Below are 72,089 nucleotides of genomic sequence, written 5' to 3'. Positions count from 1 at the left end.
GCACTGAAACAACGTTAAGACAACGTTATGCCAATACGCACATGATTTTCGTTTGCAATAATTCATCAATTTGAAAGAATCAGATAACTCAGGTTATTTTTGATGCCTTGAAAGTTAAAAATAGTACAATTGTAGGAATACTGTTGCCAGTTTATGACTAAAAGGGCGGGCGCATAGACTCCCTTTGGTCTGAAAACTGTCAAATGTAAGATAGTTAATAGACTTGCTTTTCCTGGCATTGCAGACAAAGGAAAAAGTATGACCAATCACAATTGTATGTTTGCAAAAGTGATGTTACAAGCAGTATTACTAAACTGCGTGTCAGCGTCTGGTTATTCAACAACACAAAATAGGCATTTCAAAATTTACACCACCAGCAATAACACTAGTAACCTACTATTGTCAGCGTCTGAAAGAAGTGTAGTTATTCAACAATCAAGCCAACTTCAGACCGAAACTCTGCCTGCAACCAAGCTAAGATAACAGGCACACCTGTTTCACATTAAAAACTATCAAAAAAGTCTCGTGGCCTTTGCACCAGATGGTATATTTTTAAAAAAAATGCTGTAACAAACCTCCTACTTTCAATACCTACAGTATTAGCCAAACACTTTTTCCTTCAACAGAGGCTTAAACCACCTCCGCAGTTGGCTTATATCTTTCGGCTTTTAAGCCTAGTATAAGCCTTGCTAAAGCGTAAGTCTGCTTTCTGAATCGCAAAATCGACGCTTAACGCAGACTTTTGTCCAGACAGACTTAAGCCGCCTTAAGTCTGGTTTCTGAATTCCGCCCTAAGGAGAGTATAGGGTGGCCAGCTCCTTTCTCTCGGCCGCCTTTTCTTCAGCAACTACGCCCACCCAATTTATTACACCCTGGGTAGAGGTGAGCGGTGTTTTCAACAACTAGCTGAAGCAGAGAGTCGAACCAGGTTTGCATAATTGGAAAGCCAACGCCTTATCCGTTGCACCATCCCACCGCGTAGGTGAGGTAGAGGAGCGTAATTGACACTGTGAACATTGAACAACTCTACTGACAAACTAAGTACAGTGGGGCACGCAGATTGGAGTTGGGGACAGGGGTGCCGAAAGCGGGGGGCCTTCAATTTTTTTGTGGATATGGAGGGTAATGGTGCCCTTTTAAGGTCATGTAAGCTACTGCACATTTTGCAATATAACATTTTCTGCTTTTCGCTTTTAGCCTAATTATAATCTTTTATTTTTGCCTCAAAAAATATTCACGACACAAAATTCTGGATCACAGTAGGTTACATCATTATAAGATATAGCATGATGCCCTTCAGTACCATTGTTCTTTGTGTATCGGACACTTGTATCATTACTGGATAATGAGCTAATAGATGAGCATTATCGCTATATCTTATTTTAAAACTTAAAAAAAGATTGACTTTTCAGCAACTAAAGTCCCCTGTTTTCATAATCCTGCTCCCCCCCAGTCAAAAATCGTTTCGGCGCCCCTGGTTGGGGAGCGTTAAGTAATGTTACCCTTTCGCATTTTTTAAAATTGTTTTAGTAATTTAACTTGAAGTAGAATGTGTTTCTCGGCATTCAAAAAGTCCAGTTGAATCTTCTCCCCTCCCTTACCAAATCCTGCGCACACCACTGCTTGCGTCAGTGATTTCGTTCTCCTCTGCAAACCTTAGGTTAGCCTACGCTGATGAGATACCGTGTCATGCCGACAGGGTCGTGTTTGTGCATTTCCCATACCTTGTGCTGTCACTTTCTTCGGCTACAACGTTCGTCTTTTCCTGGAAATGTGAGCGGTAACCTAATTGGAACAACATCGAATATACGTACAATAAGCTACAGTACATCGCTCAGACTTCACATGATGCTTTCTGAAAAGTTCCCAAAGGGAGTTAGTTGCTGTTTGCAAATAGCTTTCTGTCTACAGCTGCAGAATTGTTGGAATTGCTGAGAAAGCGAAGCACCATCCGACGTCCACGCACTATCCACTATCGGGAGTTCTATATTTATAGCTGAAAGCGTTTTCCAAACGACAATCCAATTCGTCAGATACAATGGACGGTTGAGATTTAAAGTCGGTTGACATTACAGTAAGATTTAAAGTCGGTTGATTTTTCCTTGATATTAAAAACCATGTGATGAAACAGGAAGTCGGGTATGCGAGCAAGCAAGTAGTGAGATGACATCACCACCGCATCCAATTTTTTTTCTTTTTTATTACTTTTCTAACAGAAAAACCGCACCTTCCGAAGACCCAGTTGAGTTGACTCTGTTTGGCAAGGTTAGTAAGTTAGTGAAGCAATCAAAAGATATCTAAGGATAGGCTACTTGAGAGCTAAACCTGCACTTCGAAGGAAAATATGTTGTTAGCGCGACTCATGTGGACGTTGCTGCGACGTTCAGTGACGTATCGAGAGACAGAAAAAAGTAAATCTCTCCCTTCCAAAGAAATTATCCTTTAGAGACGTTGCTTAACAAAAAATAACCGTGCCTTTTTCTGTCAAACGCATGTTTGTGTAGGATTTTGTAGCCTTAAGTAACCATAAATATGAACTTAATTTTATAACCAAACCAAAACAAAGGAATTTTTATTTCATGTTTTAAGCAAAATTTCCTTTCTAAATCGGTCAGTTTCAAATAATCCTACTAATTTCAAGCTTAAATCTTTCTCGGGAACTAAATTCAAGGACCTCCATGGCTACCACAATAGCTTACCATCTCCAAGTAGCCATGGATCCTCATAAAAAAAAATAATTTCCTTTCGTTCAGATATTTTTCGAACTCCATTACTTGTTAATCTATTTGCTCTGTGATCTTTTAAAATTTAAAGGATGCTGTAACAAACCCTACAATATTGAAAAAAATCTAAGAAAGGAAAAAAACCTTTGAATATTGGTAAAAGCCAACGTTGTAGCAAGTAGGAAATATAGAACATCTTCAGTATATAGTATGCCGTGGCCCAAACTAAGAAGTTGTTTCTGCATGTAGATGTAGTTATTGTAGTAGTACATTATTGTGAGTCAACACTGACTGAATAGAAACACTTCCTGCATGGGAAAGATACTGCGAGTGGCTGACCTCGATTACAATCTACATTCTACTTGGTTTTTGTTTATTTGCGCTTCAAACAACGTAAAATAGCAGAAATTTGATGCGGAAGCTATGTTTTGATGAGGAAACGCCTACGATTAGAGCTGAATCATGGAAACTGGGCATTTAGAACGTTTGGTTGTGCATGCTTCAAATAATTTAGATCTACGATACCTTTCTACAGTGGTTGGTGATGAGAAAAAACCGACAGTAATACAACAATGAATAATGGAAAACTCTTGTTGCTGCGCAAATTGTCATCAGCAGACAGCAGCCTTGTCACGCAGTAGTCTTATCACGCAGTAGCTTAAGAACTGTCCGAACATCACTTGCGTCCTTCTCTTGCTGTTCAATTCCCACCGCCCCCTATGCAGCAAATGTGACTTTTTTCATCAGACTACATAATGCAACACTGTATGATCATTTTTCCAACTCTTTCTCTCAGAATGCTTTATATTATATTTGAGCAGTCCCTACGGAATTAAAAGTAATTTGCAGACAGGGAAACATTTTAATGTGTGAAAAACTGCGTAGGCTAATGTGGACTGCAAGCGATAGAATCTAGACAAAAAATTCAAGCGTGCACCAGTCCAGTTTGGTTTTTATTTCTGACCATCACAACGAACACTTGGTTTCCAGACAAGTATAGCAAGAAAGAATAGCAAAGACAAAAAGGTAGCTGAAAGAGTTTAAGTTCAACTTCGGAGTTTTGAAGCCTTCTGAAATAAGAACATAATTTGACTTCAAACAACAAGAATGACAAACGAAGGTTCAAGATTTTAGCCAGAAACAGTAAAAGAGGTATTGCAAGTGTGTATACTCAACTTGTTTTTTTATTTTGCTTGGTTTGGTTTTGAATCTTTATCCTCGGACTGACAAAGCCTTGATAGATTATTCCTGGTATTTTCGCATCTTTGTAGAGGCTTTTGACGCAGGGCCTAGGGCCTAGGCAGATTACCTAGATCAGTGGTTCCCAACCGGGGTGCCGCGGCACACTAGGGTGCCATTTACAATACAGTAGAGTGCCGCAAACTATTTCTCATATTTACTTTATCCTTGATTTTTTAGTATTTCTTAACGTATTATAGGCTTGAAAATGGTCTCTTATAGGCTTGAAAATGGCTGTATGACTAGGCGAAAACGTTCGCTTATTGTTTTTTGTAATGTTAATTGTAGCGTCGTTGCTGAGTTACGTTCGTTTATGGTTTAAAAAAGTGATCTCTCCACCCAAATTGTATCATTTTTATCTATGTTCAAATGGTTAGCTAGGATCATTGTTGCGGATAACAATTTTCATGCACCATGGTTTTTGTTACATCACTAAGAGTAATTTTTTGTCATACTATATGCGTAGCTATACGATGTTTCGTGGTCAGAAATTCTTAGTATGTCACCCTTACGTTGTTGTGGATTGTGATGTCAATGTCTGTATAAGTTGAGCTGATTGTCGACTTTACTCCGGTAGGTGAATGCTCTGCTTTAAAAGGTGTTTACCCATTTTATCTGCTAAGAGAGGAGCAACATATTACAACATATTAAGTTTCACATTGACTTTGAAAGGAAAACCTTATTTTACTTTTTATCAAAATGTTGTTTCAAAATGGAACCGTATTCAGGTTTCAAGTACAATTGGAGTACTATTATTATTGCGTTGATTTCTGAAAGGGTTTTATTATTACCGTGATTGCCTTTACCAAGGGCACAACAAGTAAACTTGCCTACTTTTCTTCACACTGCATTACAACTGAAAGTCAAGCAGAGAAGCTACGGATACCATTTTTTAAAGTGTTAGGTGTGAAACTGTTCAGGTTTAAGCCAACAATCTGCTGCATTCGAGGTGAAAGATCGTTTGTCTGTCATGGGGTGCCACAAGATATATTTTTCTTTTGAAGGGTGCCGTAAGCCTAAAAAGATTGGGAACCACTGACTTAGATTGACAGAGTGCAGTTTTCCGATTGTTGAAGTGTTGTTGCCTGGAAATTATTCCATTAGGTGAATCGAACCAGAGCTGATTGATCTTGAAGCTTCATCATTCAGAATTGAAACACCGTTTTTCTCAACAAAGTAGGCTACAATTTGATCAAAATGTCTTCCTCACGTCGATCTGAGCTGCATAAATCTATTCGTCATCAACCAACATCCTTGATGAAATAATTGATCCAACAATTCCGTTTTCAAAAATCTTCATGTTTAGCAAAATGTCTACTAAAGTTACAAGCGTTGTTGCGTTGTTTTACGACGTTCTTTGTAATAACCTTTGGATTCAATAGTGACGCAGCCAAAAGTCGTTTGTAGTTTGGAATAACTGCGTGCTCCAAAAACTGCACGAAAGTAGAGGTCAGCTTATGGTACGATCACGTAATTACTCAGGGTTGATCGGTTTAAACCGGGGCGGTTTAAACCGCCTGGTTAAAACCGGTTAAAACCTGGTTTAAACCGGACAGTTTTGACCACCTATTACTGGTCAAAACCCCTTTAGTATATGAATCAAGTTGCTTTTCCATTGAATTAAAAATATTACCCTCCATGTTTAGTAATGATGTTCAACTATATTTTGTTTTGATCAACAATAACCTAAACTGAACTGAACTAAATGCTGGATTTGGAACAAAAAATATTCAATTTCTCTGTTTATATTTGATATTTCAATCAGTTGGTTGGTTTAATTATTGAGAAAATTCAAATTCTAAAAATAAGTTTCTGATGAACCAAAAAATGCTTAGTAGAACGATGAACCATTTGCACAGCCAACTGAAGTACAAGAATTTATTCCAACAAAAATTTTTTTATGAAAATTATGAAAAACGTTTGCCATCAATTTTGCCATAAAATTTGCGCAACATTTGCCCTCCCGTTGCGTAGCACATAAGACGTAGCACGACATGTAATTAAGGTAGTAGTCTTAACGCTGTTTGATGTCTTGTTTTTGGCGGCGTTGAAACAAGAGAAAAATCCAAGATAAATATAATCTTTTGAACGAATTTTACAGGCAGCCATCTGTGGCTGCCTGACAGGTCGGTATTGACGGCCGTTAATGAAAGTTCAGGCGGCCATGGCCGCCTGCTATTTCGAGGCCTGCATATCAAAATGGTCATAACCCACAACTGCTTTTATATTTCCTAAATAAGCCCATAGCCCAGGTAGCCGACCAGTCACTACCTAAAAATATTTTTCTGGGTTTTGACCGGTTTAAACTTAGTTTTCACCGGTTAAAACCAGGTTTAAACCGCTTAGTGGTCAAAACCAGTTTTGACCACTTAGAGATCAACCCTGTAATTTCTCAGACTTATCCTCATTGCTTTACACAAGAAAGAACAAAGTCGGTATTTTTTAGTCGGAAACGAACCTAGACCTACGTAGTGTCATCGGCGAAGAAATTATCCACTGCGCTACTGAGCTGGCTCAGGATTAAAAACTACTCCACTGCTTACGCTTTCCAGTCAGTCAGCACGTCAATTTGGTTTTTACAATTGCATGTTTCCCATGTAATTGCCAAAAGCCAACGTACGAGAAGCATTCCAAAGCGCTGGCTGCATCATGTACGTAATGTAACGTTTGTTTCAACATAATTCACCTTTCAAGGAAATGGATCAGCCATTTTCCGTTCTTTCATATACGCTGAGGGTTTCCTTTTTCATATCGGCACAGTATTTGAAATACGATTGAGGAAGGCTGCATTGCATCAGCAGCTTCATGAGCACAGCGATAAGGAAAGAGTAGGCTACCATTATTTATGGTACAGTAGTAGGTTACACGCGGAAGCACTGCTACTTGATATTGCAAGCATAGTGATCGTCAAATATGCCAAAATTACCTACCGGTACTCGTATACTTGGAAAGTACATATGCGTTGGAAGAAACCTCGCATAAATGAAAATATTTAGCAAGAATACACTATTCGAGGTTTGTATTGTGACGTGTTCTATCAGTTTAAATGTTTAGACAAAGATTCGTTTTGGAATGACAACTTGTAAAACGATTGCAGATAAACTTTAAACATGTCTGTCAACATAGTTTACTGCAACATTTAATGAAGACGAAAAATGAAGTTGTACAGGCTAAACTTATTTATTTGCGTTGCTTTTTATTAAAAACTTTTTGATGATTTTATAACAAGCTAATGAAAGTTTCTAATTAGTTATCGAACTTGATCCTACTGAAGTAAATTTTTCGTTTACGAGGGGTTTTCAATGCTAGCGCATGTGATAGCCTAGTAGGCAGGGGCTTGTGTAACTGATGGGGGCACAGGGCACTTTTAGATCGGGGGGTCCCCATACAAAAAAGTTTTTCGCGCCGAGGCCGCGAAAAGCTTTGCAAGGTAACTTGAAAGTCACCCACACCATTGCTAATGCCGTTACGCCAAGCTCAGTCGCCACCTTGTGACTAAAAAATAACCTTGAAAGAAAAAGGAGGCATTTTGCAGAAATTTCAAAGCCTGAGAGAAAATAATAATAATACAAAATCACATTTTTTACGTCGGGAGGGCCTTCAAAAAGGAGCCCCGGGGCAACTGCACCCTCTGCTCCCCCCTTAATCCGGGCCTGCTGGTAGGCGGCCTAAATCTCTAATGCAAACCGTTTTTACTTGAAAATCTAAATTACGCTATTGGTCTATTAACAATTTTGGTGCTTTCTTCTGGTGGTTACAAATTTTAACTTCGAATATTCAGTTTTGAATACTTGCCATGTGCTTGTATTCCATGGATCGACTGTTTAAATTACAACTGCGCAGGTGTTAATTGCTGGTTTTGCTTACAGTTCACTGGCTTTCCTTTTCCATGTGCACCAATTAAATTATTTATGAGGCATCCTTCTGTTTGTCTGAACCAGGTTTTGCTAATGGCACAAGCAGCAAGATATGAAAGATGTGGTTAATTTTTAGTTTGTTTGCGTTGATGCGACGGCAGATTTTTGTCCGCGTAGTTTCAACAGACAGTCTACAGCTGATTGGCAGAAAGACGCACAATTCAAGGAATTGAGGTTTTCCAAATAGTTACTGGTACTGATATTTGCGTGCAGTGTATTCATAAAATCTACTTTAGATCAACTAACGAAAAGCTGGTGTTGTTTCGTGAGGGTTTGAATTACCTTTTAAGACGGTTTTGGTTACTTTTATGACAAGTTACATTTGAAACTGTGTTGGTTATGACTTGGCTTTGTTACTTGTAGGCCACATCAACTTTTTGGAAATGACGTTGCTGCAAACCAGGCAAGGCTGTGAAAGGTAAAAACACTTGGAAATGAATTTTTGTTTCGACGCAATTCGCTGCATTTCAGTTTCGTTTTGAATTGAGTTTGTCAACGTCAACGAAGAGTTCTGTTTCGTTTTGAACCTCCTTTCACACTTGGATACCTTAATATATCCGTGTCTTCACAGAGTAAATTTTGGGAAATTTGTTACCCATATGCATAATGATATAACTTATTAACGTACATTGGCGTAACCATTGTACCAGTTAGACAGCCAGCCAGCAAATCAGTACCTTTTTGCAATAATTCAATATCTGCAGACGTTGAGTCAATGTAAAAATATACTGATTTGATTGCTGGAAACCCTTTTGGGAAAACTGAAATTTATGAGAACGTTTTATGAACGCAGAGTTAGCCACAGCATTTTTGTTGACGTAGCTTGTATGAATTTGTATGAGTCGCATCTCTGTGTACGCTTATAATGGGCTTTAAGAAGTTTGGAGGGCCTCGGATATCATTGTTCAAATCGCATTATGAAACTACTCTCTAAAACGGTTGATATTATCTTCTTGCATAATATCTCTCAAACAGCTACCAATGTTTAAAAAATGTCACCTAGCTATTCGAATCAGTTTGTTTGTCCGCTGTTTTGACAACTTGACATAGCTAAACCTTCAATTTTTGCTTTGCCTATTGCCAGCTGTTCTTTTTCTGCAAGTCCAAGCTTGTAAAAAAACGTAGCCTACATCACACCATAAACACAGCAAATGCTGGCAATCTTTTGATAAATTAATAGTTTTGTTTAGTTGTGCAAAGTGTGACAGAGAAGGGTTTGGCAATTTGTTGCAGAAACTTATCTTTATGTATTAATAGTTGGGGGGGGGGGGGGGGTAAGTTTATTTTTAGGCCTGGTTTTAGAATAGAAAAGGACATTTTAAGATCTTTGGAATTTTTTAAATTTCTGTCCAAAACCAAAAATTTACTCCAGATTGACGTCCCTGACGGTAACCTGTTCATTGTTCATACTAAGCCTAGCCTATGCAGCCTTTTCTCCCGTGATAGAAATATCCTACTTTCGGACAGTAAATAATTTTCGTACAACAACGTTGGATGTTTCGTAGAAATATCTACATGGATTTTTTTTATACAGCCGGTTGATCATGTTGTATCACAAAATATAAAATTACTGTTTAGACGCTGTAAAAAGTTTAATGATAAGATCCGTTGTATATCATGTCCAGGAGTAGGCCAAGTGTATGTGAATTGGTGATGGATGCTACTATTGCTAGAACAGTTAGTGATGGCAACCGCCTAATTGTCATTATGAAACAAGTCAAGTGTGCATCCATGGATAAAGGGTCAAGGTAGTCAATATCATGGCTGGCCCGCCGGCTGAGCTGTAAAATCAAGCTGCCTGGACTTGGGTTTCAAGAAAAAACAGTTCATTCATGTCGCCTTTTCTTGCCTGGAGTGCAGTGCCGTACACTGTAAAAGGATTCAAGGAAAGACCTTCTGAAAGTTCCTTTCACAGATTTAGTGCATTGTGTAGTGTCCTTTTGGTAGAGCATTCTCAACAACCACCTCGCGTCGACAACCATCCATTACAACTTGTTGTTGAGAAGCATCTCAAGCAGCAGTTGTCAGTCGGGTTTTCAATTGGTTGTTGCAGCAAAAATATACCAAAGGCAAGTCAATCCACGTTATTAAACTGAAACCAGCGGATAAAATAGACAGCTAGATTAAAAGGGATTGAGCGGAGAATCTCGGAATGAGGGCTTAAATCGAAAACTGAAAATCAAACTAAATTTTCGCAGACAGAAACCAAAGACGTTTTATCAGTTAAATCTGTTATCAGATATCATAACAAAACAAGCTACGTTTTGGACGGAAATTTCAATTTTTTTTAGAGATCTTAGAATGTCCTGATTCTACAATCAGCGGTAAAGTTGGAGTACAAAAAAAGCCGATTAACCCCTCCTCCTAGTATTAAGAGAAGAATATATTTGAGTTTGAATAATGGAGAAATTTTATTTGAGTGACATATCAAAGAAATCACTTTTGTGGTGGCGAAATCCCTGATTGCAATGAACTACACAAGCTACTGAACCTGCCAGACTTTATTTATTTTTATAAATAACAATGTTTAAGATTTGGAACTGAAAGCATAGATAGACCAAAGGGTCTCAAACACGTGGCTCGCGATGCAGTTTTGAAGTTTGAAATGATTAACAATTACAGTACATATTTTTTTTCTATAGATTTAGAAAGATAAAATGCACTCTAAAATTGCTCAAAAAATCTAAAAATGCCCATCAAACTTCACACCACTTTTTAGCACTACTGTCACTCCATTTTGTTGCGTGCTAGAAAGTTGGTTGCAAGATTTTTACTCTCCAGAGCCGTCGTTTCGTTTGCTTTTTCTTTTTTTTCTTTTTTGTTTGTATTTTTGTGAGTTCGTACAGTGTTTTCCATCTATTTGTTCTCAAACTACTTTTCCTTGTGATCTTGCTTGTTCTTTACTTGTTCTTGTTCTTTACTTACTTGTTCTTTACTTTACTTGCTTGATCTTTACTTGTTCTTGGTGTGTTTTTATTACCTTTTTTATTGCGTTTAGCTGTGTTGGTTTGTTCGTTGACTTCTTATTGTGTATTGTGGCCCTCGGTCTGATTTACAACTGTTCATTCATTTAGCCCTGAGAGTAATTTGAGTTTGAGACCCTTGGCATTGACGCAACAAAACAGCATTAAGTGCAACTAAACATTTTTGTTACATTTCTCATTTCATTTTCAGTGAAAAGCTTTGTAGCACAAATCTAGTGGGAAAAATATTATTTATTGGCTCGTCAGCGCAAGCAACAGAAAACCATTTCACATGTAAATGTATTTCAGTTTTGCACATTTAAACTCGTAACTGCCTATTTCTTTCAAATTTATTCTAAGAGGCTTTTTAATGATTGATAGGCCTGCCTATCTATTCTGTATACTGTATTTCTTTATTTGTAGCTATTTTTAGCTTTTTTATGCTGCAATGAACAAAACTGCAATGAATAATTTTGTAGTTTGTTTTTCAGGTATAGTTTGTTTGCTAATGAATGAATTATAGCTTAACAGTATAGATGGCTATAGCGGGTGTGGCAAGGCGGTTTTGGAATGATGAGTTTTGGATGCCGAAAGGAATGTCTTTTAATGACATTGTTTCTACACCAGATGCTGTTTATGCCCAACCGAGAGATTTATACGCATTGCCTGTGTATGGTTTCTTTGTATTTGTTCTGAGACATTTGTATGAGAAGTACGTTTCTAACAAAATTGCTCGAAAAATTCTCGCATCCGAATTTAAAGCTTGTGAAAAATTAGAAGTTGCCAAGAAAGGTGCTTTGTCTCCAACAAGTGATAGTAATGGAGTTTCTACGAATGGTTTTGCTTTGAATTCTCCATTTGCAAAAAAAATTCGCAAAAGAAAGTCAAGAAATCAGCAACGTTTGGAGAGCACAATGGCAAAGATTGCTGAGACGAGTTGGAAAAGCATATATCATTCATTGTCTTTTACTTACGGCATCATTGTGCTATATCAAGCCCCGTGGTTTTGGGACACCAGGCATTGTTGGATTAATTTCCCAAAACACGAACTTTGGCCGTCCGTGTATTACTACTACATGCTTGAAGGTGCATATTATATTGCATTGTTGATGTGTTTAGCAACTGATGTGAAACGGAAAGATAGAGGTATGATGACCATTCACCACATTGCCACCATCAATTTAATATTTTTCTCCTACGCCACCAACACAACACGAATAGGCACTTTGTTAATGGCACTTCACAGATTAGCTGACATGTTGCTGCAAATCGCCAAACTTTTGCTGTATTGTAAACAGAAAACAATTGCTAATTTTATGTTTATTATTTTCGTGCTTTCATTTTTGATCACCAGGCTTTACATTTACCCCTTCTACCTTGTTCATACAATGCTAATCAAAATGGTGTGGTATTTTCAACCTTACCCTTGGTATTATATGGCGAATGTAAGTGGAATTGCTTTACAAATTTTGCACATTTTGTGGGCTTATATCATTCTCAAGATGGCTTTAAAAGTCGTAACGAAAGGCCCTCTTGACAAAGACGACAGAAGTGGCACTGAACACGAAAGCAGTGAAGAAGAAACTGTTGTCAACGGAAAGAAGATGAACTGACAATATTGTTGATAATATTTTTACAACGATCAAGTTCCCTGAGCAGCACGTTAATGCAACAGGAAACGTTTTCACGCTGCGACTTTTCGGTTGGCGTTTTGCTTGGGAAGCTTTCTTTGTGTACCTGCTACGTAACACTTTATTCTGCATACCAAACAGAGGCAGCAATTAGTTTTACTCAAGTCTTAGTTTAGCATGTTATTGTCACAATCAAGAAAAACAAAAAAAATTATTGCTGTAAACACTTTTGCCATCTGATTTCGTTAAAAAGCAACTGTAGTAATATTATTAACACAACTCTGTTCTTTCTACGTGGTTGCCCGCAACTTAACTATTCAAAGAATCATTTAGCTTTATTTCTAAAAGGTAAACAACGCAATACAGACAAACATAAACACCAGTGTTTCCAAAGCACTGTTGTGGTAGGTTGACGCGCGTTACCGTGTAATGGCTTGCTTCAATTAAGGCATTGAGATGAAGAAAGGTTGTGTTTGTATCCGAGATCGTATATCGACGTTGTTAAAGTCGTCCATCGTGTATCATCGTGTGTCAAAATTTAATGTAAGTTGTCGTTTTGATTTTAGCTAGCTAGAACATTTACACCAGCTATTTAACAAAAACAGCATTTGTCAATTTTTATTGCAGTTTTGGCTTATTTGGTTGGTGTCGGTAACTTATCGATATTTATAACCTTAAGCCAGCGCATATTTATTGTTCATACTTTCAACAAAACACAAAGATGTAAAGTCTACATTAATCCGACCTTGCAAATTCACCGTGATTAAATTTACTTTTCTGTGTACTTTGTTTTGGGGGGATTGGGTGGAGGAGCGATCGCCTGGATCTGCCACTGCATATGATGCCTTTGCAGGGAATATGCTCGGTTGTATTACGTTAGACTATAATATAGCTTTAATGTCATTTTTAGCGCCGTGTGGGCGTAGTAATGAAAAGCAAAACAGCAGCAAATAATATTTGAAAAGCCAAACACCTTTTATTGGCGCGTCTTCCGAAAATTGTTTGTACCATTTGTTGTACTCATTTAGTTCACCTTGTAAGTGAAATGCAAGTCATTGGATTGGATTTTTCACTGTGGAATTGCAGTTACTTTGTGTTCTTGCATTATTATGAAAAAAATGTTTCAGTCTGTGACCACATGATGCCTTCTATCGTGCGTGCCACAACTGTCACATTGCTTCATAGGCTAATACCTACAGGTTGACAAAAATCTCATATAAAGCGTCATATCATATTTGAGCAGTCCTTTAGCAAATTTTAGGTTTTGGTTGCTTTTTTAGCAGTTTTAGCATCGATGGTTTCAGTCAGTCTGAAAAAGCACCTCCGCAGCTTATTTACGCAGCTTGTTTACGAATCAGTTCAGCTCTTTTTGAAACGTTTGTAGGCTACACGGCCACATTGTCAATGAGAAGATCACCTGGCAAGTGGCAACACACGAATCAGACAACTCTAATGATTATAAATTTGGGAAATAGGATTGCGTTTCACCTCAATAAATGCATCGTTAAATGGCAAAAACAAAAGCCGGAGTCTATATTTGCCAGTTGTTTTAACAATACCAATATTTACGTTATAGGCTACTTGGCGCAGTTGTTTTTGTAGACAGGGTTTGGGATGGAATGGAAGACGGTTTTTTCCATCTTCCATCCTGAGATTTTCTTCCATTCCATTTTAGAAATCTTCCATTCCATCTTCCAGGCCATCTCAGAAATCTCTTCCATCATCACATTTTGTGATCTCCGCGTTGAATATGCCACAAATAAACCTAAAAGTCATAGGCTAAATTTAAGCTAAAAATTTAACAGCAGTGTTTTCCTAAGGATTACTTGGTGTTAGAAATAGAAGCGTAGATTGATTCTATAAATACAGAAAGAAACAACAAATAATATTTGGTATGTCTTGATAAAGCGTTAGAAAGTTAATGATGGAATTTGGATGGAAGATTGTCTTCCATCCCATCATTAGGATCTTCTTTTCCATCCTTGACATTTTTCAATCTTCCATCCCAAAATCTGTCTTCCATTTCATCCCATTCCCTGTTTGTGGGGGCTAGGCAGTGGCGCCGCCAGACCTTCAACAATGGGGGGCAAAATATTGACAGTGCAAGACAGTAGCGTAGTCAAAAATTTTGAAGGGGGGGGTGTTGACAGCCGGCGGGCGAAGCCCGATGGCGTGTTTGCCGAAGGCGACCCTCAGCGGTGGAGGGTATGGGGGGCCTCTCCCAGAAAATTTTGAAAAATTACTTTCAGTTTGGTGCATGCTGAGAGCATTTTCAACAAAATTGTGGGTATGAATATTTCTGTAAAATGGTGCTGTCCGGTGGCATAGCAAAAGGATAAGATCATGTTTTTGTTTTCTTGTTGCTAATTCCAGACTGAGATATTTGAATGTTTGGTATTGGCAAAACTCGCTCTTTTAATGCAGTTTCGTTTAAAATTAGGCAAACTTTGTTTTAGAGACATAGGTTGATTGCTTTTTTTGCGAGATTATTACAGTTTTATTATTTATCAATTTTCTCCTTGGTTGATTCAAAAAGCGATCTTATTCCGGTAAGTCACTAACTTTTATGCTCTGAAGTCAACCCAAAGTTTAGAAAATGTAACGTCATAGTGGTCATACATCTTGATGAATGTCAAACAAAAAGCTTTGAGACAATGAAGTCACTTTAGGCTATTTCTGATATATTCAAGTTTTGTATAACGAATAGCTGTTTGGATGTTAATCTAGATCAAACAAGCGATCTCAGCAGTTGCAGATGGCTTGCGTCCTTGCACAGTTTGACAAGAAATTACATCATAGGCTAAAGCTTTTTTTGTAAACAATGTATTAACATCCGTAAATTCAATTTGAAAGGTTGAAACCCCCGAACCCCTCTCCCTTGGCTACGCCACGGGTGCAAGACAGTGGTATATTATTTAATTTCTCTTGTTTTCTACCAGGGCTGGAAAAAATGTTTAGCTTCCCGGGAATCTGTTTTTTAGAGAAAAAATTTCCCGCGGCTTACAATCACGATAATGAGAACCATATGTTTTACTGATCTCGGGGGCTGACGTAAACCTTAAAAGTCATGTCGACATATTCTTGATGCCCCCCTTATCGAAAATTGTTCTTTGTAATACCGCTTTGAAGGAGGATTACTTACGACTATGAACAAAAGAATAAATTTTAAACTTTATTTTGAATTGAAAAGACATGACGTAATGTCTTCCAACCTTAGTTAGGCCTATATATTTTTTCATTACGTAACGTCTTGTAGAAATAAATTGAAAATCAGTATGATCACTCAAAATGAAAGCAATGGGACTACGAATCCTCACTAAACCAATCAATCAATGGTCTTGTGTTGCACCGAAAATGACAACCTTATATTTTACTGATCTCCGGAGCTGACGTAAACCTTAAGGCATAGATCTGTTGACTCAATGCAAACCCTTTGAAGGTTGGGGGGGGGGGGGTTTGTCAATTCAACTTTTTTGTATCAACAGTTGTATCTCTAAAACCACTGAGGCTGTGACAACGAAATTTCTTGACTTTTCCTAACTTTTATTCACCTCTATTGAGCTGAAATTTTGAGCGAATAAAGGTTAGGGGAAGCTCGGGTTAGTTGAGCCACTGGGTTAGTTGATCCACCCCTTTTAATTCTTAAATGTGGTGAGGTAACCATATTTTATCGTCACGTGGTCTTAAAGTTTTTCATCGCGTGGTCTCCCGTCTGGTTTGAGTTGACGATTGATATTATTTGTGGTGCCGAAGTTAAAAAGTTGTGTTTTGACCTTGGAAAGTAGATTTTGAAAATAGAGGTAGGCTATGTCCAATAATATTTTTTTTGCTTGGTTACTGAGACAGTTTCATTTAATTTGTTTGGTAGCTTACCAAACAAGCTACGTTCTGAATAAAAGGCGGCATGGTGTGCCATGAAGTTTTGCTGTAGTTTTAACATTTTCATGGCGGTATAGTTAAGGTGTTAGTTGAGCCACTGCCTTCGGTGTTAGTTGAGCCAGTGTATAAAGGGCGTTATAATGCTTACAATACCTTCAAACACCTTACATAGATTGCAGCCGTTGGATAAGTCTGTTTACGGTCCAATAAATCTCTTTGAACTACATAGAACTCAACAAAAGCTCATAAACGTGGTCAAGCTATAATGAAATGGTGTTATTTGGATGCCGTAGCAATACCTTCATTATTTTATCTGCAAATTGAGTTACGAGCGACTCTTGGAACAATTGTTAACCTGTTTTCATACATTGATATTATTACTTTAAATATAAACTAAGGCTTGGAAAAGAAACGTGATTAAATTTGTGTTTTCAAAAATAATAAATGAGGCTCAACTAACCCTAGACTGTGGCTCAACTAACCCTTACCGTGGTGTTAGTTGAGCCTTTTGACTACTAGTTTTTAAACACCTGTGGACCCGGTTGTCGTCGTTCGATAAGGCTTGTACTTCCTACAAATATTGTTTAATATACGCAGAAGGTAGAGCACTGTGAATGAAGAAATAAAAACAACTCATATAAAAAAATTGCAAAAATGCAAAAAGCGGCTCAACTAACCCGACCTAAATTAAAAGATATAAGGCATTTCTCAGCACATCCTCTGAAATATTTCATATTCTATTGTGAAACATTTTCCCACCAGCTGGATGAAAGTAATTAATTTGGCCCATGTCTCGTTAATCCTAACTGTTTCACAGCCTGAAGGGCATTGGCTGTATGTAAAATAATGTAAAAAAAAATTAATCACAACATTACAATGCACGTTCTTCATTACTCTACCAAAAAATAGTGTGTAAACTCACGCTACAAATTACACTCATAAGTGACCTCAACATTACAACGTATACGAGCAGTTCTAAAATTCACATAGTTTTAATTTTCGGATATGCTCAGCGTGAATAATTTTACAATTATCATTTATGTTTTTATTTTTAATCTCAGCAGAGTATAAAACTTGTAAAAATTTTCATCCATACGACGTCCATAAATGAAATTATAACTTATCTCAAATCGGCGTTATGACGTGACATCATCTAAACATTTTACCGAATAATAAATTAACAAATTCGATCGTCAAAAGTGGTTTGGTGGTGGTAAATATTACGTAATGAAAAAAATGTGATAAGGTTGGAAGAAACATTAGAAGGGACTCTAAACCAGGACATGTCGACGCTTTCGGCATACCTCCAGAGACGGAGACTAAAGCTCAGCGAAACCAAAAAAGTGACGACAGCCTTCCACTTAAACAACCGGGAAGCAACTTTCCAAAAGGTACCATTAAAAAATCGCCTTTGAAGTTTGTTTGGTAATTACAGAAGAAAAAAGAGCAATAGCAGTAGTGGGAATCAAACCCACGTCAATGAAATGACTAGCCTATCACCGCCCTAACCCTCTGCACAAGTCAGCCGATGGAAACGGATGACTTAATTTAACTATGATTTGCGTTTTTCTTTTGTTTCTCTAAGGAGATTTTTTAATGGTACCTTTTGGAAAGTTGCAACCGGGAAGCGAAGCGTGAGCTCAAGATCAACACCAATGGAAAAACCCTGCCCTTCTGCCCAAACCCTAAATATCTAGGGGCAGTCCTGGACAGGTCGCTCACTTACCATCAACATTTGGAGTCACTACGCAAAAAGATCTCAACACGCACAGCTTTGTTAAGGCGTCTGGTCTGCTCAGGCTGGGGAGCCGGAGTTGATACCTTGCGCATTGCCACCATAGCGCTAGTTTACGCTCCAGCGGAATACTGTGCACCTGTCTGGAGCCGCAGTGCCCACTGCCATCTAATCGATACTGCCATAAACGACGCCTTGCGTATCGTGACAGGATGCCTGCGACCTACACCATCGGAAAATCTCCCTGTCCTTGCAGGCATCCAACCAGCTGAGCTTCGTCGCGAAGAAGCCATCCTGTTTCTTTCTCGTCGCGCTACGAACCCCAACCACTTGCTCTATTCAAGCCTCTATAAAGTGAATCCCAAATTTTGAAACCGTGCCAAAATAACAGAGATATCACTTCAAAAGCATAAGAAGAATCGACAGCCCCCTCCCCCAAACTGAGCAAGAGTCCAGGATCCCAACCTTCTAAGGGTTAAAAGTCATGTCGACTTGTTCTTGATGCCCCCCTTATCGAAAATTGTTCTTTGTAGTACCGCTTTGAAGGTGGATTACGAGTTACGACTATGAACAAAAAAATAAATTTTAAGCTTCAATTTGTATTGAAAATACATGACGTAATGTCTTCCAACCTTCTTCTTCTTCTTCGTTTGAACCTTCTTCGCCACTCCAGGGGTCGAGGGGCTTTGCCTTTTACCACTCTTGGGCAGTGGCGGCGACGCGGTTTAGATGTTTGGGCAGGTGTCGAGCAGCCATTGAATTGATTTGTCATCCAATTCGCGCAGACCACGCACACCATTTGGCGCATGGTAGAAGGCACAGTTACAGATGGTGTGGTCTACGGTTTGTTCCTCCATTCCACACTCACAGATCGCGGATGGAGCCATCCCCCATTTGTGCATGTTGAAGCGGAATATAGTCCGACGCCAGTACGCAGGCGGTTGAGCCGCACCCAGGCCTTCCTTGGCAAATACATTCCGGTTGGGTGGTGGCTGGTGTCGGAGATGAAACTTTGGAGTCTTGAGGAGTTCTTCTTCCACTCCGAGCTCCATTGGTGGTCCGCCCAGGTAGCCGCACTGATGGATTGGTCTTCAGCAGTTTTCATCAGGAGTTGTGCGGCACGTACAAATGGGTGTCTCGATTTCAGTCGCCGAGGTTTCTCGTTCACAGACTCAAATTGGAGAAATTGAGTGTCCTTTACAACTTAAGAATTGAACAACTCAAAACTGCTGAAACAAAACGTTTTGTTTAAGTGAAATAATCACTGCAAGCAACCAATGCCAAAATGCGCGCGGAAGAAGTCATGGGAGTGTGAGGTATCAAAAATTTAACAGTTTGTTATTTTTCTACATCAATGTGACGTTAGTTAAAACTTTAAAAAGTCTATATCTTTGCTTCCGTAGAAAATCTTTTTATCTACTGTACAATCTAGTTATCAATGTTTTCCACACTTTTTTTTAAAGAGAGAGCTTTTACCCCCCCCCTTGCAACTTGAGTTGACTTACTTACTTGAGGTTGGGATCTAAATATTAAAAAAATAATATTAATATGTATTAATAAAAAAATAAACAGATGATGCCTAAAACATTGGGGGGGCAGCTGCCCCACCTGCCCCCCCCTTGCCGGCGCCACTGGGGCTAGGCTATTTCCGGAAATGGGCAAGATCAATAGGCTAATATGTGATATTGAAGATCAAGATCACTGTCTGTGTAGGAGAAGGAAAGGTTGGGCAAATCGTTCTGTAGCGGACGTCGTATAGATTTGACTATCCACCCATACCTAGCTGTGACATTCCGAGCGCGGTAGTGCGGCGGGAATAAACCGAGAACAATAATGTTCTTGATTACTTCTTGATTATGCGTATAAATTTATTGTAGAAATGAATCCGTCACATAAACTTAAAGGGTTGCAACCACCTTTCCAAGAATAAAACGCAATTCAAATCATAAATTAAACTCGTCACCACAACTAATCGTTCTGTTTCTCTCCTTCTGTGTATATCTGTGTGTACGGGCTCGACGCTAGACGCGCCTGTTTAAAGGTTTTCAAAGTTGCTAGAAATGTCCAGAGCCGCGCTCGCAATCGGTAGGCTATACAAGAAGCGCTGTGGCATTCAACATGTGAGGTACAGGTACGACGTTAAAGAGGCGTAAAACTACGTAGGCCTATACGTAAGTGTTAAATTGCCTAAAAAGAACACACAAATGCCTAACCACTTCTTAAAGTCCTAAAGCACAAATACTTGAAGAAATGCACAAAATTGAACAAATATTTGAAGCTTGAAGAAGTCCCAGCTAGCGCCTCACATGTGTGAGCAATGTCACACAATGTTCTAAACAGGTTTCATGACGGTAACAAGACATAGAAAAAACGTAAGACCGCAGGACGCTTGGCTACAGACACCCTCGCAAGAACATTGTGGAGGGGAAAAGATGGGTTCGAGGACTTGTAAATTATTCCATCCATTAGATGCCGCTAAATGGAGAGCAGCTCTTAACGTGCTTTGCTAAAGCGCACACCCCGAGAGTCGAACCAGCATTGGTTTCTTGCTATGGCCTATTTGAGCGCTGAGCAGCTAGCCACTGGCAGACCTATGTTTCTTCTATATGAATTTATATAATCCTAAAACAAATTTTGACAACAATCAAGTCCACGAGGCTAGCTGCCTTGGTACAGTGAGGACTAGGGTGGGCCAAAAAAAACGACTATGGAATTTCGTTCCAATAAATTGGAAAAAGTTGCCATTTTCTATATGATTAGCGATGGTAAAAAAATTTTTTTGATTAAAAAACTTTTAAGGGTCCCGCAAACGCCCTAAAGTGCCTCAGTTTTGTCAAATTTTGCAAAAAAACGACATAAAACGCCAATAAGACCTTCTAAATTACCATCAATCTTCCTCATATTTGATACGCGTATGAAGCAACTGGATGCGCAGCATATTAAAAAAATTTGATGAACATGGCTCAAATATCTTGTGAGATATTCATGTGGAGAAGATGTTTGAATATTGAAAATTTCAACCACATGATGGCGCTGTAGTTTTATATTTACTTTAGTAACTGGTGACACACTGAAGCTAGCGACACATTCAAGGTATCAATGGAAAGATAATTAGCAGGGCTAAGCGATCATGTATTAAACTTGGCCAAACTAATATTTGATGACGTCACTATGACGTCATACTATTTAAAATTGCCTTTCTGCAATTAATCAAATAAAATGTATTCAAAAAAAACTTTGGTTAATTGACGAATCACCTTTGCTAAATTTCAACGCTGGTGTCCATAGACTTGGATTTATTGGAAAGTATCCTCCATGTGGGAAAGAAGTCTTGCTTCAGTTCCATGGTTATCACACAATTAAGCAAGAAGAATCTAAAGGTACTTCCCCGAAACGAGAAGCAATGATTCTAGTTGTCGAAGATATTAAACAAGGGTGGAAGAAAACAGGAATCGGTCTTAAAACCACAGATGCTATAACTTACATGGTCAAGAAGTTGACAGACCGGTATGAAAATTTGAAAAAATGCAAACACAGAGAAGGAAAAGAAAGAGAAACAGAAAGAATTTTTTTGATGATCTGCAAGATACGCTATGGGTTGTTAAGAAAAACGTAGAAGACGATTTGAGAACGTCTACCAACCCTAAGAAAATGGAGGACTGGAATTATTTTGAAGCAATCCGAGGTAAAAATCGAAAAGCCACTTTGGGTTCTTTAGATATTCAAGAGCAAATAAAAATGAAAAGAAAGAAAACGAGACAAGATCAAGGTATAAAACGTAAACTTAAAGATGCTTTAGACACACCACTTCCGCAAGATTTGTTGCAATCCAGTACTTCTTCAGAAGAAACTGGAGAAGGTCTGGATCAAACCTATGTGGGGGATTTGTCGGCAAAAACAAGCAAGACGACGGAAACCAAGAAAAAGCAAGTTCTTACACCCCAAGTTTGCAGCCTGGCAGCCAAATATTCTTTGTCGAACAGGCAAGTGTTTGAAATGGTAGGTGCCGCGACGGCAGAAAATAGTCTTAATAACAAAATTCTCTCTGTAAATACTGTACGCGAAAGCGGATGAAATTTTCTACTGAAGCAGAAAGAAATCTCTTAGCTAATGAACTTGCTGCAGCTACTGATTTTTTCACACTTCACTGGGACGGGAAAATATTCAAAGCTCTCACTCACTGTGCTGACAAGGAAGAGCGAGTGGCCGTGCTACCAACCCCTTCTGAGGGAGACAAGATATTACTCGGAATAATACCTGTGAAAAATGGATCTGCAGCTGAAGAGCACTCCAAAATTCTTAATCTGCTAATAGAAAAGGGGATAGAACTAAACAAAATAGGCTAATCGCATGCGTATTTGACACTACCGCAGTTAATACTGGTGTAAAATTTGGCATTGTGAAACGCTTGGAAACTTCCTTATCTCATGCACTGTTGGAATTAGCCTGCCGGCATCATGTTTACGAATTGCTTTGTGGTGCAGCAAGTGAATCCGTCCTCGGAAAATTGTCTGCAACTGGAGATAAGAAGAAGACCACAGCACCTTATGAACCACTTTTTAAGAAGCTGTGTTCTGCTTGGAATGATATTAATACAGATACACAAAATCTCGAACTCTTGGATAAAAAGAAACTTTCACGCACTTTATTCCGCCACATTGAAGAAGCTAAACAATTTTTGAAAAGTTGGTTGGAAAATGACACAGTGTTAAGGCATGATTATTTAGAAATGACCCAACTTTGCTACGTGTATCTTGGTGGTATTCTTCCACGAAAATATATGCCATTTAAGCTGCGGGCATCGTCTGCCTACCATCACGCAAGATGGATGTCTAAAGTTCTCTACGTTATGAAGTTAACAATGCTTAAGCCATATTTTGCCCATGACATAGACTCCGGAGTTTGACAACATTCTACAGCGTTTACTATGCCAAAGCGTGGCTAACATGCATGCTTGCTTCCAAAGCTCCCTCAAATGACTTGGCTTTCATCAAAGCACTAGAGGAAATCTGCAGTGCTAAAGGAATATTGCCCTATGAGTTTTTAAAAATTGTCCAACCTGCTCTAGATAAGATTCACGATCACACTTGGTACTTGAGTAAACGGCTGGTAGGTCTTGCTCTTTTCGATACATCAGTGGATAATTCAACCAAAGAAGCAATGCGCTCAGCTTTGTTGAAATACAAAGGAAAAGCTCTTCAAAAAAGTCAGGAGATGCCACAATGCTCTTCATTCTCCAATAAGCAATTGAAAGATTTTGTTGGGGCCGACACATATAGACTTTTTGATCTTCTACATTTCCTTGAAGAGTTGATAAAACTGTCAGCGTTTAAATAGCCTGAATTACCAGACTATCAATATACCGTATCTGTTGTCAAGAATCTGTCAGTGGTAAATGATTGTGCCGAAAGAGCACTTGGCATGGCAACATCTCTTCATGGTCCTACAAAGCCAAAAAATGAAAAGCAGCTACAAGCAACATATAAAGTGATTGATGCAGTTAGAAAATTCCAACGATCTGCAGCTACTGCATCTGAACGAGTAACCAAAAAAACTTTGGCTGATTTCTTCACTTATAGTGTTGTGCATTAGTATCAATTACTGTCTGTATAAGTGTATAATTATTACACACCACGTACTTCTGATTACCTGCATCCAAAAGAAAATGTTACTTTAAACTGGGAAGAAAATATCACTAATTAAAAGTTGTACTTTAAGGATTCGATATACTGTAAAAGACAAATAAATCGCTCATATGAACTCAATTTCCAATATATTACGTCATAATGACGTCATCAAACATTATCATGACCAAGTTTAATACACAATCGCTTAGCCGTGCTAATTACCTTTCCATTGATACCTTGTATATGTCGGTGGCTTCAGTGTGTCACCAGTTATTAAAGAAAATATAAAATTGTAGCGCCACCATGTGGTTAAAATTTTCAAAACTTTAAACATGAATATCTCACTAAGTATTTGAGCCATGTTAATAAATTTTTTTTTACATGTTGTATATCAAGTTGCTTCATATATTTGTCAAGTATAAGAACGATTGGCGATAATTTAGATGGTATAATTGGCGTTTTAATTAGTTTTTTTGAGAAATTTAACAAAATTGGAGCACTTTGGGGCGTTTGCGGGACCCTAAAAACTTTTTTATTCAAAAAATTTTTTTTGCCATCGTTAACCATATAGAAAATGGCAACTTTTACCAATTTATTGAAGCGATTGAAAGATAAATTTGAAAAACGCTCAATTTTGGCCCACCCTAGTGAGGACGTCTCGGTTATACCGCACTTAGGCATTTTTAAATATAAATACACTATGTAAGATTGGAACATTTTCTTTTGCAAAGGCAATCAGCAAAACATGATGTTACACTGCCCTACACAAGCTTGTATGCTAACCGTGAGGTAAAAACATGAGAAAAAGATTGAAAAGTGGCAGTTAACATCTCCAAAAGAGTTCGATTTCTGGTAAACATCTGTACTAAATAATACACAGTATTTTTTAAGACACCATCCAAAACCTTGGCAAAATTGCATAAAGTGGCCCAAAAAAACCGACAACTGTCAAGTTTTTTCCTCATGATATGTATTATATTGTAAATGCGCTTTCGAGTTGGAAAATCAACGTATAAGTTTTAAAAGTGAATTTATTCAAGACCTGGGCTTTCAACAAAAATATTAGCGCCAAACTCCTGCAATTTTTCAATTTCTTTTTCTGGCAACTCTTTATAAAAAGACTTGTAAACATCACAACAAAATTTGGTTTCTCATTTTCTGTTCTCTTCTCCCCTTTCTCATACGTTCGTTGAGGCTAAACTAGGCTATCACTTCAGCTTAAAACAGCGAAGATAAATATAGTTCGAAGATAAATACGATATATTAGGCCTAAAGGTCGAAATCAAAATTACATCAGCCTATTCGTTATGATAGTTTCTTTCCTTCTCAAGGTTCTCAAGATAATCCGAACATAGTTTTTTAAAGGAAGTGGCTATTTTTCCACACTTAAAGCAATGGTTACAATCAGGTGTTGCTAGAGTTAGGATTAAAGTTAGGAAGGCTTAAGGTAAGGGTTAGAGTTAGAAAAAAGATTAGGGTTTTGATCTTTGCCCAAGACTAAAATTTTTTTCCAAAATACAAGTTTTTGTTTTCAACAGCTTTAAACTTTTCTCAAATTAGGGCAGAATTTATTATCTGGCAACGCTATTGAAGCTATTATTACACTGTGTAGTGAAAATATAGCCACAGCCAAAATATTATGACGTCGTCGTCATGAATTAAAATCGACCAAGAAATATAGGGTGAAGTGTGTGAATAGCACTCAAAAAAGGCAGTGGCTATTTAACCGGCTCCGGTCTTTGAATCTGGAACACTATTTGACCGGTCATGACGTCACTATACGTACACTTTTTTTCTCATAGCAAAAGACGAGAAGCAGGGTTGATCTCCAAGTGGTCAAAACTGGTTTTAACCGGTCAAAACTAGGTTTAAACCAGTCAAAACTGGTCAAAATCCAGAAAAATATTTTTATGTAGTGAATGGTCGGCTACCTGGGCTATTTAGGAAATATAAAAGCAGTTGTGAGTTGTGACCATTTTGATATGCAGGCCTCGAAATAGCTGGCAGCCATGGCCGCCTGAACTTTCATTAATGGCTGCCAATACCAACCTGTCAGGCAAAATTTGATGGCAAATGTTTTTCATAAAAAAAAAAATTGTTGGAATAAATTCTTGTACTTCAGTTGGCTGTGCAAATTGTTCATCGTTCTACCAAGCATTTTTTGGTTCATCAGAAACTTATTTTTAGAATTTAAATTTTCTCAATAATTAAAATACCCATATTTTACGGACCATAAGGCGCAATTTAAATCCTTTTTTTCCTCATAAATTGATCGTGCACCTTATAAGCCGGTGCACCTAATGTATGGATCAAGTAGTGCTTTATTGCCTACACTCAAAACCAGTACCGATACTATTTTTTATGTCGTTTCAAATATGAGTTAAAAATTGAATAGTTTTATTCAACTGAATCAGCGGCGCGTACATTGTTTCTCTGGCTGGTATCCTCAAGGGTATGAGTTAGATACTACCTAGAAGCATTTTATCGTTCTTTAAATCAAACCAAATTGCCTGCTAAAAAACACTGCCTTAAAGTAAACTTGACATTGATGAAACCATTTTTTTTAATGTAATGAAAAATGTAATGCGTCGTTCCGTTCGGCAAACACGGTCACCTCCTCTTACGACGAACGGAATATTTCCCAAAGAAATTCTCAAATTCCAACAAATTAAAAAAACTCTTTTATTACTCATTTATTTCTGTTTGAACTACCGGTACATGTACTTTAAAATGTCGTCAATATTACTGCATTCAGAGATGGGCAAGATCACCAGTATTGGTGATCTTGAAGATCAAGATCACCAAGAATAGGTGATCTTGAAGATCAAGATCACCAAATTATGTGATCTTGAAGATCAAGATCGTGATCTTGAAGATCAAGATCACTTTTTGTGTACTTGAAAAAAAATAAAGTTTTTGATCAATGATGTTGCAAAAAATAATTAGCCTACTAAGTTATAAGCAACCTGGGAAAAGGTATATAGTTGGTATTGCTATCTTTTACTTTTAACTACTCGATCGCTGGCCTAAGAATTGTAATAAGTTAGTGATTGTTGCTATTAGGCCTATCAATTGTTGACGTAGTTTGCGTAGAATCGTAACGCCACACCCAAGGCCGAGGTTAATTACAGTAGTTCTGAAAAAGTCGCAAAATTTGCGATTAGTTTTATACTTATTATTATATAATAAATAAATAAAAATAAACTTTGAGCTGCATCATTTTTTACTAAATTTTTGTCTGGTTCACGTAGGAGTTTTTATTCGTATTACTAAGCAGTTTTAACTTTCATTGTATTGTGTCAATGTTTATTGCACCATTTACCCATCTGACAACCTTGATGCTGTTGTCTGCTATCAAAAAAGTTCAGAGGCCTGCGGTCAGACAAACCGCTCCATACTCAGACCCTAAACAAGTCTTGGTCTGGTTGATTTGCTGCAATAAACCACTTTATATGACCAAAGTCGGCGTCCTAGAGTCCAGATTTTTTAACACCGCCATTCTAGAGTTTTGAAACATCTAAAATTGGGTAAAAGAAAGAAAACATTTCTTTTAAATTCACACATGGAAATTGTGAACAAAGTTAAATCATTTTTTATTATACGTCAACACAAAGTAGCCTACATGGTAGTTGACTTCTTTATTACGACCAACACAGAAAATTTTTTCAATTTTGAAATGGCAACACTGAACAGATTAGATGGAGACTTTAAATCGTCTTTTGTTGGACACATATCGTATTAACAGTGGCTTAATGTTAGTAGTTACCACTAACTACTTTGTACAGGACGAGTTCTAAAAAAATGTTTCTATCTAGGAAGTAAAATTCAATTTTAAAGTGATCTTGATCTTATTGTTCTTCAAGATCAAGATCACACAAAAAAAAGTGATCTTAGATCAAGATCACCAAAAAAAAAGTGATCATCAAGATCACGCCCATCTCTGACTGCATTCAATTTTTTTCATTAAATTACATGCTTTCGTACCTGCTTTACGCGGATCCTCTATTGACTTTACGTTAATCAGGGTTTAAAGTGTCGAAATTCTCTTTTTTTCATTTATTACTCATATTTGAAAAGACATAAAAAATTGGGCTGTAGGCTACTGTACTGAAATTAAAAATTGATCACAAAAATGCAGCAGCCTAACGATTGAGTCACTTTGGGTCAAAATTTACTTTAAAAAAATGAACGCTTCCAGGTAGTATCGAACTCATTCCCTCAGGAACACCAGCCCGAGGACTATTGTACGCGCCACTAACCGAGTTGAATATGATTGTCAAATTTAGAACTTATATAGGGACTTTTTTCTTTTCTCGTCTTTTGCTTTGAGAAAAAAAGTGTACGTATAGTGACGTCATGACCGGTCAAATAGTGTTTCAGATTCAAAGACCGGAGCCGTCAAATAGCCACTGCCTTCAGGGTTTTTAGAGTTAGAAAATAGCAAAGGTAAAGTTGTGAAGGTGCTATTTACACACTTTACCTTGTATTTTTTGATCGATTTTAATTAGGCAGTGACTATTTGACCGACGCCGGTCTTTGAATCTGAAACACTATTTAACCGGTCATGACATCACAATATAGGCACTTTTTTTTCTTTTTCTCTTTCAAACGCATTACATACAATTACCATTTTTTTAAAAGAAGCATTGTATATAACTAACTTGTTGAGAGCAAAAATGTAATGCGTCGTTCGGCAAACACGGTCACATCCTCTTATGATGAAAGGAAAATTACCGTACTCAGAGAAAATCTCAAATTCCAGCAAATTAAAAAAACTCTAACTTTATTACTCATGTTTACGCCCATTCAAGGTTAAAAAGTGTCGCAAACCCCCCTCTTTTTAATTTATTACTCACGTTTGAAAAGACATAAAAAATAGGGCTGTGGGCAACTCAAATTAAAAATTGACTAAAAAAATGCACTTTGGGTCAAAATTTAGTTAAAAAAAAGGAACACTTCCGGGTAGTATCGAACTCATTCCCTCTGGAAAAGCAACCGGAGAAATATCATACGCGCCACGGATCGAGTTGAATAAAGTTGTCGAATTTAGAACTTATATACGCGCTTCTCGTCTTTTGCTTTGAAAGAGAAAAAGAAAAAAAGTGCCTATATAGTGACGTCATGACTGGTTAAATAGTGTTTCAGATTCAAAGACCGGTGCCGGTCAAATAGCCACTGCCTTTAATCTACGATGTCATAGTATTTTGTACCAGGATGGAGACTTGTACACCAGCTCCACTGACTTTATTTCATTTAAGAAAAATTATTAATTGCCTGTTTTATGATCAATGATTCTGTTTGGAAAAAACTAATTATATATATATATATTTAGTAAAACATGTTTTCTTGTGGCCACTTTTATTCTTGTAGTCACTTCTATAAGCCATTGGAAGTTTGATTTTATTATTGAAAGATTGGATTCCATCTTTGTACCAATTGGTTTGCAAGTATCGTTTCGTCAGCTCGCTCAAAGTCATGATATAACCTAATGATTTATCTGCATTGATGGACCAATCATTAAACTTGGCTCGCAACATTCATGCCTTGGTAGCAGCAGTAGAAGATGGAGATTTGCAAAAAGTATACAAGCAGTTTAGTTTTTAATTTTAATGTAAAGATCTAAAAAGCTTTATCAGTTTATTTAAAGCATCAATACTGATGGTTTTGCTTGCTTGAGTTTGAATCACACTTACTGGGGTTTGCAGTTCAAAGTTTATATTTGCCGCTGCGTTAAGAACTATCTATGAATTGTGTTGCTAACCTGCATTTTTTTACACACTGGGTATTTCTCCTAATAATCTTTGTTTACCATGAAAGTCATGCATGTATTCTTTGAAGAGTAAAAGACCACAGCTAATTTAGTGAACTTTGTATTTCAGTTTTAAGTCTGTTTACTGAGATCTCTTATTTGTTTGAATGAAATATACAGTCCTCGAAATTAGCGGCGGCACACGGCAATTGCCGTGGTAAATGCCGCCGCAAACATCATAATGGCCATTCTGCTATCAGCAATAAAAATGTCGTCGCAAAATGAGCATTTAATTCGGACAAAAATTGTTCAAAATTTCTTCCTGTTTGAGTTACTCGAAGTGAGAGTTTAATCAGCAGAAACATCGCACCAAGACCTAACCTCGGACTATTTTACTTGCTGTGAACACTCACACAGTCTTCGAAATTAGCATATTTTACTTTGCAAAAACGTTGTCGAGGCCAAACGGCAAAAGTTGAAATTGCTGTGAACGTTTATTACGAAAAAATTGTACCAAAACATGTAAAACAAGAAGAGAAAAAAATAATCGAATAGTCTATCACGACCGCACTGTTTGATTTGTTGTGATGTAATAATACCAAAAGTAGCGATAAAGTGAGCAACGCGATACGCACGCTGTTATGGTGATTCATGTTAAATAACTCATTGGAGGGGAAAAAGTAAGTTAATTTTGGGTTGATTCAATGTTCGAGTCAGCACAAATCGAGTTAATATTCCCGGCGGGTTATATCGCGTAACAACAATGCCCAATAAGAAATTTACGTTAGTTTTACATTAATTTGACATCTAGCGACGTTGAATTATTATGATATAACATTAATTGCTCAATGCTCAATCAGGTACCGGTAACAAATCAATAACTCCCTGCCAGAAGATTGCCTCGATTTACGTATACAGTACACTAACATAATTTCGGCACAATTAGGATACTGCAAGCAACACAAAGTCTGTTGGATAAAGAACTAATCGGAATCATCGGATGCTGTATCGAAGGATGAGGTTGTCGCGTCGTCACTGGAATACTTGAAGACACAAAACTGCCCGTTCATGAACGCGCGATGCCATATCTTCTCTTTACTGCCGAAGAACCATTTATCCAATTTTGTACCACTTTTTATATTCGCAACAACACCGGTAAAAAATAAGCATTCGATGAAAGAATAATAACCTTTGCGTAACAATTAAGCCAGTATTTATAAGGTTGCAAACTTTTTACAGTTTACAAGAGCATTGTCAGCGCATAAAATAACGTGCCTGATGCTCTGGGCTACCGCCGTGTGACACACAATGAAGAAGCGCATAAAATTTCGTTTGATTAAGGCAAACTGCAATTGCCGCCGTAATCCAAGGTTTTGTTGATTTGGCGACGGCAATGTCTTTGCCGTCGTAGATGGAAGCTAATTTCGAGGGCTGAATATATATACATAGTTTTGTCCTTGGCGGATATCAAAACGAAGGTGGTCACGAAGATTTACCCTCCCGTCCACTTGATCTAAATCTTCAATTACCGAAAAATAATCAAAACAAAAACACATTCAGGCTTCTAAGCTTCTTTATTTTTCCGGCGATCAAGCATGGTTTACCAAGCTTCCTCCTGGCAGCCAAAATGAAAAATCTATTAAATATTCATGTTTTTAAAAATCCGCAGTTGTAAAAATCTGTTAATTTATGTCTTATTTGTTTGTGCGTTCACTCAGGCACCCTGCGAATTTGGCGTCTGCAATCGGCATAAATGCCGAAGTAATCTAGCAAAATATGTATTATATTGACTCGGCATAAAAAGAGTCGATGCAAATTTTGTAGTCTAAGTATGTTGATTATTACAGAAACCCAGTCAGTATGATGATTATGTGTCTGATCTGATACAGACTATGTCGATCATGGTCTTCCAAACTTCTCTATCATGTGCAGTATATCAGTCAGAATTATATATCAGCCAGTCAGTATTAGGGTTGAAATATCCGGATATCGGTTAACCGGTTAACCGATTAACCAAGGCATTTTCACCTATCTGATATCCGGATAGTTTTTTGTCGGTTAACCGTGTAATAAAAAAGTAAAAGTATTACTGTGTGTTGAGTGTTTTACGCCTCTTTTGCAATTTTGAAATCCGATATTTTAGCTATGGGTGGCCAATAGCATCCCGCAGTTATCTACACTACGATAAACGTGGTGTGGTGACTTCCCACAAGAGGTGAAAACTGCAAAGTCGGCAACATTAGAAGAAATATTTCTTAGGAGTTTTGATTGATCCATACGGCGGCTTTTAGCGCTGTTATAACGTCACTGCAGTCTGCAAGTCTTTCTATTACCACACGTCCTCACCTCACAGTCCAAAAGTTAGATAGACGCAAAACGCAGTGAAAGAAGAGTGAGACAGTAGGCTTATATCTTACTTCGAGTGTATAAAAAATACTGAAATGGAGTTCAAACGTTTTAAAAGTGAAAATCCTGTGTGGGCCCACTACCTACGTTCAAGAAATGGCGAGAAGGCAAAGTGTGAAACGTGCAAAACTACTATTTCCTGCAAAGGAGGATCTACAGGGGCCATGAGAAACCACTTGCATTTGAAACACAAGATTCAGGTTGAGGCTAAAAAGACAAAAATGCAAAGTTCTTCTTTGGCAATGACAGACAGCAGTTCCACTGGTACAAGCAGGATTGACATTTTTTTTAAACCAGCCAAATTTTCGTTAGAGAGAATTGTTGCAGAGCTAGCAGCTGTTGACAGAATTTCTTTCAACACAATTGCTACCAGCAATCAAATGAGACAAGCATTTTTATCCAGAGGATATAAGTTACCACAAAGTGTGGTAACTGTCAGAAATCTTGTCATGACATTCTACCACCAACTGAAAAGCAATACGAAAGATAAAATCGAAATGGAAAAAATGAGTACAAAATTCTGCTCTATCACGCTTGATGAGTATACAAGCACAAGAAACAGAAGATACATGAATCTAAACCTTCACTATCACGAAGACTACATTATTCTTGGAATGGCGAGGATAAAAGGCTCCATGCCAGCTAAAAAAGTTGAGGATTTGGTGAAAGAAAGATTGCACGAATTTGGCCTAAAGATGGAAGATATTGTTGCAGCCACCACAGATGGAGCTAGTGTGATGAAAAGTTTTGGAAGGCTGGTTTGTTGCATCCACCAGCTTTGCTTTGCACATGGTTATCATTTAGCTGTCATGGATTTCTTGTATGCTAGGCAAGAAAACGTTGATGAACTGGAAGAAGAAAGCGAAAATGATGAAGGATCGGAACATTTAGAAGAGGAGATGGAAGAAGTAGAAGAAGATGGTCTAGATTTTGTGGAGGGTGAAAGTAATGGCTTAAATCTTCAAGAATTTGTTTCTGACTTGATAAAAAAGGTTAGAAAGGTGGTAATTCTGTTTCGCAGAAGTCCTCTTAAGAATGAAATTTTGCAAAAGCACGTTCAAAGACAGTTCAATACCGAGTTGAAGTTAATTCTAGATTCAAAAACCAGATGGAACAGCCTTTTACAAATGATAGAACGGTTTGTAAAAGTGGAGACATGCATCAGATTGGCTCTTGTTGAAGTTAATTCTCCCATTACAATCACTGAGAGGGAAACAAAGATCCTCAAAGATGTGGTTAATGTCCTTGAACCTGTCAAACACGCAGTAGATGCACTTTGCAGAAGAGATTCCATGCTGCTGACAGCTGAACGAATTCACGATTTTGTACTTAAAACTCTTTCTGATACTGATTCTGCGTTTTCAGAATGTCTCAGATCTTGCCTTCAGATCAGAATCAAAGAAAGGCGAGACACATGTCTCACTCACCTACTTGAATACTTGCATGATCCCCGATTTTTGATGGATGATAAACTCGACACGTTTGGTGAATTCGGAAAAAGAAGCAAGGTATACGCTCTCGCAGCAACCCTATTGCAAAGGTTACTTGGAGAGGTTGCAAGAGATCCTGAACCTAGAGTAGAAGATGAAAGCAACTTGGTATCAACTACTTCTGCAAGGGTAGAAAGAGGGCCTACATCTTTGAAGGAACAACTGGAGCAAGCCATCATGTCAGCATCTGTTGCTGCTACTGCAACTCCACCTTCCAAATCCAATACCATAGAACTTAGCAGAAGGACAATCCGAAAAGAATGTGAAGTCTATGAAGCAACAGCGAAACGGCCGGCCAATCTTCAAATTCTTTATGAAGCGCTGCTTACCATTCAGCCCACTTCTGTAGAAGCAGAAAGAGCATTCAGTGCATGCGGGCTTTTTGCTACAAAACTCCGGTCTCGTCTAAACGATTCAACTATTGATGCGTTGTGCTTTATTCGAAATGCATTACAGAAAAAATAAGCAATCGATAGTTTTCGTTTTATTGTGTAAAAATGAAACAGAGTTGAACCATTAACTTGTAACTGAGTTGCTTGTAAGATAACATGTGTATTTTAGTGGTTAAAAGACTAGATATGCTGCGACAGGGTAGCTTTCAGTGTTCCTTCCAATATCCGGTTAACCGGATATTAAAATTGTCAAATATCCGTATATATCCGTTATCCGGATATCAAGCTTTTACAACTATCCGTTCAACTCTAGTCAGTATATCAACCGTCTTTACACTGATTCAATGTAAAGAAGTGCTGATGTTTGCCAGCATTTGCTTAATGAAGCGAAAAGGCATGTCTAGTAGTGTGAAAAGAAAACTGTAACTCCTGGTGTCGATAGAAATATTAAAGCCACTAAAATGTGCAACAAAGACTCCCCAGCCCCCATGACATTTTTGCAGCGAAGATACTCGTAATGTGTGAGAATTAAATTGAAAAATGTAAAATAAGATGTTTTATGGTTTTGGTCACAAGTATAAATAATGCTGCTTTGACGTTCTCAACATCTGTTTCTTCAATGCAAGTTACTGCAAAACGATAAAGATTTAATATTGCCATTGGTGAATGGTGATGGGTGTATCGCTTTCAATTTTTCGAGCATATTTACTTTATTTTCTTGTGTTTTTATTGTTTTCTATGTGATCAGTTACCTGCATGAGCCACGTCTATCACCGCTATGATTACCTAGCCAACCTTTCATCATTATTTTATGCGACCACCAGCCACTCTGAGGTTTAAATTACTACGATTATGGAGTGTTACATTATATAAGAACGATTATACACGCAAAAATGGAATAATTGAGCGCTCAGAGGTTTTTTTTGCTCACTGACCAATGAATAGTGTCTTTAAAAAGCAGTTAGGAAAAGGCGGGGAAAAACAAACCCTCCATTTTTCTCAAAAATAAATAATGCTAGCACCATCATTCCTTTACTAAATCGTGAACGTCGAGAAAATGTTTCTATGAAAAGTAGTTGTAGTCTACTTAAATGCACTGCTTCCCAAATACTGTAGAGCTGGCCTTTGAGTTTTCATAAGTCGATGCTAAGACTTTTGAATAAACTTTTATAAGCACTATTTCTCGGTAGCTTAAGTGGATAATTGTTGGCTTGCGGAAGCCAGCAACCAAACATGGCCTACTGGCATGGTAGTTTTAGAGGTCTGCTTTTATGTCTGCAGGTCATGCACCTCATGACCTCATTTCATGACCTTAGCGGCCATGACCTCGATGGCCACCAGGAGCTTAGAGGCCTGCACATTTGTTGTGTATTTCTGATTTCTTTTAAAAAAATACAAAGGTGCTCCACTGGCCACTGCTCTTGTGCTATTTACTAGGAATGATTTCACAGTTACATCATTTCTTTTCCAGGTCCAAATGTTGCTTGACCAAAATGTATCGGTTGAAAGTACTGATGATGACGGTAACAGTCTTCTAAACATTGCTGCAGCCAACGGACATAAAGGCATCGTTAAATTGCTGTCAATAAAAGGTATAAATTTTGACAGCAAAACTTTGAAAGAATAAAATTCGCTATGCACTAAAAATATTAAAAATATTCGCACAAGAGTTAAAAAAGTATTAAGATAATCTTGCAGTTCTTGTGCATGTCAATTACTATTAATTCTATCTCTACAGGTGCATCACTTGATAGAACAAACCTGTATGGATGGACTCCACTGATGCAAGCTGCGCGTTATGGCTATGAAGACGTTGTGCTATACCTCCTCAGTAACAAAGCTAAAATTAATACTAAAACTCCAATGGGTGTTACAGCTTTAACGCTGGCTATTTATGGAGGGCATGGCAAGGTACTGAGAATCAATTGAAATGTAGTTGCTTGCCATTAGATAAAAACGAATTTATTTTCGCACAATACAGTTCAATCATAAACAGCTAAAAATCGATTTCGATGAGCTAGCAGCTAGATCATTTTCAGTTAAGCTGAAAGCAAACAGCACAAAAAATCAAATGATGAAGACTGTGCGAAAGAATAAAAAACGTTTCACTCTTGCTACGTTAAAGGATTTATGGAAAAGACTAGCTACCAAAGGCGAATTAAATGAAAAATGGCACGAAAGAGTATCATATAGTATAAAATTGTATCATCATAAGCCTAACCAAGAAACATCAACAATACGCAAAATATTGGTATTACAAGACATGTAACCGAGTCGTTCATATTAAGCATTGTTGTGGGTTTGACACCTGTCAGAAGATATTTCATTTTCTTGCTATTAGATGAATCATTATTTGAAAAGTCGCTCAAAATATTTAATGCAATCATGCTATCAGCTTTTGTGAAGCAGATATTTTTTGATTGAAAAGGCGTTTCAACATGAAATATATTGCAATTTACCTAAATTTAGGTGTAAATCTCGATGACCCTAAGGATAACTGGATATATTTTTTCAAGGTGGTTGATTTGCTCTTAAGTAACAATCAAATAGTTCTTGATGATGCGGAAAGTATTTCATATTTTACGTCTCCCTTGATTGTTGCAACAATGCATGGACGGGACGATGTGCTTCGACTTTTACTTCGACGGGGATTTCCACCAAACCAGAATTTCAAATACACAGAATGGACTCCTTTAATGGTTGCAGCATTAACAGGTATAATACCGTATTGTAATTAACCACCGTTGCTTTGCTAATTCTTTTAGAGCCATTCTATAACCGTAGTGTGATTGACATATGTGTGAATTTTCTTATTATTTCCAGTGCCAGTAGTTAGTCAATACTTATAAATACCTGATACTATGCACTAGGTCAACTGCCAATGGCTAGATTATTGATGGATAAAGGAGCAAATCCAAATTTGAAAAACAAACTGGGAAAAACAGCACTGGAAATTGCAACCGACTGTGAGAAGCGTGAAGTACGTGGATATTTGGACAGAAAGACAAGTGTAAAGCCAGAAAGAGGTACCAATTTTTAACTTTAAAGTTATTTTTGTAAAAAGTGTATCACACTGACAGTACGATAATAATTTAAGTGTTTATGTGTTGTATACATTTTAGTTATATAATTACTTGACTTGTATTGTTTTGGGATCACAAAGCGGAGCTTAATTAAATCAGGCTTGCCATTTTAAACGAGAATAATCTTCATTATCATATACTCAAGGCATCATGAGACAGTAACTGTCAGTGTACTGTCCAATAGAGTTTCCGTTATTTGTCAGCCCACTGTTTCATGTTTGCAAAGGCTTCACTTGTGCTTAATGCACCAGATAGTACAATCCCCGAAGAGCGGCCATAATGCGCAAAGTCATAATCATTTTTTAGTGTCAGTTTGCTGTGCATTCGTACAATGAATCAATAATGATGAGACTGTTTTTGTTTTCTAGTTGCAGATAAAGTAGACAGCATCATAACTGCAGTGAAAGCAGGTAAATTGGTTAATACTCTTTCTCAGCTAGTGACAATGGACAGTACTTTTGCAAGTTCTTAGCACGTTAAAGTATCTACTATCGCACTTTATTTCTCGGCAGCCGATTGTAGCAAGATTGACAGCGATAGATACCGTGTTGGATGGCTAGCGTGGAAGCTACACCGTTATGGTTAGCGAATCGCAACTGCTCGCTGTACTAGTGAGTGCTCAGCTTTTTGCTGATAGCCCGGAACAGCGCTTCCTTTTTCACTGCTACCGCACTTATTAGCTTAACTTTGCAGTCACCACTTCAATGACTGCATACAGTTTGTGCCGAGACAAGTCCTCTTTCTCGTAAGCTTGACCAAGCCACAATATTGTGCCATTGCACGCTTTTCTTACATCCCTTTATGGCACAGAAATGTGTGGACACTTTTGACTACCAAGTAGAGAGTATCACACGTAATTGACAAATTCAGGTTTATTCTAGAGCTATTGTAGAGTCAATACATATTCTGACTGATACTTACTTGACACCTCCTTTTTTAGGCGATTATGCAAAAGTTGCAATAATGTTAAGCAAGGATAAATCCCAAGCTAACAAGTCGTCTTCGGACGGTGCCACACCTCTGATGTACGCCGCCATACACGGCCATAAGAATATGATTCAGTTGCTTCTTGAGTGCGGCGCTGACATCGATGCCAGGGACTACGAAAATGGATGGACGGCGTTAATGCAAGCTACTTATTATGGGTACGTACGTCAATATAATTTACTGTGCATTTATGTAATTTCGTTTGGTTTTATTCTTTGATTAACGTTTTCAACGATGTACTGACTGTTATTCTATTTTAGCAAATTGGTAAGGTTATCTTTGATAGCCAAGGGGGTTACTGGTACTTGTGACATTTTTTTAACCCTGTGCTTGACAACAACTGTTATCTTGTTCGGCACGAAACGTGCAAGTGTTACATTTACTGCCATCACTTCATAATGAACAGCTCTGCCACTGTGAATTTGAACAATTTCATTCGTCTGAAAGTACCCCAACAGTTTGTCTCACTTTGTGATCTCGTGTTTGTTTCTAGGAAAACAGGGGCAGCCATTGAGTTGATCTCCAGCGGAGCGAATGTTCACATTCCAACATGTAGTGGAGTGACTGCTTTTGATATGGCGATGCTGATAAGTAAGTGTAGTTGCCATCAAAGCTTTTTTTGAAGAGCTCTGTTCTAACGTGGTTCTACAAGACAAACGATTGCAATTAAGTAGTTTACAGGCCTTAAAACTCGTGTTTTTTCCGGCAGCCATCGTGACCTACCGAGAGCTCCTTCTCGGCGGCCAAATCTGCGTGCTTGGAGGCCAAAATACAAATAGTGATAACACAAGTAAATAAAATTAAACTTGCAACAATGCTAAAATGATCACTTAGCGTTGTTGAAGTCTGAGCGACGTCCTGCTATAGAATCGTTGCCCCACGCAAAAACTGCTAACGTCGGGAATTACAAACAAGACTTCTAGCTGGTGATGATCACAGCTAGATATTTTCGATACAATAGCAATGTTTCCGCACAATACAACAGTGGTGATTATGACGCGCTGACCTAATTCTGCGCCACTCTTTGATACTACATATTTTCGACAGTCAATCCACGATCATTCTATTGCAAAATTAAATAATTAGCCAGAAGAAACCGGCGGCCAAATTGGCCGACTGAGTAGCACCGGCGGTCATTCAAGCACTAATTAGCGGCCATGTCCGCGATGGCCGCCGGCTGCTTTAAGGTTTGGTTTATACATCCAAATCCGTTCTTTTTTGTTGAGCTTCGTAGGGTCCGACAGTGCATTTAGCCCAGTTGTCTTCTGACAAAGAATAACAATCCACCAGCAAAACGTTAGAGCCAGTTTATGAAGTACAACACAGTGCAACATTCTTTATGCTGTTGTATGTAAATGTTCTTCATCTCTTCAGTCTGTTTCGAATCTCGTGACTCTCGTTCACTCCATAAATCATCTCTCTCTTTCTACAGTTCTTGATCCCTCCAGCCTTTTTAAGTTTTTTCATGTTCATCCTGCCGTCATTTATGGCTGTGTCAGTCATCTCTTTTTTGAACTGCTCCTTCCTCTGCTGATCATTTCAATCTTATGTAACTACTCGGGGCCACCACTGCAGTGCATCGACCATCAAATACACCTATCTTTTTAGATTTGAACGACACAACTCTGTTTCGTCTCTTGGCCGAAAGAGCTATGCAAGGAAAGAATGACAACGAAGGAAAGGAACCGGGACAGCTAACGAAAGCTTGGATGAGCACAGGCCAGACAGGATCTCTGCTACAAGATGCCCTAAATATCAGCCATAAAAAGCCACCAGGAATAGGTATGATTCACTATAGGTTTTGTTGAACATATAGGATGACAGGAAGCGGTGACGTATGACCAACACTAGCCTCCTGAATCGTGATGAATGGAAGCTGAGGATGTGTCTTGCCAGACCCCGTCCTACCCCTACTTCTGGGAAATGAAACGGTAAAAACAGGAAAAGGAATAAGTTGCTTCTCAGATAGTTGTAAACCAAAAGCTGACTAATTCTAACTTCAGACTTACCACTTTCAAACCGAAAGTTATAATAATGTCGCCTAAAAAATTGTTTAACAAAATTTACTTTTAAAAGCAGTTTTGTGATAACTTGGTATTTTAATTTTAAGTCCTATTTTGCAAATGTGATAGTAATCATAATCTAGTATTTGGGTTTGACCATCTCTCTTAAAAAATAAGCAACAATAACCAGCAAAAACAGGACTGACAGCCAGCTTAAGCACATGGCAACAAGGTCCATTGTTTTCTCAACTAAGCCATCTTTTCACAGCTGGGCCTAATTCGACGACTGGAAGTAAAAGAGGGTTTTGGTCAAAAATGACGCGTACAATGAAAGGCATGAAATTAACAAGGACCTTCAAGAACAGCATCTTGCCAAATAAAGCTGCCACTACCTTTGAAGAAACTTTAGTAGCATCTGAAGACAATGAATATGATGATACGAAAAAGTGTAAGTACAAATTTTTAATTAATATAGTACCTTTCAATGAATGGAAATAATCACTCTTTGGCTTGTTAGGCATGAAAAGTCCAGCCACATTATTATTCTTTGCTTTTCAGTCAAACATTTTTAAAGGAATAACTTATATATTGCTAAAACCATGAAGAAGGGGGATTCACTTGTGTAACTAATAACTATGGTAAATATTGAGAGTTGTAACTTTACTCTCTTCATAAAATATGTTGACCACTTTGCGATATTGCCTCGTAGGTATGTTAGCTTAGGGATCAGAACAATCTGTCGTGCCGACCAGACCCGAGACAACAGACCGTTCGCATGGACATATCACCGCCAGACGACTTGACGCGAATGCAGGCCTCGAAATATCCGGCGGTCATGGCTGACATGACCTCGAATGTCTGCCAAAGCCGACTCATTGGTCGGTCATAAATGACCGCCGCAAAATTCTTGACAAAAATAGAGCTAATGCAGCAAAAATATGTTTTAAATTTGAATTGTTACAATTGTTTGTTTAACGCGAACAAATACGGAGCTGAAACAATAATAGTACAAGCAATTGCTTTGATCACATTAGAGTGGCGTGGTTAACGAGCTGATGGCAAAAGTAGCCATTTTTACATCATTTCAACGCCTTGCAATGTTGCCTTGAAATAAAGTTGTCTGAAATTTTCGGCAGGATATGTATTCTAATTTTAACAATGAGGATTATTGCGTTACATTGATCGTTTGTTAAAAAGAAACGTCACAGAGAAGCAAGTCTCAGCTGGGTTCTGCACGTGCTTAGGCGAATGTGGCGACCTTATTCACGCTGATACTGATAGAAATAGAATTTCTGCACAGAAGGGAGGGTGTGTTAGACACATTTGTCTGAGGCAGTAATCGCTTGGCACAACGATTCTATAACGCGAAAACCACGGAATAAGTGATCGTAGTTGCTTTTGTAATGAGGAAATTTGGATTGTTGTTTTCAATTGTGTTTATTGCGTCATTACACGACTGTCATTAACGCACTGATTTATTTGCAAGTAATCTGCTCCAGTATACTTCAGGGTCGGTTAATTAAGCCATCAACCATTGCAGAGTTATTCTGTTGTAGAAAATCTTCTTCTACAAACACGACTACACAATACTGTAGTGTGATTTTGTGCAAAATCTACATGCAAAAAATATGTCCGGTTGAAGTATTAAATGTCCGCTGATAGGGCCAGTCCGGTAGGACATGCTTGACCGCCGAAAAAAAAGTACGAATTTCGAGGCCTGGAATGATTGCTTTGTAGCCAACAGATACTTTTGTTTATTTCCTATCACAATTTTTTCACTGGACACTTGCTGTGCCGCAAAAGTGATCGTATCCACTACATATTAATTTGAAGCAAGAAAGCACGCTTGATTATACTTTAAATTTTAAAGTAACTTTAAAGTAGCTATCATTTACTTGATGGTAGCTTGCTACCTTAATGATGGTGCACAAAATTGTGTTGAAGATCTCTGTTTCAATTGACGTATTTTCAGCGTGGTTGTATGCTGGGACAATTTAAACTTTAAAGCAATATATTTCAAAAGGCATTGTCCTTGCGTTGAAAAAATATTTTGCTTTCTTTCATTGGGACTTAAGGAATGCCAAATCCATGGATGACTTTCGTATTTTTTTACATTGAATTGATGTTACCGGACTTAACATTATCCGGTACACGACATCTGGGCGAAAGTATCATGCAACAAAAAAGTGTTACCGTAGAATATTACAAACATAAGCATTTAAGCAACCACACCGGTATTGGATTTTGAAGTTTCAGATTACTCTGTTGCTGTTTTCTAAAATAATAAATGTCCAAGGTTCGTGTAAAACAAGCTACGGGCATGCTGTGATAAACCTTAATCGGATTAGTAAGGTCCACAAAAAGTCTAGACATTACATGAAATATCTGCACAAGGCAAAAATAAAGTAGAATTCGCGACAAGTAGTCTCGTGGTGAGATGTACCCTGCGGTGAGATTTCTCTGCGACAGAATGTCGTGTGCTCGTTAGCTTACAAGCTGTCAATGTTTATTGCAGATGACACAAGCGGGGATACTGTCACCATAGCTGATCCTTACATCGAGGTGGGCGAATTTATGAATTTGCAATAAAAATATCTCTTTGCCTGACTGCTTTCTAATATAGACTTAAAGAGCATAACGTTGCTCCCTTGTCATACGTAAATATGTTATGAGATTGTATTTGAAATTCTGCTTTACTGTTGCTCTTGTGATCTTAATGCGTCTACTCGATTTACACTTTTATTTTGCAGACCAACCATTCGGCCCCCACCACCCATTTCCCCACTGACAAGCTCTCCCCCGTCGTACCTCCTTTCCCCGCCAGCACAGGGATGGACAAGCAAAGCATGACCACCCAGCGAAAACTATCCGGCTCCAAGACATCAATGTCTAACAGCCTGAACAGCAGCGGAGAGGTAAGACTGATTTTAAGCTGTGTTCAATAATCTTCCGACATTGATTGACCATAACGATGAAAAAGAATGATTTTAAAAATCAACAACAAAACCAAAACTTCCTTGTTTTTTTGGGCAGTTGATTGATTCCCCTGGTGTTTAGTAAAACAATGCAACTGAGTTGCTTTCACTCGATTAATCACCCTCAAAACATCGAACTGAAGTTGCTTTTAATCGAGAAGTTGACTCAGTTTAATGATATGATATTTCTTATGTCAACATAACTATGGTAAATGATATTTCTTATGATGATATCAGATTATTTCAAAGCACTCTAATTTTTTGAAAATGTTTAAAACAAGGGCTTAAAAATGAAGAAAACATATTTTTTATTCTAGTATATACTGTATTGAACGCAATAAAAATATGATTTCTACCTCATGCATTTTACAGAGCTCTGTCAGCCGCAGTGTCGTCCGGCCTTCTAAGTTCCTGCACAGTCCCAACAGTTCAGGACGCTACAATTCAAACGGAAACAACCACAGCCTTCATTCATCCGGGGGTGCCACTTCTGTCACCCATAACTTTACCCCAGGAGAACGAAGAACCCTCTCTGGGGGAATACCCGAGCCCCACAGTCGCTCAGGTACTTTTAGCCGTTTTTTTTTTTAATATTGTACTTTGATTGTTTTTTCAAAGTTGTAATATTTCAATTTACGCTCAACTCTGCTAAATGCTTCATTATTAACCCTCCATGATTGCAGGGTTGAGAAAGACCCGGGTTTTTTTAAAAAAGCCCAACCCGCCCGGGTTTTTTTTTAAAAAAACCCGGATTTTTTTGGCTTTTATTAGGTTTTTTTTAAAAAGATGCAAAAAAAGGTAGATTCATGCTTATTTCACCTCAAAACTACTTTTTACGAATAAAGTGCCTTTCACTACCAGTACATGCTTGCATAACTCAATAAAATAATGCACTAAGGCTGTTGTTGCTTGAATGTTGCATCATCCATTAATTTCAAGATCAAGTTGGATGTTGCATATCCACTGATTTCTATACCAAGTTGATGCTACCGTGGTAGAAATCACATTATTGCATCATTTGCTTTAGATTTGAAGGCAAGGAGCATTTATGCCATCATGTTTAAATATTTTTTATCATTTATATATATATTATATATAGTAACGGATGAGCAATTGAGCGATTGCGTGGCCAATGGCCATTTAGGCAAATGCTCTGAAACAGCCAAGCGTTAGAATCCAGAATCTGCGGTCCATGACATTAAGGCGCGAACAAAACGGCGCAGAGGCAAAACGGTGCAGACAAAACGGCGCCAAAGTCAACGTAACAAGCTCAGAACCTTTTCCTCATTTTGTTAACATGTTTTGGTCAATTCCTCTTTGTCATGAGTTGCCAAGGGTGGTGGGGGGGGGACTTGTATACCAGCTCCAAAAATCCTTATTCACACATAAACTTTCGTTATGGTTGCAGAGTATTATCGTTCTATAAATTGAACTTGTTGCGTTGACTTTGGCGCCGTTATGTCTGCGCCGTTTTGCCTCTGCGCCGTTTTGTTCGCGCCTTACCGTAATGTCCTGCTTCGCAGAATCTGTAATTGGTAAATAGCCTCCTAAATTGCATTTCACATCATATATGCAGACTACAGTAGAGTAGTACTTTCACCAGTTTAACTATAAGGCCTTCTTGCATAAATGAGTTTTAGTGTAGTATACACAAAGGGGCATTACTTGATTTTTGTGTACTGTACAATATCCACTGCGTTTTCAGTTTATTCTTGGAAATTTACTTCACAATCACATCCTTAAGTCCTAATTTAAAGTTTGTTTTAAGTGCCTTGTAGTGTTTTTGTTCATTTTTTCAATTTTCTAATAAAAACTGGACAAATATGATGCTCTGGGTTTTTTAATGGGTTTTTTTGGGTTTTTTTAAGTGGGTTTTTTTGAAAAAACCCACCCGGGTTTTTTTGGGTCGGGTAAAATACCGACAACCCTGCATGATTGTAGACCTAATAACTAGTAATGACTTGTGTAGAAAAACATTATCTAGCTATTTGTAAGATTATAAGAGAAAGTAGTCTAAATAGACGGCTTATTTCTTCATCTTGAGATTTTTAAGCAAAGCTCACTATTATTATAAGTAGTCTCTTAAATATTGAGCTTTTCCACAACTCTCTCACTTCACCTTGTTCTACAGTATATCAGACTTGGTCAAAGCTGTAGTTCCAGGTTATCCCTTTTTGCTACCAGTATAATGTAGTGGTAGTATGTGGCGGCTTGTGGCCGTTATTAAATGCGGGTCGTATAGCTACTGAAGAAGATTGGCCTATCCAAATCCACCTTATTTCTGCAAAATAGTGTTTTACACTCGTGAATATCACCTTTGTCGCACTTTCTTAGCCATTGAAATACTGGCCTTGGTCCGCAAAAATTGGCTTCTCTCCAAATGTTGTTTTACGCCATTGTTTGAAGAAGACTTTGCTTTTGTACCCGGAGACTGCTGTTATCATATCACATAGAGCGCTAACGAGCAGGGCCAGCCCTCTCATTGGGTAGCTGTTACCTTAAAGTAAAGAAAAATATTTCTCAGGCGATCGCTATTCTGACACGGTGTTGGCTACGATGGCGAAGAAAAGACAAAGGGAAAAGATATCTTCGCCTGCCAGGTTTGATATGCCGAACTTATATTTCTCGATGCACAATGGCGCCACTTTTGTTGTCTGAAAACGAATGTGTCAAAATCTCAAGCAATTGTTAGTAAAAGTGTTTGAGGTACAGAATGTCGGTTTTAAACAAAACTCGCTTCTTGTGAAGCATGTCAGTGGACTTCGGTTCTCAGTCGTAGTTAAAATTTGAACTTAATTTTAGTTTGTTGCGAAGCCTTTTTTGTGCTGTTAACTCCTACTTGACTAAAATGTGACTATTATTTAAAACTACAACTTCGTAATTATTACTGTAATCAAGTTACTGTAATCTCAGCATTTGATCGATGGCGGCATGTATGTGTCACAAAGTCAACAAGACGCTAATTTTTATCATTTCTTTAGTGTTGATGGGAGCATGATGCGCAGTTCCGGGTATTCGGATCACCTCTCACATGCCACTCAGGTACTTATTGTATAGCTGTAGACATTAGAAGAATGCACTGTGGAATAACAACAGTACATGGAGAACAATATTTTGCGGTCAGGAAGGCAAAATTAAAAAAATAGTAACTTGATTTTCCTGCCTCTCACAATGTCTGATCTGTAAATTACTGGTGGAGTATAGTTTGCACGAAAGTTATCCCCATTTTGGTTTTCACTCAAATAGTTTCCTGATTATATTCTGACCACACTTTCCTCATCCAGCAGAAAACCCAGTCTCATGGAAGTACCGGATCGTATCGGATTCGATCCGGAAGTCACGCCGGTTCCATTGCATCATCCGAGAATACCAGCTCCACCATCACTCCTCCTCGATCTCACAAGAGCGGCAAAATGTCCGCTGCTTCATCGAGAAGAAGTAAAAGTATTAAAAGCGGTCCGAGATCTTACCAACAGCCTCCATCACTTGAAGAAGAAGGTATTTCTTTACCAGTTTTACATTTTTTTTGTTGATTTATTGCAGGGTTGTCGGTATTTTACCCGACCCAAAAAAACCCGGGTGGGTTTTTTTGAAAAAACCCACTTAAAAAAACCCATAAAAAAACCCAGAGCATCATATTTGTCCAGTTTTTATTAGAAAATTAAAAAAATGAACGAAAACACTACAAGGCACTTAAAATAAACTTTAAATTAGGACTTAAGGATGTGATTGTGAAGTAAATTTCCAAGAATAAACTGAAAACGCAGTGGATATAAAATATTGTACAGTACACAAAAATCAAGTAATGCCACTTTGTGTAGGCTACGATATACGTATACGGTACTACATTAAAACTCATTTATGCAAGAAGGCCTTATAGTTAAACTGGTGAAAGTACTACTCTACTGTAGTCTGTATATATGACGTGAAATCCAATTTAGGAGGCTATTTACCAATATTACAGATTGTGGATTCTAACGCATGGCTGTTTCAGAGCATTTGCCTAAATAGCCATTGGCCACGCAATCGCTCAATTGCTCTCAACAACTGGAGCAGAAGGAACAGTTGTTGAGAGCAAAGTAGATCCCTGTGGAGTATGTGGCAAGAGAGTGATGAGAAATTCAATGCAATGCAAGGAATGTGGAAAGTGGGTACATTAGGGTGTTTCATTTTTTCACCATTTTTGAAATTCAAAATGCCTGGGGTCCCATCTGGTGGTATTTGGGGTAAAAACTTTACACCCCAAATTTTTTTCAATTATGACGTCATATTGAGGTGGTCCACGAGGTTTGAAATTTTTGGGCCTCAAAATCTCGAGATTTGGCCGTATCTCCGGAACCGCTCATCATAAATCGACAAAATTAGTATCAAAATGCGCAGAAGGGTCGGTTTCCTATACCTGATGTAGAGAATATTAAAGTCTATCTGCTTCAGAAAAAAAGATATTTCAAAAAATCTTATTTTCAGTCTATTTTCTCCTGATGAACAGAGATCAGGTGATCAACATAAAAGTTTTTCTGTACTTTTCTACTCTTGGAAGCTGTTATTGCGTAATAATAGTTGGTGTTAAGGTTTCAGTACTGGGCTTGTCTAGTCTTGCTATCTGGATAAGCAAAGCCCCACCTTGCATTGCTCCGGGACTCTTCTTGGCGCCGTCCACAAAAGAAATGACATGGGAAAGATATATTTCGTTTATGTGGAACATGCGTTAAAGGGTATGAATATCATGACCAACTTCATCATTAAAATAATTGACCAGTGGAGTATTGACTCCGGACTTTTTTCCTGTGTTGAGAGCAGTCGTATCAGCCATGACTGAATATACTTGGGATAGATGAACTCTGCAAGCCTACTGGATGATGGTGACAAAAATCAGTTTTGCAGTGACCGACACACTTTTGGGAAAACATTTAACAGCAAGCACACTTTCGTGATTCATGCCATTATCATCAACAAGTTGGCCCAAGAAAACGTATCGATCTATTTTATCGACAACGCGCCCATCGTAACACAAATGCATGGCAGAAGCTGAGTTGAGAAGGTTCTCACTTTCCATCAGAGATTTTTCTTTCGTTTTTTGTCGTTAGCAGTATACTATCGAAGGTGATGCAGCATTGCAGCTACTTGATCTTTTCCAAGAACCGACCTCAAAAGATCTGACTGCTGGCGTACCGAAGTCATCCTACGATCAGCAAGTACACAACTTCTATCATTTATGGAAAAAGAATGTACTTTCTTGTACACTTTTCCCCAACAGCTGGTTTCAGAGGCTCATATTCCTTATCATCTTTCCAATTCAAATCACCATCAGAGTCGCTTCGCTACTGTGTAGACATCTAACTACTTCATTTCTTTTTCTGTTTCAAACATAGTAGTGCCAATGCTTTGGCAGATTGTATGCCAGAAGTGCTAGGTTTCTCTGTTTGCTAAGCACTGGAAGACCAGCTTTGTTCCATATGCCAACTACATCTTTCAGCAGTTCATCTTTCGAATCTTTGAAATGGGGTATTTTCTTCAAAAACTTAGGATTAGTTTCGGCTACTTTCATCCTCAAGTAAAAATAGTGATTAACTATATCTGAATTCAGGGGAAGCACATTTCTCTCCAATTCCTTGAAGTTTTGCATCGACTTACCTGACCTTAATGCCGTAATGACACTTAATCTAAAGCAGGTGAGCAGCATACCTCTTCCTCAACGGTTACATTAATATTATAATAGTAATACCTTCAAATTACCATTTCATCTCTTGCAAAACGAACAAGGACTATATAATGCGCAATAGCAGCTTCCAAGATAAAAAAATACAGAAAAACTTCTTATCTTGATCACCTGATCTCTGTTCATCAGGAAAAAATAAACAAAAAATCAGATTTTTTGAAATAACTTTTTTTCTGAAGCAGATGGACTTTAATATTTTCTACATCAGGTATAGGAAACCGACCCTTCTGCGCATTTTGAAACTAATTTTGTCGATCTATGATGAGCGGTTCCGGAGATACGGCTAAATTTCGAGATTTTGAGGCCCAAAAATTTCAAACCTCGTGGACCACCTCAATATGACATCATAATTGAAAAAAATTTGGGGTATAAACTTTTTACCCCAAATACCACCAGATGGGACCTCAGGCATTGTGAATCTCAAAAATGGTGAAAAAATGAAACACCCTAGGGTACATGCAAGATGTGCTAATGTCAAGAGAGCCGCAACAAGATTGGCGAAGTGTTTTGTTTGTGGGAAATGCAGTAAAGGAAAAAATGAAGTGGAAGGCCACGATGATGAGTTCTACCATGGCATCGAAACAGTGACAGACTTCTGTTATCTGGGTGATCGGATAAATGGAAGTGGTGGATGTGAAGCAGCAGTGACAACAAGGGCAAGATTGGGCTGGGCAAAGTTCAGGGAATGTGGGGAAATGTTGTATGGCAGAAAATTTTCACTAAGGATGAAAGGAAAAGTATATCGGAGCTGTGTGCGGCCTGCAATGCTATATGGTAGCGAGACATGGGTATTGAGAGAGAGTGAACTGGCAATCCTGAGAAGAACGGAAAGGTCAATGGTGAGAGCAATGTGTGGGGTGAAAACGAGAAGGGAAAAAAGGACTGAAGAATTGTTGGATATGCTAGAGATGAGAGAGACCATAGACCAACTGGCAAGGGCAAATGGAGTAAGATGGTATGGACATGTGATAAGGAGGGAGGAAGGAAGTTTTCTTAGAAAGGCACTAGATCTAAAGGTGGATGGGAAGAGGAAACGCGGTCGTCCAAGAAGAACGTGGAAACAACAAGTGAAGGATGAGTTTAAAAAAGTCGGACTGAAGGAGGAAGATGCAAGGGACAGGGTGAAATGGAGAAAAGGGATTAAAACAATTTCTGCGCGGAAACAATCGGCCACCCCCACTAGTGGGGAACAAACCGACGATGGATTATGATGATGATGATGATAAATGATAAAAAATATTTAAACATGATGGCATAAATGCTCCTTGCCTTCAAATCTAAAGCAAATGATGCAATAATGTGGTTTCTACCACGGTAGCATCAACTTGGTATAGAAATCAGTGGATGATGCAACATTCAACTTGATCTTGAAATCAATGGATGATGCAACATTCAAGCAACAACAGCCCTACCGCATTATTTTATTGAGTTATGCAAGTATGTACTGTGAGTGAAAGGCACTTCATTCGTAAAAAGTAGTTTTGAGGTGAAATAAGCATGAATCTACCTTTGTTTGCATCTTTTTTAAAAAAACCCATTAAAACCCAAAAAAACCCGGGTTTTTTTAAAAAAACCCGGGCGGGTTGGGCTTTTTTAAAAAAACCCAGGTTTTTCTCAACCCTGATTTATTGTGAACCTACACTCTCGAAAGATAGTTCAGCTGGCGAGTATTGAGTTATCAAAACTACGAAGAAACGCGACCACAATGGACGATCATGGCAGTGAAATCTAAATCTAATCCTCTTAAAACAATTTTTCCGCTGCTGCGAGGCTTGGCCGGTTTTGCTCGGAATTACCTCTCTCCATTGTTCGCCGTCTTCTGCGCCTCCTCTCTGCTATGTCCACAGCACTCCGCACATAAAAAGCATCACATTTTGACCGGTCTTTTCGTAGCCTATTGTACACATTTTGAATATGCTAAGAATGATGCGATTGGAATGATGTGTGCACGTAGCTTGCTGTTACAAATCTACTTAGATTCTACTGTGGAGCTACTTAACCAATTTTATTTCGTGTTCAATTCAGATGAAATAACTGGCATATTGAGGCAGCTATCTTTGGAGAAGTACCATCCGATATTTGAACACGAGGAAATAGACATGGACGCGTTTCTCACCTTGACCCAGGGCGACCTCAGTGAGCTGGGGATCACCCAAGAGTTGCCTCGTCAGCAGATATTGCAAGCAATCAGTCAAATCAATGTTGGAAAGGTAAGAAATAAGCGTGTTTCCAGTTTGTATGTACAGACAGCACATACTTGTTATTTACTTCACAATGTTGATAAACCAGATAAGTTGTAGTGCAAACCGCCATTACCACAGCGAACTCGCAGCATCCGGCTAAAACAGGTTGTTAGTATCTACATTGTGAAGTAAGCAACGATTATGCTGTTAAAGAGAAAATCAATCTATTGCATATTTGTTATTGTTTGTACAGTGTAAACGACAAACGTGGTACTAAAGGCTTCATTGCAACGATATTTCAACATGTAAATTCGGGTAAACGTAACAAAAAGTAACAATGCTTTCCCAGACAGCAAAATGACAGATGTGCTGTTTAGGAAAGCACGACGGCGAGAAGCAATAATAGTTTAAAGTGAAGATTAAATAATAATATTAAGTAATTAAGTAATAATAAGTGAAGATTAGTTAATAATAGTTTAAAGTGAAGATGAAGTAAATTAAGAGACCTCCTATAACTCGCGATGCGTTGTAATCCCCCTTATACAGATCCTCAGTATCAGTGAAAAATTTCTTCACGCAATGGCCATGAAATAAGGGCCTCTGTTAAATGGCATCTTTGCTTGTGTATAACCAGAGAAACTATTTCCTGCTTTTTTCGAATGCAGGACAAACAAGTAGCTAAAGCCGGAACTGCGTCAAGCTCTGCCCAAGAAAAAACAACACTCCCTCATGCTACCCAGAAAGCGAAGAGCAGTGGTATGTGGTTGATGAGTTTGTGATCCATGTCTGTCAAGTTTGTACTGCATAAGATTGCAGAAACTTAGAGCTGAGCAATTGCTGTCAATGAAAATTAATGTAAATTTTCCGAACATAGCATAGATACAAGTTTTTTTTTTCAAATCCCCTCCTACTGTAGAAAGGAGTGTGAGCGACATGCAAAATTTGAACATGAATTTTAAAAATCCTTCCGAAGAAGCCCATGTAGTTTAATTAATACAATAACTCGATGTTATAAAGCGAGTCGAAGAGAGGTATCAAGTAGCTACCGCGATCGTGATTACTGTTTGATCAATTTCATCCATTCAAGTTACTGAAACAACTGATAATAATGATTAAACCCATATTGCAGGCTCCACTTCAATGCCTCGTTAGTTATGCATATAGTGATCAGGATTTCACGCTTTATCATGCTACGATAAGGCTATGCTAATAATCTTTTTGTTTTTTCAGTGCCACAAAACTCATGGAGCTATAACGAAACCTCATTGTCACGCATACCAACATGATGTCAGCTTGGCAGTTCAATTGGTAACTAAGCCTCATTAATGGCTATTCAGAGTAGGTTATTGCTCAAAAATTTGTTTATAAAGCAGACGGACTTCATTATTGTTCGTCACAAAAGCAACATCATCACTGTGAATTTTTGTTGCAATGAAACTTTGCCTGACAATATGTACCACAACAGTAAACGATATAGAGTCATTTATAACATTCTGACAATCGTAAATCCTCGCACTTCTTGTGTAAGCCAGTTTTCCCAGTGGAAAGTTTAGGTGCTCATTTGCGAAGGTATTTCACCATCATTCGTTGTGTTACTGTAGGTGCAATTATAAAAATTATTCTTATATATTGAGTTGTTGCAGAAATTCCGATTATGGTCTTTGTTTGTAGGCCTTTCAAGAGAATTCTTTTTAAATTAGCGTTTTTTTGCTTGCACACATCGCTGTTTTTAAACACATTATATTCACCATGTATTACGTTCAATATTTTAGTTCGTATACTTATTGCGTTTAAGTGTAAAATGTTTTTTTAATCTTAATCTTACCTAATACCTTGTGTGTTGTAACAAACGCACACTAGCACTTGGCGTTGCACATCTCACTCGACTTTAGTATCTTTTGCAGGAGTAACGTTTGCTCATTGGGCTGTCTACCTGTTTTCATTATTTTAAACACCATCAGATTTGATGACGTAGCCTAGTAACCTTTCGCTGCTTTCATCCAGTCAGATCACAATTGCCTGATATTTACCTTAAACAATGCCACTTAATTCTTCCTGCAAAGAAATTTATTTTCACACGAGTCAGTTCAAGACATGTAACCGAGTCGTTCATATCAAACATTGTTTGATATGACGGGTTTGACACCTGCCAGAAGATACTTCATTTATTGATTAATTCTTCCTGTGTGCTTTTGGTGTCTGTTGTCGCCTACAGTATGTGTTTGCAATAACACGATACGTAACTTAGGTTCAGGTGGAGAATTTCGTGCCCATAGCCTACATTAACGTAGATCAGTCTTTGATGCGCCGAGTGTTACAAAAACTAACAGTTTGCGTTAGTGTGCTTGGAAATCATTGTCTTCCAATTAAATCGTCTTCCATCTACTTTTGCATCTTCAGATCGATCTTATTGGAGCAAAATTCTGTACAAAACGTGACGCTGTCTTACATTTATTCTCCGTAAATTTTTGTGACGAAACACATTACTTGAACGTGCCAAATTACACGAGATTTATCATGAAAGTGTTTGGAAGTGAACTGAGTACCGTACTTTAGATGTTCTGCTGATCCAGCCAGCTAGTAGACTAACCGAAAGCAAATGTTAAAATAATGAGTGATTTACTGGCTGGGATTGTCACTTGCGTGGATCTTATATTGAACAGGATAAGCACAACAAGAATGCTTATAGCAACAAGCTACTGCACAAATATACACCAGGGAAAGTAAATCCCATCCGCTACATCATTGTAGTTATGACGCTAAGCACAAAAAGAACGAGTGATGAAAAAGCATTGAACAACACCATTTATAAATAGGCTTGGAGTTCCTAATTATCACGTAACGCATTCAGAGTTTAGTTCTATGTACAACAATTACTTACAAAACGACTTGTTTCATGGTGAAGTAAATACACTTTCAAAAACACATACAATCTCGAAACTTAGGTTAGGAGGATTTGCTCCTTGTGTAAATTTAAATTCACAGCCCGAGCAAGATGCCGAAACAACGTGAATTTGCTAAAGCGAGAAGTTGAACAAAGCTTCTCACAGCGACTTATCTCCAGTGCACTGATTGCGTTCTAGCATAATTGGCGTAGGCCTACAAGTGTTTTTCTAGGCCTATAGCATAGAAATTCTGAAGAATACTTTTACGCTGGATTGTAGTTTTATAACAAACGTAGATTTACAACCTGAACTTAAAATGAGCATACTTGATGTGTCAAAACTACATCAAACGGGTTTACTATGTAAAGAGCGACTACTGCGAGCAAGGACAGTTTCAGTTGCACTTTTTCAAGTATGCAATTGCCAAAAAAATTACCACCTTCGCTTCAAGAAGGTCCATTCAATTAATATGGGAAAATATCTTTTGATAATTTGTAGTTAATTTTGTCGAAGAACAACAAAGCTCTCAAACTACATGGACAATAACATGAAAGTGATTGACAACACATGATTATGGGCTACTAAACTGGGTAAAATAAATTTGATATCGGTCTTTGGTAAAGGTGTTTAGTGCACAAGGTATTTAGTGCACATAAAAATAAATTGAATTAATACAATAACTCGATGTTACAAAGCGAGTCGAAGAGAGGTATCAAGTAGCTATCGCGATCGTGATAACTGTTTGATCAATTTCATCCATTCAAGTTACTGAAACAACTGATAATAATGATTAAACCCATGTGCTTTCTGTTCACGGTGGCTTCCCATAACGTGAGCCTATGCCCGAACGCTGAACACCATGGTGAGGAAATCCTCATAGGATACGTTGATCCATCCGCTCTGATTTGTGTCTTTGGCACGAAACGAATTTGTCAGTGTCTGAAAATTCAAAATAGAGGGTTAGGTGGAGTGATTTTTGCGATCACCGGCATCATGATTAGAGCCTTGATCGATTGGAGATAAACTGGCCGAAGATGCAACAGTGTGGGAAAACATAGCACTTTCCCAACGAGGATGGTGAATATCTTAGAAAAGTTTCAAAGCTCGGGTTTTACTTTCGCCAAAAAATTATAAACGACCGTTGTACTTCAACTAACACAGTAGGCCAAGTTGTAAATGCAGAAACAAAACTAGCACATTAATCTACGGACGACCAATGGCAAATAAGAAATTTTGTTTTGGTTCCTTGAAGCATCTACTGTATAAAACGACTGCACATGATGAAGCCTGTATTCCAGGTTTAGTGTTGCTGTGACGTATTTGTCTTTCTGTGATAACCCAGAGCTATAAAGATTTTCCATCCTTAATTTGAAGTTTTTGCATCGAGGCATGGCATGAAGTTTTTTGCATCGGAGATCACAGTGCTTTGTGGTTAACTTAAAGATTTTAAGTATAAAATAAATTACATCTCACCTGCAAAATGACACAGCACTGAATAAAATCGTCAAAAGCCACATGACCTCGATTTTGCCGATCAAATTTTCTCACAAGCAAATCATAAAACTTATCTGACAGTCTGTAACCTGCACGGAAAATAAGTACAGTAGGCTCATTAACTCCTAATGTTTGAAGAAGACATGTATATAACATTTCTGGGCAGCAATGGTCTTGAAAAGTGTTTGATGCAGTGAAATCAAAAAAAGTACTTTTCGTTTTAAAGAAAACAAACAGTACACAAAATCGAGAATCAGCAAAAAAATTTATTATCTCTATTCATGATATTGCTGGCGCATTTAACAATTTTTTTACTGTATATATGTCAGCGTATTGATCAAAGTTATGCAAAGTGCACTCACCAGTAAGTAAGCACAGTTCAAACGAGCGCTTAATTTCTAAGTGTGAAACATACCAAATGACGTTAAAGCTGTTTTGAGTTCGTTACGATCAATGGTGCCACTGCGGTCTCTGTCGTAACCACGGAAAGTGTTTTGCCAATCCGTCACATATTTCCACAATCCAGAGAATTCATTAAAACCGATGGTTCCACTGTGGTCATGGTCGAACATGCCTGAGAAAAAGGGAAGGTAAATAACATAAAAAATACGTATTTTGTACAACTTAATGTCAAGAATAATAAAATATTTACTGAAAATTTGGTATAAAAACAACCCATCAGCTGCTTTATCTAGGTCTAGGAACACCACATAGTCATGCCCACTGTTAATAACGATATTTCAAAATTCTAAAATGTGTTGGTAAAATCATGACTACAACTGGTGAAATTGTAGGTGAATGTGAGTTCCATTTGAAAAGTAAAACTACATTTACAACAGAAAATATTACACATGAAAAAAGCACTTTAAAAATATGCATATGTTTGAAGTGTTTATTAAAATTAACAACCACTTCTTAAAGGACAGACAAAGGACATTACAAACTTGCAGGAGCAGAAGTTTAATTATAAATTATATGTATACACAATTGTAAAATATTTTTGTATCCATAATATTGATTCCAATTCTAATAAATTGCACTACTTCTTTTCCAAATCACATATCTTTCACTCCAACACAGAACTGAATTTGTGTGTGCTGTAACACTAAATGGAATAATTCCCAAGATTTGGTATTCTATATGAAATGTAAAACATTTTTTAAATGTTGTTTTTGTTTAATCCTTTTTATTAGTGAAGTTAACTGAGGGAAAAGAACTATAAGCGTACTCTCTACCAGTGCACAAGTCAAACTGATTAAACTGAACAGTAAACGCGTTGCAGTTAACGCAAGAATGTAGCTTCGGAAAAATAAGACATTCCTCACGCTGATTTCAACAAGCAGTGACCAGGGCTTCCGGCATATTATTACAAATACAACAACAGTTTTTGTAAACAAAACTATTTGGCCATATTAAATGTAACACATGTGCAAAAAAAAAGAAACAAGCATCACCGATCATCAGTCGAACAGTTTCAGGATTAAACGGTTGCCAAGAACCATTAGAAAGAGCCTCCTGTAATTCTTTTATGGTAATTTGTCCACTTCCATCTCTATCAACACGCCTAAAAATGCTGCCCAAGTCTGGTTGCTGAAATACAAAATATTTTGCTTAAAACACTTGTAGTTTTTGCATGTCATCACCTGAAAACCAAAGTGGGCTTTATCCATTTTGATATTTTTTATTTAATTTTTGCATTTTGTTCTCATTAATAGACTGGTCTCTTATGACATCAAATGCATATTATATATACTTAATGCTTAAATCAATGAAAACTATTAATACTACAAAAAGTGCTCAATGCCAAGCAAAAAGGCAAAGCAGAGCGAATTAAATCAAATATATATATATAGTTATTACTATCTGAAGCCTTTACAAATTGTTTCACCTAACGGATCATCAGAAGGTCTGAAAAAACGTGCAAACTGTAAAGAATCGATATTTCTGAAAAGATATTAAATATTACAACTGTAATTTAATCTGGTTTAGAGGTTTTTTTTGCAGATTAAACTACAGTTGTAATATTTAATATCTTCTCAGGAAGTACAGGTTTAGAGATTTTTGTTGGCAGATTAAATTACAGTTGTAATATTTAATATCTTTTCAGAATTATCGATTCTTTACAGTTTGCATGTTTTTGCAGACCTTCTGATGATCCGTTAGGTGAAACAATTTGTAAAGGCTTCAGATAGTAATAACTATATTTGATTTAATGCTTAAATCAAATATACGGTAGTTATTATCTGAATCCTTAACAGCCTGTTTCACCTTTAACGGATCATCAGAAGGGTCCTATTCAAATAGAATTACTTAATGCTTACATATTAATCAAATTATAGCCGCTAAACATAACCTGATCTCTGACCTGCTGAGGTTGCCCATATCCACCTGGATGACCATATTGCTGAGTTGGAGGAGCATTGTATCCTTGCTGTGGTGGAGGTTGTTGCATGCCATACTGTTGTTGTTGTTGAGGTGGTGGAGCATTATACCCCTGTTGTTGCTGTGGAGGCGGGGCACCGTAGCCTGGTTGACCATAACCTTGTTGAGGAGGTCTATATGCCATTTGATTAAGCAAATTAAAAATAACCTATGATGAAAGCACTTATACTCTGTCTGAAAAAAATATATAAAAAATATGTTTGTCAGGTATAACTAGCATATTTATGGCTTGTAGGTTTCAAGTGGTTTAAGTGAGAGACATCTTTTTCCCATATTGTGATGTGGTGAGTAGCTCAAAACTCAACATATTATTATTATTATTTATTTGCAATCAGACTCAAAGTCCATAGAATTCAAATTTTTAACAGTCATCACACAAAATATCAGACTAACACAACATCAAGCAGGCTACATCAAACAACGTACAAAATACTGTTGTAGTGAATATAAAATGTAGAATTAAAGTAGTAATCAGAAGACATAACATTGCGCAAAAGTGGATTAATTGATCTTTTGCAACGTTCTACAAATGCATAGCAATTTTTTCTTAATAGAGCATCAAATGTTAACACGTCGTTCTGTACCTGATACACTCTAGCACTGTCGCATCTCGACAAATTGTGGATAATTCTGTACGAGTCGTTGTAAGCAACTCGTATGCGATTTAAAGTAGAAGTTTTATAATTACACCATAGTTGCGAACCATACATTGGCATACAATATGATTGGTACATTACATTTTTAACTTCGGTAGAGCAATTTCCAAACTTGGACCTAAGCTGATTGGCAGCGACATAAAGAGATCGCACTTGCCTTTTAATATCTGCGTCATCACTGATGGTATCATCAATCAGTATACCTAAATATTTCACTTGTCCAACAAATTTAATTTGTGTATTGTACAGCCGCATGCATGGAGAAGTCAAAACTTTAAATTTGCGACATTGATGGACCAATCCAACAGTTTCCTAAAACACTTTCCTTTATACCGGTAGATGTTTGTTCACATTTACCTATGCACCTTACAATAGCAGTTTTATCAGTGTAAAGTCATTCAAAACATTGTTGTGATTTCATAAATCTGCAAGCAAGGCTATTTACAGTCACCTTCAAGCTAAGGTCCTGCAAGGAAAATGTGAAATCCAATGAATGGATTATATCAAGGTCCAAGGACTACCGTAGTTAATTGTTCACTTGCTACAACCTGAAATGAAGCCACAGACATTACTTTATTGTACTCAAAAGCATAGATGCAAGGAAACATTTGGTTTATGCTACACACAAGCAGTTTAAAATTTAAGTTGATAGCTACAGTAGAATAAAATTTTTATACCTTGTAGGCCAAACTGCTGTAAGCTTTTACCAGTAGGCTACTGTACGAGTGTATAATACATATCCTAGAAAAAACACCATAGTAAGTGCAAGCCTTATGTTGCTGATGACTGCTCTCGCCTTTGCAGCAGCAAACAAAATGGACAACCAAAAAAGTTAAAACTACAAATGACAAATTAAAACAACTCAGCACAAGCCTATTTTGGCCTCGCCTACTTTTTCAGCGCACAATTCACACAAAAAGTGATTGACAAATATCAATACCTCCGCTTGAAAAAAAGGTGGAGCTAAAGTAGTCTAAGCGTAAAACGTATTGACCTGGAATAAATTGCGACCTTAACAAATTAGGTATCGTTGGAAAGCTTAACTCCTCTAGATTAAGATTTTTACTCTCCTCCAACCAGAGATCCTTGGCAAAAAAAGTTATGGCCGTTTTTTTAGCAGCACCTTGCGCCGCTAGTGTCGAAAGTGCAATTTTCTTTTTGCGCAAGTTTCTAGTCTAATTTTCAACTTTTTTCTTACGTGTATAAGAAAGAGACAACTCACATTTGAAAAAATATTTTTTATTTTTAAATGACGTCACTCTGACGTCATCAAATTAAAATTGATTACCTATTACTCCCAGCCCATTGATAATTGCATCGTGTCAGTGCAATGACTCTGCTGCGTGTCAGTGCAGTGCGACGGAGCAAACAGCCAACCACATCATCTTTGGCTGTCCCATCTAGGCAGGGCCGGATTAAGGGTGTAGCCTATGGGGCCCTGGGCTGAGCTGAAAGTGGGGGCCCTTATCAAGTGACATTTTTCGCTAAAAATGAATGGTGGAGTGGGGCTACGACACGAGCCCAGTTGCATGTATCTGTGGCACCGAGCCCCAAACAGCGGACCAGTGGCGTAGCCAGAAAAATTTTGGGGGGAGCCAAATATTTGATGAATTGAAGAGAACAACAAAGTGTTTGATTTAAAGCCATCGCCACTTGATGTGCAGTGGCGTATCCTGGTGGGTTGAAGCAATAAAAGTGGTAGGGGGGTTAGAGCGTGCCGAAGGCACGCGTATTCTAGGGGGGTCCGGGGGCATGCTCCCCCGGAAAATTTTTGAAAAATTACACTCAAATATTGGATTATAGTGCTTTCTGAAAACACTTTTAGACTAATATTTGTATGAAATTTGTTAGCAGATAAACAGCTATTAACTTATTAAAGGTAGCTTTTACACACGAACGGGAAAAAAGTGCAGCTAAAATTAGAGAACACTAAAAACTCAGCTACACAAAAACTCAATAACTACACGAAAACCCAACAGAGTAAGCCATTCTGAAATTGCTTCCATAAATTAGGTCAAATAAACGTAAATCGCGTAAATTTTGCGCGATTTACGATTTGCAAAATTTATTGGTGTCTTTCTGTGTGTCTAAAACAAGTCCTTGGGGGTGTTAATAGCCAGATGTCTTGGAAAACGATATAAATTTCTACAAACTTTATTAAATTTTCAACAAAGGACTCAATTTTGGAATCCAAACTTGGAAAATTTGGGGGGGGCATGGCCCCTTTCGCCCTCCCTGGCTACGCCTATGCAGCGGATCACCTTCTTGTTTGCCCTCGGCTTTCAACACGGTGCAGTAGGTGGGACCTGTCAGTGTATAACTCCGTTGCGGAAGAATGTGTCAATCTGTGGTGTATCAACGAACTTTAGAAGACTCGATAGAAGAAGAACTGCATCATATCTACCCAGTAAACATTTTTCCTTGGCCCAACGTAGGCTGACGGTTGTTCGGGTTGGCTGAGGGTAGTGTAGTTTTGCCAACTTTGCCAACTTTTGAAATATTTTAATTGAAGATACCTTCGAAGAATTGTTTAAGTTTGCTTCATCGTATTCCTTTTACAATTGTAATGGGACAATGAAAATGCAAAAAAACTTGGAATTAGAAAGTCGGTTTTTCCAATGTTGGTGTGCAGTTGTACAGAACGTTGGGCCAACGTCATTATTTGCGGGCGAACTACGGTAACCCCTCAATTTTTTTACGTTATTGCTATAAGTAAAAAAAAAATTTGAAATGTTTTTCTAAATCATGCATCATTATGAGGATCACTAATTCTGAAAAAAAAACACTAATTTGCAAATTTAGCTGCAGTTTTTCAAGTTTGTTAGCAGCAGCTAGTTTTTTTAGTGTTCTACTATGGCTCTATATAACTATACTCTGCCTTCTTAAAATTGATCAGGGCTGTAGTTTCATCTCGCAATTTTTACGTGCTCCGTTCATTTTTGTTTTCGAAGGTTTCATTTTATTTTCGAAAAAAATTATGACAACACTGAGCTGAATAATTGGACACAGTTTGCCGTACCATGTGTTTCAGGCAAGCACTTTAAAAAAACCATAAACATCTTATAACAACTAGACAGCGCATCTCGATTGAAGAAATTAAAAAAAGGCATTCGCCATTGTTACTGTCTCAAATTTGCGTGAAAGCTGCGCTGATACAGCCAAGCCATACAACAAAATCTGTCATTTTTACACTGATTCAACGTCTACAGACGTTTGTTAAGACAGAATTTTTGTTAAGCGTTTTACGAACCAATTTAGCTTGAATTTGCTTGCAAGTTTTCTTACCAATGCGGTAAAACCTAATTTTTAAATAACATTTGTAGCCTACACAGTTTTGACTAGTTTAAAAATATGATTATTGGTAACGGTGCATTCAAACACATGATCCGAGAGATTGGTAAATATCTTGGAATAATATTTACTCCTTTTATCATCTGAATTGTATTTTCTTCGTTTTCTACATCCATATGCACAGCACACCATATCTAAAGCATTGACAAACGCGAGTAATTGGTACATTGTAAAAAATGGCGGACATCTGAACGTGCTTTTTCAAAATTCGCTATAAAGAGATGACGATGCGCATGCGCAGTCAGAAACTACAATTGTCTGTGACGTGAATCGTAAAAAACGCGCGAAAACCCAAATGGAGTTGGACGCCAGTCGCCATTTGCATTTGCACTTTTGTCTTGTTCGCTTGCAGAATCAATGGAAGTTTATTTGTCAAGTTTTCTTCCGTATTTGAGTTCATAGCAAAGTAGTCACTTGCCTAATGTCCCTACCATGTTTAAATGCCCCAGTTGAATGACTTTTTAGTACGGATAGCTTGAAGAACATTAAAACTGACTACAGGAACAGTTTAAAGTCAGAAAGTTTAGTTGGTTTGCTACACACCCAAGGTATGAAGTCAGCTGACAAACTGGGATTAAGGGATCGAGCTAAATTGTTGCAGTTGGCAAGGGCTCATGAAGAGTTCACCTACAGATGCTGAAGCACATGAACTAATCAACTAATTACTAGTCGAATTAGCTCTCATGAATAAGTCGATAGTCGTGCACAGTTTATGTCATTTTTAGCATGTGATAAGCATTGGGAAATCTTCACTGTATCCCTGTAATGTTAAACATCACTGTAATTTAACATACCGTACTGCTTTTTGCTGTGAGACTTTGCCCACTAATACAACAAAGTTATGTAGAATGGTTTTTGCTAGTGTTGTTGTTTAAACCGCTTAACTCTTGCTTTTTGTTTCAGAACGTGAAACTGTTTGAATGTAATAATGATTTAGGGAACTTTGATGTAATCTAGGAATTTTTAGACGTAGCTTTGGGGACTTTCAGGTTTTCATTTATGAGAGCACTGCCCAAATGAATGATCATCATGAAACTCAGGTAAGGTTTATTGCAGTTGACTCTAATCTATTCTTCAGGGTAAACTATTTAATACTTTTTACGGCAATTACGTGACCTGTTTATTGGTTTTGAAGTAACATTTTTAGAAGTAGCCTACTCGATTTTTTCAAAAAGTGGTATCTTCACTTTCAAGTGGCATAAAAATGACTATTATGTCAACGAGAAGTTTTTTATCAGGATTCGAATGTTGCTACTATCACCGCATTATGTATATACCACAAGTTTTTTGCAGATTGTTTTATGAAGTAGATTGCGCGGCATCGGATGCAACCTAATTAGTACCACCATGAACAATTCGTACCGTCAGTTCGTACCTTGAAAAGATCGAAAAAAAAATAAAAAAAAGCCGAAGTCGCTGATCACAGTTTCTGCAAATATTTTAAAATTTTTCCGCAAACAAACAAAAACTCTTAGGATCATTTAAAGAAATTTTTAAATGTTTGCGGAAACTTTGATCAACCCTAATCCCGAACCCTTTTAAAATGTTTGCGGAAACTCTAATCAAGCCTAACCCTTTTAAAACGGTAGGCCTACCGTACCTCTAAATACCCATTGTCAGGCATAGTAGGCTTTTTGGGGGTTTGTGGAGCATTTTCAGGGGTTGTCAGGTATTGTGGAGTAGGCTAACTACTTTCAGGCATTGTTGGGAATTTCCAGGCATTGTCGATCATTATCAGTAGTTGACGGGTTTGTTAGGCATTATAGCATTTTCAGGGGTTGTCAGGCATTGTAGAGTAGCTACTTTCAGGCATTGTCGGTAATTTCAAGGCATTGTCTAGGATTTGTCTAATGCCTGACAATGGGTATTTAGAGGTACCCCTTTTTAAATGTTTGCGGAAACTGCGAGTGCGATCGGCGACTTCAGCAAGCTCTTAGGATCATTACCAGAAATTTTAAAATGTTTGCGGAAACTGTGGAAAAATGGAAACTGCGATCAGCAACTTCGGCTTTGTTCTATTTTTTTTTCACTCGATCTTTTCAGTTTGTTTGTTTGCGGAAACACCCTAAACCTTAACCCTTTTAAAATGTTTGCGGAAACTGCGTTCAGCGACTTCGGCAAACTCTTAGAATCATTACCGGAAACTTTAAAATGTTTGCATTACCGGAAATTTTAAAATGTTTGCATTACCGGAAATTTTAAAATGTTTGCGGAAAAACGGAAACTGCGATCAGCAATGTTCTATTTTTTTCTCTCGATCTTTTCAGTTTGTTTGTTTGCGAATACCGATGCCTAGCTAATCGATATCTAATCCTTTTAAAATGTTTGCGGAAACTACGATCAGCGACTACAATCAGCGACTGCTTTTTTAATTTTTTCTCTTGATCTTTTCAAGGTAACTGAGGGTACGAATTGTTCATTAGGGTGGAGTGAAAAATAAAAAAAATTGAATTTCAAAAAGTGGTCTTGATATATATATGGCCCCAAATATCAAATGAAATACTTCTATCATAATTTTGGGTTCTTGCACCCTCTAGTGGCCGTGCAATTTCACCAAACGAGCTGAAAATAGCTAATTTTGCCATATCTTGATAACTGCTTATACTAGAAAGTTAGTTTTTGGCTTAAATGCTGCAGAAGTAACATGTTTCTATCTTATTTCCAAAGAACTTTCTCTTAAAAATGTACAGAAAAAAGTTACAAGCAAATTACTGATTTTTTAAAGTAAAATCAAGCACTGATGCAGTGGGTGCGATGTCAAAAGTGTATAATGATTGATCTTATGACTGTGAAACATACCCCATCAAGTAGAACTACTTTTAAAAACTTACTCAAACAAATGAAGTCCTCTTCTAGTATAAATACACTTGATCTTAGCAATCAAAGAATCAATAAAACAGTCTAGTTTCAAAGTGGACTTCGAGTAACCCACTATTTTTATGGCTGATTCACACTGTCACAGTTCGGCTTCAATGAGGCAGAATATAGTTTTGTTTTAGAAATTCTTAAATAAACTGAATTCATTGTGTGCATATTTAATTTGTATTTCAAATGTCATATTGGAGTCAAAACGCTTAGTGTGAATCAGTCCTTCACATTCTTACAGACATGCTGTTGTATGGTTTGTATCACACAACTCCATATTGAAAACACAAAAATTTCAAAGCTGGTTTCAGCATCACACAGTATTAGTCTGCACAAACGTTAAAATCGTGTTTGGTATTGAAGAATTTCGTCAGCTTTCGGGACGTTAGTTTTTGTCTGATAGTGATGAGGCCATCTCTACGTTTTAATCCAAATACATGAGCAGATGCTTGATATCTTTGAGGTTTAAGTTGACAACTTGGTGAAAATATTTAGCCTTGATGTTAATAACTGGAATTTGGAACAATCTGATGTTGGTATCAATGTTACTGTTTGGAGGTTTGGGTTCATTTACATACCCACCTTCAAAGTTGTCAATTGGAATGTGGTATTGTGCGTTTGATTTACGCATATCTGTGATCTTGTTTATTGCAAGTCTTCAGAGGTTACACTGCAGTTGGTTGGATAATTCAGCTAAAAACAAAAACGGAAATAATTGTAACGAACACTTCATAGGTGTCATGAAAACAGGGTGGGCAAAACATATTTTGTTAAAATAAAGCCCACCCGGCCCACCCTATTTCGACACCTATGTACGCTGGTAGCCTGGTACGCACCGCGACTGTTTGATGGGACTGCTTTCTATGCTGTTTTAACGATCTCGGCTTATGCATTTCAACATCCATCTGTTCTATTGCAGTTCAAACAACTGTGTCGTATCTAGGAGGAAAAAGCCTATACGACACGGTTAATCGATTGATGCCTCAGGTGATGTTAAACGAAGTCGCAAGTTACGTCTCGCGGACCGGGAAGGGGAAAATACATTAAGTGGAGAGAAAAAGTTTTCTTTTGAATCCATGCAAAACTTAAAGAACATGGTCGTAGGTAAGTGTTTGTTTAAGTTTTGTATTCACCTCTTGTTGGTATGATATCGTCTCCAGAAAGAATACTTACTGTTCATGATTAATTTTCAATGAAATAACAACCTTGGATATATCATAAGTTTTGCAGCATCTGAAGTTTACCTTTTTCGTAATCTTTTTTGTCAATTTGCTGTTTACTATCCCTGATTAATGCCTCAGTCTAGATCTAGTTGAAAAACACCTGCTGTTTACTCGTGTGCAGTAAAAAAGATGAGATTAGAAAGTTGATCTGGCCGATTTCGCAGGGAAGGGTGGCCTTGCGAAAAGGTCAGGAAGGCCGACCTCCCTGGGTTCGGCGGCTATGCTTATGGTGATGTCCTCGCTTTTATTTTTATTACAGCTCTCCTGATGATCGTGCCACGCACGTGAAACAGACTGTAGACTCTGTAGAGCAACGTTCTTAACCTTTTCTGACCCGTTACCCCACTTTAAGCAATTAAGCATGTTGGGCATCTTAAATCTATTATTTGTCTATTAAATCCCATAACCTTGTCCATTTGCCCTGCAAGCAGTTCAAGGCGTTTATGTCAGAGAAAAAGTTGCACAAATAAGCAACCTTCGACAAGAACACGTTGTTCTGCATCTTCTCGTGAAGACTTCCAAACAGCAGCATAAAATTAATTCCATTCGTACCAATTTTATTAGTCTTTGGCAATCAATTGAATGGAATAGCCAAAGCCAAACCCAACAATGATTTAAGTTTGATTAAAAATTGGTAATAATTTGCACTGTCCTGCTCATTGCCCTCTGGAAGACCTCAAACTTCCCCAGATTGAGTAATTACCCACAGGTTAAGAGCCGCTGGCCACTGCTGTAGATGATTGTGTAAAAATAAAAATCGATGTAACATTATTTGTTTACAAAACTGCTTTACTTATAGATGTTGTCCAGAGCAATACGAAATCATGCACTCTACAAGAAATCGACCACAAACTGGGCGACTGGTTTAAGACGTGGGAAGACCGCGATGGGGGCCGGCTTAAACGTCTTGCTACAAAAAGTACTGCGGGTATGTTCATTTGTTCTCTCCGTCACTGACAAATCGTTACTATTCTCTCAATAAGGGCAATAAAAGCATTTTTATTTACTTAACCAGCGATTAGTTTATTGCTGGAGCAGAACTTCAAGAAATATACACACATTTTAAGACTTGACTTCGAAGATCTATCAAACGATAACAATAATAATTTGCACTGGTTAGAGAAGGCAAACCGCATTAACACGATTAACGAATGTGCATTAATGTTAGAGGTTGATAGAACATAACGGTATACCCATTCCCCACCCCATCGTATAGGCTACGAATTACAGAATTAAAACATACTGAGGAATGTTAGGATGTATTAAAAAAATGCTTGTTATTGTAACATAACCGGGTGTTGCATACACATCCATGGGATGTGTAGCAATTAGAGTCTGTTCTTTCACGGTGCTGTAAACACGACCTAATTTGCACTGTACAGTATATTTTCTTTCATCCCTGCTTTCTTTACAAATGTTGCATATTGTTTTATAGGTACTTGCGTTTGAGCCGCCACAGATCACGTTGTTACATCCAGGCGCAGTCTTCTGATGAGGCATGAAGTACCTCAGTCCACTGTGTTTTTAGACTTTTATGCATGTCTTGTCGTAGCTGTGAATTGTGCATGGGTGGTGCATTTTACCATTCGAATAAATGTATTTTTCAACAACTTTACGTTTGTTTACATCATTGACTTAAATTTGCTCAGTATAAGAAGATGGTCATCGTATTGGCATATTGGATCATCAGGACAGTGTCAACTTGAAATTGCAGGTTAAGTTTAACCAACGTTGCTCAACTACAACGATTAGTGCAAAATATGTATGGCCAACTGCGACGAAAAGTGCAAAGTGCGTTTGGCCAGCGTAGGTACCAACGATGAACTACGTTGGCAGTAGAGTTGGGATTACGTAGGCCCAAAGATTTTAAAATAAGTCGGCTCAACTGCGACGAATGGTGCAAAATACGTTGGGCCATCGTAGGGTACCAACGATGAACTACGTTGGGTGCAGAGTTGGGATAACGTTGGTCCAAACATTTTAAAGAAGTTGTCCCAACTGCGATGAATGGTGCAAAATACGTTGGGCCATCGTAGGGTACCAACGATGAACTACGTTGGGTGCAGAGTTGGGATAACGTTGGTCCAAACATTTTAAAGAAGTTGTCCCAACTGCGATGAATGGTGCAAAATACGTTGGGCCATCGTAGGGTACCAACGATGAACTACGTTGGGTGCAGAGTTGGGATAACGTTGGCCCAAACATTTTGAAGAAGTTGTCCCAACTGCGACGAATGGTGCAAGATACGTTGGGTCAACTTCGGCCACAACGTAGTGCCAACGGAGGAGCATTATTTTACCAACTGTCACACTACGTTGGGCCGAAGTACAATGTTTGCTGGGTAACTGACCATCTTGTATCAGATAATGTCTTCAAAACAGGCAAACCATCTAGGAATTTTCGATGGACTTGCCAACGATGATTAGACGAGACGAGCCATGAATAAAGGCTTTGCAACAATTCAAAAAGCTCAGCGGCAGAACGGCATGTTTCTACAGGACATTTAAGCTGGCGATTAAATTAAGTGAATGTGCTGTGCAAGGGACATAATGAGCTACACTACATTTCTCGCGCAGAAGAGCTTGAAGACCGTTATACTTGCCACTCATATTGGCAGCATTATCATAACTTTGACCCGTAATCCGTACCATTTTCGGATATGAAAGTATCAAATATAAGTATGTTTTTTGTTAAAAAAAAGAAGAAAAATTGAATAACTGGGGTTGGGCAGGGGTGCTGCAGCACCGCAGCACATTTGGGTGAACCACCCTTGCTTGTTTGAGATACGAATTAAAGCAGTAATCTCCAGCTGTGCGACTAAAAAAATTAGTAGATTTTTTTCTTTGAGGTGGGGGCCCCCAAAAGTGGGGGCCCTAGGCTTCAGCCCAGTCCGCCCCCCCCCTTAATCCGGCACTGCATCTAGGCTATTCCCCTCCCAATGGAATAACAGGTCTCCGCACACTTGACGATCTGACGAAAAGTTGGCTCCAAGTCCTTCCATTCGGCTGACCATAAACTTTCTGCTTCATACGAACGACGACGACGATAATTGCAGATCCAATACATTTCAGTTCAGTTGTTTTTATTTCTGACCATCATATCAAAAACAATAGCAAAGGTCCAGAAAAAGGTAGAAGCGACAAAACGCGAACGTTGAAACGTGCTTGTGACCGAAGTAAGTTATTGAGTTGAAAAAAAAATGGCACGGTCGCAACACCTTCAGAAAAATTTAAGATATAGGCTACAGTAAAGAGAAAATAAAAAAAAGAAAACGTTACAAACAAAAAAAAACAAATAAACAATATATATTTAGGCTATAGCTTTATTAGCCCACATAGCTTTAGCTGATAGATATTTAAGATTTGTATGGACAGTTGCTATGAAGATCGGTCATGGTGCGTTATCAAGAGTGCTGATGGTCGTGAGGGGAACACGTCTTGATGCGTTTAGCTCATAGCAAAGAAGAGCAAGGCAGGCAAAGAAAACCCCACAAAGAAATCCTACCACGGGCAAAGCCATTTCAACCGCAACGCACCATGCCTTGTACGACTCACAAAATGGATAGGTTGTAACTTGACGAAACGTAAACAATGACAAAAACAAATTACTGTAGCAAAAACAACATCATCATCATCCTGCGGAAATCCAATTATACCCAGAGAAGTTATGTCTTGAAGATATCAAGCGTGCTTTGTTAAAAAGTTGCGTTGATAAAGCGATAATTTTACACCCCAGTCAGCTAAACTCGTCACCTCCACACCGATCCAACGTCAGCAAACGTTGAATTAATGCAAAAATGACAGGCATCGCTAACTGGGATGTAGTAGTGGAATCTAAAAGATCGTTTTTAGACAGAGCGGAGCTTCATATAATGATTCAAGGGGGCATTTTGACCCCAGGTCCGGTTTAATGACGAAACTAAGCGCTACAAGTGGCGAGAGTATATCATGGGCATTATACAAAAAGTGCGAAATTTTTAAAACTTTATTTCAATAATTATGCCTTCGAGGAAATGGTTGACAGTTGAGTGCCCAAGGCGTGGAACTATTGTTCTTGTCGACGGTGAAAATTCGACTCACACTGCTAATGGATATGCCATGTCTGAGGAGTACAGCTCAACTATCCAGTGGAATCTTTCGGGCACCCAAATTTCGGCAAAACACAAATATCCATCAAACAAGAAAAATTCGCAAATCGTGCGTGGCAACCACCCTATCTATTAACGCAGCAAGCGCTTTCCTGCCATTGGAGAATAAAGATCGCCATGAACTATGTGGTACCGTACAATTGTTTTCATTTGATATTGTTTTATATTTTATTATCAACTTCATAAGCAAACCTAAGTGTTACGGCCAATCTCTGTACAAATCAAACGTCATATAAAACCGTTGAAGTCTACTGAATATTACGTCATGGAAGTTGCTAGAAAATGTGCCAAAATTGCACCATCGTTCATAGACTTGTGTCAAACTTGTTTGGACTTGTTTGGGCCTGTTTAAACAGGAATATTACATCAGCTTTAAACACCTGTTGGAATGACTTCATAATTGTCTTTCATTTATTGCGTCACAGTACTGCATACGTGAATTTGAGATATTGATATCTATTCTGGTCATTCGTAAAATGATTGTTTGAAAGTTGGCCGCACATTTAACTGTTGGCTTAGTGCTTGCTAGCTGGACAAAGGTTCCGTCTTTTATCCAAGTAATCTGTTCTGTAGTGACAGTTTTCAGTGGTGTACGCGTTGCACCCCCTCGTTTTCGGTAGCCGTGGGCTAATTTTTACAGAAATACACTTTTTGAAAAGAAGTTCAAGTGTGTGTTTCTTCGGTCATTATATGCAGACGAAAGGATCCGGGAACTTTAAGTTACAATTTTCCCACGAAGAAATTATGGTTTACCGCTGTGACCATAAAAAATAAAAGACGAGTTCTTGTTAGCTGGTAGGCCAAGAAGCACTAAAAGCATAAAAAATAAAAGACGAAGTTAGTTAGTTGGTAGGCCAAGAAGCACTTAGAAGCAAAGAAATAATAAAAGAAGATCTTATTGGTTGGTAGTCTAAAGAAGCAAAGAAAATTAAAGACATTTCTTCTCGGTAGGCAACTGAAGAACTTTAAGCTAAAAAGTAAAGACATTTCTTCTCAGTTTGGTACAGAAGAAAAATAACTTTGACATTCATTGGCAAGAAAGAAGATTAAAGGCAATCGATCTGTGCTTGAAGATTCAAGTGGAAGAATCCAAGCAAGTTTTGTGGACGTTTGGACTTCACATACTCGTACAGCTACGGTATCGTGCATTTAAATTCTTTTTTGTATTTTTACGGTCTTTGCAGTTAAGTTTTTTATAACTACTGTAATTTTGTGTGTTTGTGTAACTTAATTTTTTAATTGTTAAATTTAGCCCTAACATTTAATATGTCTACACTCGGTGGTGACAAGGACTCGACCGCCGTAGACTCGACTGAGTTTAAGCCTGATGATGTTCTTTGCGGTCGGGCAGGCCATTCTGGGGAGGGACCCAATAACGATGAGGCTAAGTCAGTTCGAGAGGCCCGGCATCTTAGACGGGATATTTTGACTCAAATTGGGAAACTTTCTGTGGCCCTAGGTTCTTTGAGTGATAAGCAGGAACTGTTAATTTTTCGATCTAACTTATCTACTTTAGAAGAGGAATTACGACATTTCCATGCTCTCTTGAGTAAAATTTTTAACTCTGCAATCTTAGCAGAACTTCGTGATAGGGTAGATCCCGAATTTAACTCGTTAAAAAATAACTTCCAACAAAAAGAAAGTGAGTTCTCAGATAGGTTGGATGCTGACATACATCCTGAAGATAGCGCCTCAAATGTAAGCACTAGGATGTCTGAGAGCTCGTCACGGATAGTGGCACAAATTAACTTACAGCTAAGACGAGAGGAGCTCCAGATACAAGCCGAAGCCGAAGCGAGAGCTGCTGAGGCTGCCATGAGAGCTGAGGCCATACGAACTGAAGCTGCCGCGAGAGCTGAGGCCATACGAGCTGAGGCTGCCGCGAGAGCTGAGGCCGAAGCGAGAGCTGCTGAGGCCGCCGCGAGAGCTGAGGCCGTACGAACTGAGGCTGCCGCTAAAGCCGAAGCGAGAGCTGCTGAGTTCGCACTCAAAGACGCTCAGTTGAGGGCTGAACAACGTAAGGAAGTGGCATTAGCTGAATATCGATCAGAGGTGGGCTCCCGGCGTAGCTCTAAGAAGGGATCTTCTAGGCATTCCAGAAGTGAACATCAATCACAGTTTAATTTACCTAACCTTTTCCAGACGCCTGTTCAATCTGTAAGTGGACCTGTACAATCCACATGTTTTCCAGCTGTTTCAGGAGGTCTCGGGGCCGCGGCTAAGGGTCTTCCGAAGGCTGTAGAGCCAAGGTCTGCAAATTACAACCGAACTCCTCCCCCAGAGCGTACAGGTCACGGGGCCGCCATTAGCAGTAATGCTTTGCCC

The 72,089-nt window shown here is 38.1% G+C and overlaps 2 protein-coding genes, 1 long non-coding RNA gene and 1 pseudogene across 4 annotated transcripts; 3 read left to right on the top strand and 1 right to left on the bottom strand.

The window, feature by feature from the left end:
• Nucleotides 1-11,348: 11,348 nt before the first annotated feature.
• Nucleotides 11,349-14,293, top strand: LOC145772101 (ceramide synthase 6 pseudogene; annotated as a pseudogene).
• Nucleotides 14,294-28,900: 14,607 nt separating this feature from the next.
• Nucleotides 28,901-52,988, top strand: LOC145771599 (ankyrin repeat and SAM domain-containing protein 6-like). Of its 2 annotated transcripts, none has more exons than XM_082583305.1 (19): nucleotides 28,901-29,294; nucleotides 35,223-35,343; nucleotides 35,490-35,662; nucleotides 36,268-36,466; nucleotides 36,622-36,777; nucleotides 37,203-37,244; nucleotides 37,775-37,979; nucleotides 38,315-38,412; nucleotides 39,430-39,603; nucleotides 40,093-40,272; nucleotides 42,340-42,386; nucleotides 42,575-42,739; nucleotides 43,172-43,364; nucleotides 45,324-45,399; nucleotides 45,781-45,841; nucleotides 46,087-46,297; nucleotides 50,544-50,728; nucleotides 51,367-51,457; nucleotides 51,932-52,988. In XM_082583305.1, the coding sequence occupies exons 1-19, from the start codon at nucleotides 29,220-29,222 to the stop codon at nucleotides 51,985-51,987; spliced, it is 2,508 nt and encodes an 835-aa protein (XP_082439431.1). In that variant the 5' UTR covers nucleotides 28,901-29,219; the 3' UTR covers nucleotides 51,988-52,988. The 2 variants fall into 2 exon arrangements, with proteins under 2 accessions (XP_082439431.1, XP_082439430.1); XM_082583304.1 differs by having other exon boundaries at nucleotides 46,084-46,297.
• A 148-nt stretch (nucleotides 52,989-53,136) lies between these two features.
• Nucleotides 53,137-57,692, bottom strand: LOC145771600 (programmed cell death protein 6-like). The gene is made up of 5 exons (XM_082583306.1): nucleotides 57,446-57,692; nucleotides 56,535-56,670; nucleotides 55,496-55,654; nucleotides 55,060-55,169; nucleotides 53,137-54,525 (listed from the first exon to the last, which is right to left on the bottom strand). Exons 1-5 carry the CDS (start codon nucleotides 57,644-57,646, stop codon nucleotides 54,424-54,426), a joined length of 708 nt encoding a protein of 235 aa, XP_082439432.1. The 5' UTR covers nucleotides 57,647-57,692; the 3' UTR covers nucleotides 53,137-54,423.
• A 4,606-nt stretch (nucleotides 57,693-62,298) lies between these two features.
• On the top strand, nucleotides 62,299-67,227 carry LOC145772714 (uncharacterized). Its single transcript, XR_014289313.1, has 4 exons — nucleotides 62,299-62,569; nucleotides 65,314-65,498; nucleotides 66,417-66,545; nucleotides 67,053-67,227. It is a non-coding gene; the product is annotated as an uncharacterized LOC145772714 (long non-coding RNA).
• The last annotated feature ends 4,862 nt before the right edge of the window (nucleotides 67,228-72,089 follow it).

The sequence above is a fragment of the Aplidium turbinatum genome, chromosome 6, assembly GCF_918807975.1.
Source record: "Aplidium turbinatum chromosome 6, kaAplTurb1.1, whole genome shotgun sequence".
In the NCBI taxonomy this organism is placed as follows: Eukaryota; Metazoa; Chordata; class Ascidiacea; order Aplousobranchia; family Polyclinidae; genus Aplidium; species Aplidium turbinatum.
This window is presented reverse-complemented; position numbering and strand designations above follow the sequence as displayed.

Coding starts and splice junctions, on each gene's coding strand:
- LOC145771600 (XM_082583306.1), bottom strand. CDS start 57,646: ATGGCATATAGACCTCCTCAACAAGGTTATGGTCAACCAGGCTACGGT. Junction 55,655..56,534: donor AACTGTTCGACTGATGATCG/GTGATGCTTGTT, acceptor CCTTTTTCTCAG/GCATGTTCGACCATGACCAC. Junction 54,526..55,059: donor AGTGCTGTGTCATTTTGCAG/GTGAGATGTAAT, acceptor TTGAATTTTCAG/ACACTGACAAATTCGTTTCG.
- LOC145771599 (XM_082583304.1), top strand. CDS start 29,220: ATGGACCAATCATTAAACTTGGCTCGCAACATTCATGCCTTGGTAGCA. Junction 42,387..42,574: donor TAGCTGATCCTTACATCGAG/GTGGGCGAATTT, acceptor TTTATTTTGCAG/ACCAACCATTCGGCCCCCAC. Junction 45,842..46,083: donor ACCTCTCACATGCCACTCAG/GTACTTATTGTA, acceptor TTCCTCATCCAG/CAGAAAACCCAGTCTCATGG.